The 72089-nt window shown below is 41.8% G+C and overlaps 3 protein-coding genes across 7 annotated transcripts; all 3 read left to right on the forward strand.

Annotated features, from left to right (window-relative positions):
• The first annotated feature begins 218 nt into the window (after positions 1-218).
• On the forward strand, positions 219-3615 carry LOC139418582 (B9 domain-containing protein 2). Its single transcript, XM_071168164.1, has 4 exons — positions 219-279; positions 546-659; positions 767-892; positions 1669-3615. Exons 2-4 carry the CDS (start codon positions 572-574, stop codon positions 1980-1982), a joined length of 528 nt encoding a protein of 175 aa, XP_071024265.1. The 5' UTR covers positions 219-279; positions 546-571; the 3' UTR covers positions 1983-3615.
• A 2441-nt stretch (positions 3616-6056) lies between these two features.
• Positions 6057-15305, forward strand: LOC139418584 (transforming growth factor beta-1 proprotein-like). The gene is made up of 7 exons (XM_071168165.1): positions 6057-7543; positions 10804-11073; positions 11329-11406; positions 11519-11666; positions 12135-12285; positions 12459-12569; positions 12712-15305. The coding sequence occupies exons 1-7, from the start codon at positions 7204-7206 to the stop codon at positions 12757-12759; spliced, it is 1146 nt and encodes a 381-aa protein (XP_071024266.1). The 5' UTR covers positions 6057-7203; the 3' UTR covers positions 12760-15305.
• Positions 15306-31874: 16569 nt separating this feature from the next.
• On the forward strand, positions 31875-45903 carry LOC139418585 (spermine synthase-like). Of its 5 annotated transcripts, none has more exons than XR_011635342.1 (12): positions 31887-32120; positions 33160-33280; positions 40125-40212; positions 40472-40536; positions 40673-40848; positions 43028-43182; positions 43352-43441; positions 43584-43698; positions 43929-44008; positions 44381-44496; positions 44637-45107; positions 45331-45903. XR_011635342.1 is itself a non-coding variant. In XM_071168166.1 (11 exons), exons 1-11 carry the CDS (start codon positions 32075-32077, stop codon positions 44665-44667), a joined length of 1083 nt encoding a protein of 360 aa, XP_071024267.1. In that variant the 5' UTR covers positions 31875-32074; the 3' UTR covers positions 44668-45903. The 5 variants fall into 5 exon arrangements, 1 of the variants encoding a protein (XP_071024267.1); XR_011635341.1 differs by having other exon boundaries at positions 31929-32120; positions 44637-45151; XR_011635343.1 differs by having other exon boundaries at positions 31929-32120; positions 44637-45074; positions 45319-45903.
• Positions 45904-72089: the final 26186 nt, after the last annotated feature.

Raw genomic sequence — 72089 nt, forward strand, 5'->3', positions numbered from 1 at the left:
TTCACAATTTCCCTAGTTTTCTACAAGGTCATCCAGGCAAGGAGTACAACCATAAGAGCATTAGGTAAACACCAATTATTGATTTAAAAAAAAAAGTTTATAAAGACAAATTCCCTCTCTTGACATAAATATTTGATTCCCTTGTGGAAGGAAGGGAACAGAGCGGTCAAAACCTTTTGCCGATTTCTCTCAACGTCAGCTTCCGTAGTTTCTTGTTTGGTTGCCAAGGAAATGAGGATCATGGTGGCTTCAGCATTTTCATCTGATTGAATCCAAGCGGTAGCTGTGTTTTTGACATTATTGTTTTTGTTTTACTGACTATGTTTTGTATAAAGTGATGTATTAAAACGTTAATCAAATGTTCTAGTTTGCTAACTAACTAACAACCATATTTCAGGCCAGCTATGTTGACAAATGTATCATTTGAACCTACGACTACAGCTAGCTAACGTTAGCCAGATAGCTAACTAGCTAGCTAATCCCAGCTAGCCACTGACACTGTAAACAGATGTTCAATTCAGCGTTATTACGTGCTCTACCTGCAGGCAGAGGAGCTGCACATATACCGGTAATGGCAGAGCTGCACATTGTCGGTCAGATCGTTGGGGCAAGCGGCTTCCCTCAGAGCAGTCTCTTCTGCAAGTGGGGAATTCATACAGGTGTCTTTTGTTGTATTCAGATTGTTTTATTGAGCATTTTACTTCACCTCATCCGTTGTGATTGTGGATTCTCTGTTTCCAACCACACGTCTATTTCGTTATGTAAGGGGGTGCATGGCGACTTCTCTCTGGCTTGAAGGAGGGGCAGACCCAAGTGGATTTGCCTCAGACAGGGGACATGGCATACTGGAGTCATCCCATTGATCTGCACTACACCACTAAAGGACTGCAAGGTAGTTAGCTACCTTCCTGACAATTTATAAGTAGCAGTTCATCACAGACGTCAATTAAAAGCTACATAACTTACATACCTACATCTACCAAGCCTAGCTTTCAGGTTAAAAATAACAGGGTAAGACTGGAACATTTTCAAAGACTCCAGCCACCCAAGCAATAGACTCTTCACTCTGCTCCTGCATGCCAAGCAGTACCGGAGCGCCAAGTCTGGGACCAAAAGGCACCTGAACAGCTTCTACCCCCATTTCATAAAACTGCTGAACAGTTGATCAAATGGCTACCCGGACTATTTGCATTGACCTTTTTTTGCACTGACTCTTTTACACTGACTCTATGCGTGGACACTCACTGGACTCTACCCACACACATACACTGACACCCCAACACATGCACACACACATGTTACACACACACACACGTTACACATGCATATAGATGCCTCACACACACACTTTCACACTCCACATACGCTGCTGCTCTGTTTATTTTCTATCCTGATTGCCTTGTCACTTTTACCCCTACCTACATGTATATATTACCTCAACTACCTCGTACCCCTGCACATTGACTCAGAACTGGTACTTGTATGTAGCCTCGCTGTTGTTATTTATTATGATTGTGTTACTATTTTCTATTTTTATTTGCTAATTTTCTTACTTTATAGCTGCATTGTTGGGCTCGTATGTAAGCATTTTACAGTAACGTCTACACCTGTTGTATTTGGCACGTGACAAATAAAATGTTACTATATTTGACTTCTCTTCCCCATTAGGCTGGCCCAAGCTTCACCTGCAGGTTTGGCACCAGGATGCATTTGGGCGCTGTCAGCTGTATGGGTATGGATATTGCCATGTGCCCTCCAGCCCAGGGCACCACCATGTACGCTGTGTGACCTGGAGACCACTGGGATCCTGGCAAGAGCAGATAGCTCAAATCTTTGTGGGTGGAGGTCCCCAGCTGCGCTCCCCAGACATCATATACAGTGGGGCGGACAGATATAGGCTGCACACAGTGGCTATGGGCACTGTAGAGCTGGAGCTAGGCATCATCATGCGACACTTTGATAGATATGGTGTAGAGAGCTGAAATGTTGAGAGATTGGACAGAGCAAAGGGTGAATGGAGAGAGACCTGAATGGAGCATTGTATTGTTAGTGGGTGTGGATTTTGACCATATCTGCAACGGGTACATAAGACTGAGCAGGTCAGATTAGATATTTTGCCTTGTGAGATGTGTTGATGTTGCATACATTCACTATAGATACAAAAGTATGTGGACACCAATTCAAATTAAGGGATTCGGCTATTTCAGCCACACCCATTGCTGTCAGGTGTATACAATCAAGCACACTGCTATGCAATCTCCATAGGAAAATATTGGCAGTAGAATGGCCTTACTGAAGAGTTCAGTCACTTTCAACATCTTAGGATGCCATATTTCCAACAAGTCAGTTTATCAAATTTCGGCCCTGCTAGAGCTGACCCGGTCAACTGTAAGTGATGTTATTGTGAAGTCGAAACGTCTAGGAGCAATAAATACTCAGCCGTGAAGTGGTAGGCACACAAGCTCACAGAACGGGGCCGCCGAGTGCTGAAGCGTGTACCGTGTAATAATCATCTCTCCTCGGTTGCAACACTCAATACCAAGTTCCAAACTGCCTCTGGAAGCAACGTCAGCACAATAACTATTTGTAGGGAGCTTCATGAAATGGGTTTCCATGGCCAAGCAGCCGCACACAAGCCTAAGATCACCATGCGCAATGCCAAGCGTTGGCTGGAGTGGTGTAAAGCTCGCCGCAGTTGGACTCTGGAGCAGTGGAAACATGTTCTCTGGAGTGATGGATCACGCTTCACATTCTGGCAGTCCAACGAACAAATCTGGGTTTGTCGGATGCTAGAAGAACGCTTCCTGCCCTAATGCATAGTGCTAACTCCAAAGTTTGGTAGAGGAGGAATAATGATCTGGGGCTGTTTTTCATGGGCTAGGCCCCTTTTTTTCCAGTGAAGGGAAATCTTAAAGCTACAGCATACAATGACATTCTAGATGATTCTGTGCTTCCAACTTTGTGGTAGGCCTTTTCCTGTTTCAGCATGACAATGCCCCATGCACAAAGCAAGGTCCAAACAGAAATGGTTTGCTGAGATCGGTGTGGAAGAACTTGACTGGCCTGCACAGATCCCTGACCTCAGCCCCATTGAACACTTTTGGAATGAATTGGAGCACCGACTGCGAGCCAGGCCTAATCGCCCTTCATCAGTGCCTGACCTTACTAAAGCTCTTGTGGCTGAATGGAAGCAAGTCCCTGCAGCAATGTTCCAACATGTAGTGGAAAGCCTTCCCAGAAGAGTGGAGGCTGATATAGCAGCAAAGGGGGGACCAACTCTATATTAATGGCCATGATTTTGGAATGAGATGTTCGAGCAGGTGTCCACATAATTTTGGTAATGTATGTGTATGCTGAGAAGACCACAACATGCAAATGTGTGTCTTTCCCCTATTTCTCCACAAAGGGGGGGTGTGAGCCTTTCAACACAATCTGCCTTCCTGATTTTCAATTTTTGATATTATTTTAAACATTTTATATAACAGGTATTTAAAAATGCAAACCAGATTTTATACTGTACTTAATTTCATTTTTCTATTTTCCTATGAACTTTTTTTTATATAGTAGAATTATGTAAATAAATCATTACCTGCATGCCTGTGATCTATAACCTAACCTGCATCATTTTGCTTTACAAATATTCCCTTAAAGTTTGCAAGTTTCATATCTAATGACACAATTCATTCACTCGTCAATAATTTTATTTTTCGTAATAATATGCAGTTGTTAAAGTTTGATAGTAGATTGTAGTAAACACAGGGTGGAGACAAAATACACTGAATATACAAAGCATTAGGAACACCTTCCTAATATTGAGTTGCAAAAAAGCCTAAATTCGTCGGGGCATGGACTCTACAAGGTGTCGAAAGCGTTCCACAGGGATGCTGGCCCATGTTGACTCCAATGCTTCCCACAGCTGTTTTAAGTTTGCTGGATGTCATTTGGGTGGTTGACCATTCTTGATACAAACAGGAAACTGAGCATGAAAAACCCAGCAGCGGTGCAGTTCTTGACACAAACCGGTGCGCCTGGCAGCTACTACCATACCCGTTTCAAAGGCACTTAAATCTTTTGTCTTGCCCATTCACCCTAAATGGCACACATACACAATCCATGTCTCAAGGATTGAAAATACTTCTTTAACCTGTCTCCTCCCCTTCATCTACACTGATTGAAGTGGATTTAACAATAAGGGATCATAGCTTTCACCTGGTCAGTCTGTCATTGAAAGAGTTTTGTATACTCAGTTTTGTACTGCCAGTGTACAGTTGAAGTCGGAAGTTTACATACACCTTAGCCAAATACATTTAAACTCAGTTTTTCACAATTCCTGACATTTAATCCTAGTAAAAATTCCCTGTTTTAGGTCAGTTAGGATTACCACTTTATTTTAAGAATGGGAAATGTCAGAATAATAGTAAAGCAAATCATTTATTTCAGCTTTTATTTCTTTCATCACATTCCCAGTGGGTCAGAAGTTTACATACACTCAATTAGTATTTGGTAGCATTGCCTTTAAATTGTTAAACTTGGGTCTAACGTTTCGGGTAGCCTTCCACAAGATTCACACAATAAGTTGGGTGAATTTTGGCCCATTCCTCCTGACAGAGCTGATGTGACTGAGTCAGGTTTGTAGGCCTCCTTGCTCGCACAGGCTTTTTCAGTTCTGCCCACAAATAGGATTGAGGTCAGGGCTTTGTGATGGCCACTCCAATACCTTGACTTTGTTGTCCTTAAGCCATTTTGCCACAACTTTGGAGGTATGCTTAGGGTCATTGTCCATTTGGAAGACCCATTTGCAACCAAGCTTTAACTTCCTGACTGATGTCTTGAGATGTTGCTTCGATATATCCACATCATTTTGCTTCCTCATGATGCCATCTGTTTTGGGAAGTGCACCAGTCCCTCCTGCAGCAAAGCACCCACACAACATGATGCTGCCACCCCCGTGTTTTACGTTTGGGATGGTGTTCTTCGGCTTGCAAGCCTCCCCCTTTTTCCTCCAAACATAACGGTGATCATAATGGTCAAACAGTTCTATTTTTGTTTCATCAGACCAGAGGACATTTCTCCAAAAGGTACGATCTTTGTCCCCATGTGCAGTTGCAAACCGTAGTCTGGCTTTTTTATGGTTTCTTCCTTGCTGAGCGGTCTTTCAGGTTATGTCAATATAGATCTCGTTTTACTGTGGATGTAGATACTTTTGTACCCATTTCCTCCAGCATCTTCACAAGGTCCTTTGCTGTTGTTCTGTGATTGATTTGCACTTTTCGCACCAAAGTACGTTCATCTCTAGGAGACAGAACACATCTCCTCCCTGAGCGGTATGACGGCTGCATGGTCCCATGTTGTTTATACTTGCGTACTATTGTTTGTACAGATGAACACGGTACCTTCAGGCGTTTGGAAATTGCTCCCAAGGATGAACCAGACTTGTGGAGGTCTACAATATTTTTTCTGAGGTCTTGGCTGATTCCTTTTGATTTTCTCATAATGTCAAGCAAAGAGGCACGGAGTTTGACAGTAGGCCTTGAAATACATCCACAGGTATACCTCCAATTGACTCAAATTATGTCAATTAGCCTGTCAGAAGCTTCAAAAGCAATGACATAATTTTCTGGAATTTTCCAAGCTGTTTAAAGGATGTCAACTTAGTGTATGTAAACTTCTGACCCACTGGAATTGTGATACAGTGAATTATAAGAAAAATTACTACTTTGTGTCATGCACAAAGTAGATGTCCTAACCGACTTGCCAAAACTATAGTTTGTTAACAAGAAATTTGTGGAGTGTTTGAAAAACAATTTTTTTAATGACTCCAACCTAAGTGTATGTAAACTTCCAACTTCAACTGTATATGAACTATAAAGATATTGTAGCCATGCCAGTCTTTTTAGATGATACTATGGATGATGCTACGTTTTTAGCACTTGCAGGTGGATTGAATTTAGCAAATCAACCAGTTATTTTAAGTTCTTCCATGTGTTGTCTTCCAGCAAGCTAACAGAACAAGCAGCCCTGTGCTTTGAAATGGCAGAAGTTTCACAATGCTGCTCACTTCCTGGACTTAGTGTCATACATTTTTAGTGCAAGAGAGGAACTAGACAGAAATTCAAAGGAACTGGAGAAAAATATCCGTGGCTGAGGATGACTAGTAAAACAAACTGCACAATGAATGTGTGAACAGTAGGGTCTAACAGGAAAGATTGTGTCCAGAGTTTTTATTTTAGTCTGAAACGTTTTAACTAACTGGATCTGAATATAGTAAGACTAGAGAAGGAGCTGTAACTACGTGTGGGCGAGTTTGTTGTTGCTGTTAGGATGTGTCTGCTCTTTCATTTGTTGTGGTGTTCTCTGGCAAGGTTGGGATTGGAAAGTGCGTCTACTGGTCTAGTGAGTGACAGCATCAGTCTTGGAGAATTTGAATTGAAGCTAGGCAGTAGTTTTCTGACTCCTAACATTTCTTATGCTTAATGCAATATGCTGTGTGCACGTGTTTATGAATAACTTAAGACCACTTCTCAATATTGTGATTTTTCTACACTAATGAAATGGCCCTTTTGCTTGGAAAGGGAATTGGGTCAATTGACAAAAATTTCTTCAGTAATGTTGTAAGAAGACTGTCACATTTGCAAAAAAATGTGCTTAGGAACGGATTTTAACAAATTTAAAGTTTATAGAGCGTGGGGAAGAAAGTTGAGACAACTTGACAATTTTCATTGAGATTTCCCTTTTATAGTTCATGACTTTCCAAATATCACAGTTTACACAGGGCCACCTGTTTCCAGAGCTTGTTTGTTATATTAACGTGTGTGTGTGTATTTGGGTCCCAGGGACAGGTAGTAATGTGGTGATGTGCTGTAGTTCATTCATTCCTTGAGTTGAGACTGCCTCTAGGGAGCACTGAGAGTATGCGAGGCACCGTACCAGTGAGACAGTGACTCAGTCTAGGCTGAGCTCTTGTGGTGCTTCTCCGTGGTCTGACCTCGGTTCCGCAGCGTGCGCCAGTCACAGAGGAGCTCAACTTGAGATCCTGAAGAGCCTCCTGTGTTTCAGTGAGTATTGTGACAGCAGCAGGAGTAGTGCATTGAAATCAGCTCCCGCAACGGGACTCGGCGAGCTCAAACAGGACGGTAAATCCACATAATTTTCATCTCTGAAAGCCTGCTGTCTTTAGACGTCGTTCCTCTTTTGAAGTGGGCCATGAGGGCAGAATGTTTGACGCTGGTTGTCTTATTGGCGCTGGAATATGTGTGTCGGAGTGAAGCCATGTCCACCTGTAAGTCACTGGACTTGGAGCTGGTGAAGAGGAAACGTATTGAGGCCATCCGTGGACAGATACTGAGCAAGCTGCGGCTGCCCAAGGAGCCAGAGATTGACCAGGAGGGAGACTCTGAGGAGGTCCCAACCTCCCTGATGTCCATCTACAACAGCACAGTGGAGCTGAGTGAGGAGCAGGGGCAGACGTACATACTGCCCACTCGGGATGCAGAAGAGGAGGCATACTTTGCAAAGGAGGTCCACAAGTTCAACATGAAACAAAGTGAGTACACTCAGTGCACTAGCTTTGCAAGGATAACGACGCCAAGCCTTTTTCTAAAATGTTTTATGAGATTAGTGGACACAATGGAAGGGATCTTGGGATCTCAACCAAGGGGTTGCAAGATCGAATCCTCGAGCTGACAAGGTAAAAATCTGTCGATCTGCCCCTGAACAAGGCAGTTAACCCACTGTTCCTAGGCCGTCATTGAAAATAAGAATTTGTTCTTTATCTGATTTGCCTAGTGAAATAAAGGTGAAATAAAAAATGCCTCCATACAGAATCTTTCCAGATCCTTGATACCCTCGTCTGAACTTATGGACTGCCCTCTTCGTATCAAACCACAGGTTTTCAATGTGGTTCAAGTCTGGAGACTGAGATGGCCATTGCAAAAATGTTTGTTTTGTGGTATATTAACCATTTATTTGTGGATTTTTTTTATGTGTGCTTAGGTTATTGTCTTGCTGGAAGATCCAATTGTGGCCAAGTGTCATCATCTTGGCAGAGGCAACCAGGTTTTGGCTAAAATGTACTGGTACTGTAAAGTTCCTGATGCTGTTGACCTTAACAAAGGCCCCAGGACTAGTGGAAGCAAAATGGCCCCATAACACCCCATAACACTTGTAACAAAATATATTTTGGTACTTGTAACAAAATATATTTCTCTGTGCAATTGTATTAGTATAATATCATTTCTAAATGTTTTGAGCATGCTATGTAGCTCGGTATTTGTGTGACTTGTAGTATTTTTTTTGCTAATCTTTATCAAGGGGGCCAATAATTCTGAACCTACCTGTATATCCATGCATGCTGCTGCTTACACAGATAATAAGGCCTGGGTAATTCCAGTCCTCGGGGGGCCTCATTAGTGTTACACTTCTTCTCCATCCATAGCAAACACACCTGATTTTAAACTAATTGCATTCTAAACTGAGGATCATGATTAGTTGATTATCGGAGTCAGGTGTGTTAGCTGGGACTGGGGCAAAAACTGTGACACCAATCAGGCCCCCGGGGACTGGCGTTGCCCCGGCCTGCGAGTAGCTTGTCAAGTTAAAGTGGATGTTTCCCTAGCCTTACTTTAGTCAGGTATAGGCGTGTTAAATGCTTGATGTGTGTAAGGGGCTCTTCAAAGCTTGATTTTTAAGGTATATATATCTTTCATCAAGGCTGGCCGTTGTGTACAGTTCTTTTAAAGGTTTCGTCTTAGGGCATACCATTGGAGAGGCGTGCAAAATATTTGCAGACCTATGCCTATTTGGCAACCCTTTTCCCACGTCGGAGAGTATATCCTTGGACGGCTCTGATAAGGAAATTGTCGTTTGCATCGCTGTGCAGTGCCCAGGAATGAATTAAGTCCAATTGTCAGATGCTACCTACCACCCCCCTCGAAATGAAAACCAAACATGCTCAGTTCTACTTCCCGTCTGCGGCAGCAAGTTACCCAATTGCGGGTCTGATTATCTATTCTAGACAACATGTGAAACACCAGTGTGTTTGCTAAGCTAGACACAACATGGATTCCATGTTTGGTTTTGATTTAGAGGGGGTGGGGACATTTTAACAATTGGATGTCATTTTTTCCTGGGCAAAGCTTAGGAACGATTTCCTTATCAGAACCGTCAACCGACCACTGATGTACTCGCCGATGTGGGAAAAGTGTGGCCAAACAGAGTCAGCAATCTCGGCAAGGTGGCTCAATGTTATACAGCTAGACCAGAGTAATGTTAGACCATATTGTCACTTAGAATGTGGAGGGTGAGACCGATGGATGGGGCAAAGGGAGGTTTCCTCGGACTGATTCCTGTGTGCTTATCTGAACAGCTGGCAGGAAGGAACACTTCAGGATACATTCTGTTAAATGACTCAAGTCGTGCCCTCGCAAATAAAATGGCTTCTATCCCTGTAAACCATGAAGCATCTGTCAACCTTTTCACCACAATGGATTGTGCGACGTAGGATGATGCAGAGAGGGTTAGCAGACATGCAAATGATTAAGCTAATCAAGGCTATTTCAACCATGTCATATGTTGTGAATATGATGCATTTGAAATAGTGCTGTAGTTTCTGACTGAGCAAATTTAGAAACTGCAGTTGGTGGAACTTTTTTAGGATGTAAATGTGTATAATTATGTCCTTTAGATAAGGTTGTTGACTGGAAATGGGTGTTTCTTCCATTGGTTTACTGAACTGACTGCAATGGCCCTGTCTGCTGTGTTTAAAACCACGGCCTGCCTCAACCTTTTACCTCTCCCTACCAGATGTTTCCTTCCCTTTGCTGGATCCTTCCCCTTTTCTGTCTTAAAGACAGTATAAATCTCTGCAGTGTAAACTTGTTGTCCAGGCAGTCACTGAGCCGGTTAGGTTTGCCCTAGAAGCTCTCAGGATCGTGACCTCTGATTAGCTCTCTTTTTCGTTTAGTGTAATGCTATGTGGTGATGCATCATGGTTTGCTCTCGAGAACCCAAGGTGGCATTCTGCTCAGAGTTCTCAGGCCTAAGTATCGCCCAGAGGCTGGGACCATGTGAACTACAATTTCCGCACTCTGCTTTAATGTTTATAAACGTTAATAATCCTCACTTGCAATAAGGTTTTGGAAGCATAAAGCCCTCTCTTTTCACATCACATAAAAAATAACTTCACAAATGCAAATTATACACTTACAATTATACACTGTTTTAACAGTTGCAGCCAACAATATTTTTCAATTGAGAACTTGTTCTCTAACTAGCCTACCTGGTTAAATAAAGGTGAAATAAAATGAAAACACTTTTTTGGCTTCCTTATTCCGTTACACGCAGGTGTTCGGAGCACTCTAGATAGCTAATTAGCACAGGTGGTCGCCTCTGTCTTCTGTCGGTCTTCTGTAAGCAACCGCTGTAACATGGAAATATGGCTGGGGTTCCCCCTCCCCCACCCCGGCAGAAGATACCTTTGTGAATAGATGCTAGAGTTAGCTAGAGGCTACAGCGTGGTGTGATCTGGCCCCCAGAGCAGGCTCACTTCCTCAGCGGCCTTTCCAATGTGTAATTATTGTTACAGACTCACAGGGGTAATTTTGGCTCCAGCGGAGAGTATTTGAGGCAAAGCCAAACCTGAAACTGCTTTCGCCTCTCCCTGAGAGTGTCTTTTTATATAACAGAATCTATCCACAATAGTTTTATTACCGGTACAATGCTTTCTCTATGGCCTCCTCTCTTACACCGACTGGTCCTGTAGTAGAAATAATTAACAATCACTGATGGACTCTCTTTCTTCCGCAGGTGAGAACACCAGTAAGTACCAAATGCTCTTCAACATGTCTGAGATGCGGTCTGTATTGGGGACAGATCGACTGCTCTCTCAAGCTGAGCTCCGTCTCCTCATCAAAAATCGTGGCATGCACGACAGCAGTGAGCAGAGGCTGGAACTCTACAGAGGCACTGGAGATAAGGCACGTTACATGCAGTCCCATTTTGTCTCAAAGGAATGGGCCAATCGCTGGGTTTCCTTTGATGTTACACAGACTCTGAGGGAGTGGCTGAAAGGGGCTGGTAAGTTACAATTTCCTTTAGGGTTGTAGTCATAATTGCATAACACAAACAGTCTGTTGAATCACTGACAATCATATTCTGTTACAAATCTGTGTTTGATTTAAGTGGCACTACAAAGAAGGCCTATGGCAAAGCATGTGTAAGAACTTTCCAATAGACTTTTACACCTAAAACAGCAGACCTATTCCTTCAGGTTTAAAAAAAAAAAAAAAGTTGATACACAATTTATATTTGGATTTTTACAAAATTTTCCAGGAGAGGAGCAAGGATTCCAATTTAAGTTGCCTTGTGAATGTGGGAAAGCAATGGAAGAATTCCTCTTTGAAATATCAGGTATTTGCAGTCTACTAGCTATATTCACTATACTGAAATCAACTCAAGCCACACTTTTTCTGACAAAGCTCCACTGTAAATCTCTTTACTGACAAATGTGTCAATGTTTTAGGGATGAACAAGCCAAGGGGAGATAAAGAAACTCTCTTCATGAACATGCCAAAGCCTCACATTTTACTGATGTCACTTCCTGTGGAACGCCACAGCCAGCTTAGCTCTCGGAAGAAACGACAAAGCACTACTGAAGAGATCTGCTTAGAGTGAGACTATTCTTTATTCCACCTGCCCAAGAAAACATTTTATAACTATAAATTGATGTCTCTTAAATGTGTGTTAATTAAGCAATAAGGCACAAGGGGGTGTAGTATATGGCCTTTATACCACGGCTAAGGGTTGTTCTTATGCACGACGCAACGCGGAGTGCCTGGATACAGGCCTTAGTCGTGGTATATTGGCTATGCACCACAAACCCCCGTGGTGCCTTATTGCTATTATAAACTGGTTACCAACGTAATTAGAGCAGTAAAAATAAATGTATTGTCATACCCATGGTATATGGTCTGGCATACCACGGCTGTCAGCCAATCAGCATTCAGGGCTCGAACCACCCAGTTTATAATCTCTTTTAGCTGATGGATATACTGTAGGCCTACATAGACGCCTTGTTAATGCCCTGTTTTTAAGAGATGAGGTGTATAACTACCAGGTGTGTGTGTACGTACCCCCAGCAAATCGGAGAGTTGCTGTGTGCGAAAGCTTTACATTGACTTCCGTAAGGACCTGGGCTGGAAATGGATCCATGAACCCACTGGCTACTTTGCTAACTACTGCATGGGCCCATGCACCTATATATGGAACACAGAGAACAAGTACTCCCAGGTAATGCTACCAATCATGTACCTGTAAGCCTCCCTATTGTTTACTGTCTCTAAAGGATCTGTACAGTAATGCCACTATATAGCCACGGGGTGAGATTGAGACTATATTCAGAACAAGATGGTCTGTAACTGTTCCATGAGATATCTAGTAACTTTTTGTTTACTTAACCACAGGTACTGGCTCTGTATAAGCACCACAATCCTGGAGCCTCTGCCCAACCTTGCTGTGTTCCACAGGTCTTGGAGCCCCTACCCATTCTCTACTATGTGGGTAGACAACACAAGGTCTGTGAATACTGTATTGTTAACTCATAACATCCTCACTGAATTGAAATGATAGTCAACGAAGCTGCTGGGTTAAAATGTTTCTGAACAATGTCTATCCACTGAAGGTACTCTTCCTTTTTTTTCTTCTTTTCTTGCACAGGTGGAGCAGTTGTCCAATATGATTGTTAAGTCCTGCAAGTGTAGCTAGAATTACATATATATCAATTTTCTTATTAATCGTATTTCCTTGTACTCATGGAGGGAGTCCTAGCGAAAATCTGGATGTAGTCCAGACATCATTTCCGAATGTTAATAATATTATTTGACATATTTCCCAGCCGAGGATTTCCCTATTCACTGATTAGTGGATGTTTTTTAATTTACATGTTTTATTTACATAGTGGTTTATGGAGTTTTTTAATAGTTATTTAGATTTGCCAACGTCCTGGGTGTGTCAATAGACTTGTCTTATTGTCATTGTGTTTCAGTATTTACAGTGTATTCACAAAGTATTCAGACCCCTTCTCTTTTTCCACATGTTGTTACGTTACAGCCTTATTCTGAAATGGATTAAATAAAATAAAAATCCTCATCAATCTACACATGTAAAAAAGGTTGTCCCCCTCCTCTCCTCTCTACCTAACTTCCCCTTCACAGTCCCTTCAGTTTCCCTTAAGTCCCGTTAGTTTGGCTGCTCAGCCTACCTAAGTTATCCCTCCACCCATCATAGCCCTGCCATTCCCAAACAAACAGAGTGCTTGGAAAGGGGCATCTGGACACTGCACCCACCCGCTCAGGTCAGAGCATTATTGCTGTCTGAATGGAGAAGACTCATGTGTCTGAGGACTTTTTATTGTCGACAGTAACATGAAAGTCTGACTGTTGTGTGTGCGCGTCAAAAATAACCACAACAATAAGAATCCAAATAATTTGGATGACCAAAATGTATGTGTGTGTGTGTGTGTGTGTGTGTGTGTGTGTGTGTGTTTTGACTATCAAGAGTACAGTGATGGGCCTCAACATCATGTTCTAACCGGACAGCACTATAGTGGGCAGAACCAAACCAATCAGTTCTAAGTATATAGCGGTTGAGGGCCCGCTTAGACAGGTGGGGGCATTCACAGCCGACCGCTTAGACGGGTGAGGGCATACCAGCCAACCGTTTTTATGTGGTCCTTCTATCCGGATTTAGTGACCAACTGTATTTTTACATGGTCCGTCATTTGTCCAGATTAGTTTTTACAATACCACAATGACAAAGCGAAAACCTGTGATAGTGTCGAGGCACAGATCTGGGGAAGGGTACCAAAACATTTCTGCAGCATTGAAGATCCCCAAGAACACAGTGGCCTACATCATTCTTAAGTGGAAGAAGTTTGGAACCGCCAAGACTCTTCCTAGAGCTGGCCGCCTGGACAAACTGTGTAATTGGGGGAGAAGGGCCTTGGTCAGGGAGGTGACCAATAACCTGATGGTGACTCTGACAGAGCTCCAGTTTCTCTATGGAGATGGGAGAACCTTGCAGAATGTTTGTCAGCGGCAGGGAGTGGGAGACTAGTCAGTATCGAGGGAAAGAAGAACAGAGCAAAGTACAGCGAGATCCTTGACGAAAACCTGCTGCAGAGCATTCAGGAACTCAGACTAGGGTGAAGTTCCACCTTCCAACAGGACAACGACCCAAAGCACACAGCCAAGACAATGCAGGAGTGACTTCGGGACAAGTCTCTGAATGTCCTCGAGTTGCACAGCCAGAGCCCGGACATGAACCAGATCGGACATCTCTTGAGACCTGAAAATAGCTGTGCAGCGACGCTCCCCATCCAACCTAACAGAGCTTGAGAGGATCTGCAGAGAATGGGAGAAACTCCCCAAATACAGGTGTGCCAGGCTTGTAGCGTCATACCCAAGAAGAATCAAGGCTGTAAAAAAAAATCTAAATGTATTTTTGCTTTGTCATTATGGGGTATTGTGTGTAGATTGATGAGGAAAAATGTATTTAATCCATTTTAGAATAAGGTTGTAACGTAACCAAATGTGGAAAAAGTCTAGCGGTCTGATTACTTTCCAAATGCACTGTATGCTCCCTGGGGCACTTCCTCAGGAAGTATAGAGGAAGGAGACGGGATTAGTTTGGGTCTGTTACTCAAAATACTGAATGTACAATAGCATGAACTCCCTCTTATTAGTTGCCGTTCATCTTTTAAAGGAATGCATCTTCATCACACCCCTTCATCAAGTCTCAAGAAGGTAATGGAATATAAAATACAAAATAAACAAATTATGATTAAGCGTACTTGACCAACAGTTGACATAATTTGTAGATACTGTGTGCCTTTAACTATAAATAAGTTAACAGGCTGCTTGACTGACACTCTCTGATGGTATGTCAGGTCGACGTGATAGTGCTGGTTGGCTCTCACTCAAGGTTAAGTGCATGTGAGAGTCTTTGTGCTTGCAGACACCTGCAGCCCACTTTTCACGTTTCCCTCTCCGCAGTGCATTCCATCTGGTGGAAATACAGTACCACTCCCTCAGTGGGAGGCAGTCTGTAGGTGATTAACACAATACAAGTGAATAAGGGGGAGGAAGATCAAGTAGCTTGAATGAAAGGGTTCTCATCTTCAGGGGTGAACACATGGCTAATAACGAGACACCCAGGTGTCCACGACATGTTAAATTCATCTGAAGTTAATCTACAAGTAAACTGTATTTTGAAGCATGGCTGTACAAAATAAAGGCTGCCTTTTGAGACAATATTATTTCAGGCTTTCTCGGCCCGTGTCTGGTCTTTAGTGCCCTCTAGGGGCTTGACTCAATAAACAAAGTTACAGTGTTGAACAAGGTTTCCCAGTAAATCACTCTCAGACATTTTACATATAAATATATATATATATATATTTATAAATATTTTTAATAATTTAGGCAGGGGAGTCCCATTGAGATTGATATCTTTTTTTCAAGGAAGCCCTGCATGACATGACCAAGCAATTACACAATAAAAGTTACAGTCAAGGCAGGAGCATATGAAACACACAACAAAAAAAAAAACTAAAAACACAATCATAAAAAAAACCATCTACATTCCTCAGCGAAGACGTTCTCTACCAACTCTCTGAACTGCCCGAAAGGCATCAAAGCATCCAACTGCAGGGTATTCTGTAGATTGTTACATAAGTGAGATGCGAAGAAACTAAAAGCTATTTTACTTAAATCTGTAGTGACAGAAGCAATTTCAAAGTTCGCCAGCCCTGTGACCTGGTATGTTATCTCGTACATCTAAAGGTTAGTAATGGCAATAGGTAATGCGGGAGTTTTTGCAAAACAGAATGCTTTTTTATTTATTTTTTATTTTTTTATATTTTTTTTACCTATGCGACGTCAAAGAGGGCCAGCCTACTTTCTGATAGAGAGTGCAAAAACTGTCACCTGTGGGGGAAAAATGCAGTGTGCTGTGGTAAATGGCATCTAATAGCTTTAATGAAGTGGCAGCTGCCTTCATGGAGATCAGGGGTTCCCAGCATTGGGGAACAACACAGAGTTACACATAAACAAACGTACAGTCAATAACACAATAAAAAAATCTATGTACAGTGTGTGCAAATGTAGAAGAGTAGGGAGGTAAGGCAATAAATAGGCCATGGAGGTGAAATAATTACAATTTAGCATTAACACTGGAGTGATAGATGTGCAGATGATGATGTGCAAGTAGAGTTACTGTGGTGCAAAAGAGCAAGAGGATAAATAACAATATGGGGATGAGGTAGTTGGGTGTGCTATTTACAGATTGGCTGTGTACAGGCACAGTGATCAGGAAATCTGCATTGACAGCTGATGCTTAAAGGTCGAGTGGGACATATAAGACTCCAGCTTCAGTGATTTTTGCAATCCGTTCCAGTCATTGGCAGCAGAGAACTGGAAGGAAAGGCGGCCAAAGGAAGTGTTGGCTTTGGGGATGACCAGTGAAATATACCTGCTGGAGCGTGTGCTACGGGTGGGTGTTGCTATGGTGACCAGTGAGCTGAGATAAGGCAGGGATTTACCTAGCAAAGACTTAGATGACCTGGAGCCAGTGGGTTTGGCGACAAATATGTAGTGAGGGCCAGCCAACGAGAGCGTGCAGGTCGCAGTGGTGGGTAGTATATTGGGCTTTGGTGACAAAACGGATGGCACTGTGATGGACTACATCCAGTTTGCTGAGTAGAGTGTTGGAGGCTATTTTGTAAATGACATTGTCTAAGTCAAAGATTGGTAGGATAGTCAGTTTTACGAGGGTATATTTGGCAGCATGAGTAAAGGATGCTTTGTTGCAAAATAGGAAGCCGATTCTAAATTTAATTTTGGATCGGAGATGCTTAATGTGAGTCTGGAAGGAGAGTTTACAGTCTAGCCAGACACCTAGGTATTTGTAGTTGTCAATATATTCTAAGTCAGAACCGTCCAGAATAGTGATGATAGTCGGGCAGGCGGGTGCAGGCAATAATCGGTTGAAGAGCATGGATTTAGTTTTACTAGCATTTAAAAGCAGTTGTAGGCCACGGAAGGAGTGTTGTATGGCATTGAAGCTCGTTTGGAGGTTTGTTAACACAGTGTCCAAAGAAGGGCCAGATGTATACAGAATGGTGTCGTCTGCGTAGAGATGGATCAGATAATCACCAGCAGCATGTATACATATTGATATATACAGATAAAAGAGTTGGCCAAAGAATTGAACCCTGTGGCCCTCCGATTTGACACACTGAACTCGATCTAAAGAGTAGTTGGTGAACCAGGCGAGGCAGTCATTTGAGAAGCCAAGGCTATTGAGTCTGCCGATAAGAATGCGGTGATTGACAGAGTCGAAAGCCTTGGTCAGGTCGTTGAAGACGGCTGCACAGTACTGTCTTTTATCAATGGTGGTTATGATATCATTTAGGACCTTGAGCATGGCTGAGGTGCACCCATGACCAGCTCGGAAACCAGATTGCATAGTAGAGAAGGTACAGTGGGTTTCGAAATGGTCGGTGATCTGTTTGTTAACTTGGCTTTCAAAGATTTTAGAAAGGCAGGGCAGGATGGATATACAGTGGGGCAAAAAAGTATTTAGTCAGCCACCAATTGTGCAAGTTCTCCCACTTAAAAAAGATGAGAGAGGCCTGTAATTTTCATCATAGGTACACTTCAACTATGACAGATAAAATGAGGGGGAAAAATCCAGAAAATCACATTGTAGGATTTTTAATGAATTTGCAAATTATGGTGGAAAATAAGTATTTGATTTCTGGCTCTCACAGACCTGTAACTTCTTTAAGAGGGTCCTCTGTCCTCCACTCGTTACCTGTATTAATGGCACCTGTTTGAACTTGTTATCAGTATAAAAGACACCTGTCCACAACCTCAAACAGTCACACTCTAAACTCCACTATGGCCAAGACCAAAGAGCTGTCAAAGGACACCAGAAACAAAATTGTAGACCTGCACCAGGCTGGGAAGACTGAATCTGCAATAGGTAAGCAGCTTAGTTTGAAGAAATCAACTGTGGGAGCAATTATTAGGAAATGGAAGACATACAAGACCACTGATAATCTCCCTCGATCTGGGGCTCCAAGCAAGATCTCACCCCGTGGGGTCAAAATGATCACAAGAACGGTGAGCAAAAATCCCAGAACCACACGGGGGGACCTAGTGAATGACCTGCAGAGAGCTGGGACCAAAGTAACAAAGCCTACCATCAGCAAGGGCATTGAAGATGAAACGTGGCTGGGTCTTTCAGCATGACAATGATCCCAAACACACCGCCCGGGCAACGAAGGAGTGGCTTCGTAAGAAGCATTTCAAGGTCCTGGAGTGGCCTAGCCAGTTTCCAAATCTCAACCCCATAGAAAGTGTTTGGAGGGAGTTGAAAGTCTGTTGCCCAGCAACAGCCCCAAAACATCACTGCTCTAGAGGAGATCTGCATGGAGGAATGGGCCAAAATACCAGCAACAGTGTGTGGAAACCTTGTGAAGACTTACAGAAAACGTTTGACCTCTGTCATTGCCAACAAAGGGTATATAACAAAGTATTGAGATACACGTTTGTTATTGACCAAATACTTATTTTCCACCATCATTTGCAAATAAATAAATTAATAATCCTACAATGTGATTTTCTGGATTTTGTTTTCTCATTTTGTCTGTCATAGTTGAAGTGTACCTATGATAAATTACAGGCCTCTCTCATCTTTTTTAAGTGGGAGAACTTGCACAATTGGTGGCTGACTAAATACCTTTTTGCCCCACTGTAGGTTCATAACAGTTTGGGTCTAGAGTGTCTCCCCCTTTGAAGAGGGGGATGACCACGGCAGCTTTCCAATTTTTGAAGATCTCAGAGAATACGAAAGAGAGGTTGAACAGGCTAGTAATAGGGGTTTCAACAATTTCGGCTGATAATTTTCGAAAGAGAGGGTCCAGATTGTCTAGCCCAGCTGATTTGTAGGGTTCAGATTTTGCTTATTGAAATGATCGATTATCGTAGATTTATCGGTGGTGATAGTGCTTCCGAGCCTCAGTGCAGTGGGCAGCTGGGAGGATGTTCTCTTATTCTCCATGGACTTTACAGTGTCCCAAAACCTTTTGGAATTAGTGCTACAGGATGCAAATTTCTGTTTGAAATAGCTCGCCTTAGCTTTACTAACTGCCTGAGTATATTGGTCCCTGACTTCCCTGAAAAGTTGCATATCGTGGGGGCTATTCGATGCTAATGCAGAATGCTACAGGATGTTTTTGTGCTGGTCAAGGGCAGTCAAGTCTGGGATGAACCAAGGGCTATATCTCTTTTTAGCTCTACATTTTTTGAATGGGGCAAGCTTATTTATGATGGTGAGGAAAAGCACTTTTAAAGAGCAACCAGGCATCCTCTACTGACGGGAGGAGGTCAATAGGATACCCGGGCCAGGTCGATTAGAAAGGCTTCCTCGCTGAAGTGTTTTAGGGAGCGTTTGACAATGATGAGGGGTGGTCGTTTGACTGCGGATCCATTACGCACGCAGGCAATGAGGCAGTGATCGCTGAGATCCTGGTTGAAGACAGCAGAGGTTTATTTAGAGGGCAAGTTGGTTAGGATGATATCTAAGAGGGTACCCATCGTTATGGATTTAGGGTTGTACCTGGTAGGTTCCTTGATAATTTGTGTGAGATTGAGAGCATCTAGCTTAGATTGTAGGATGGCCGGGGTGTTAAGCATGTCCCAGTTTAGGTCACCTAACAGTACGAATTCTGAAGAAAGATGGGCGGCAATCAATTCACATATGGAGTCCAGGGCACAGCTGGCGGCTGAAGGGGGTGGATTTTTAAAAGTAGAAGCTTGAATTGTTTGGGCACAGACCTGGATAGTATGACAGAACTCTACAGGCTATATCTGCAGTAGATTGCAACTCCGCCCCCTTTGGCAGTTCTATCTTGTTGGAAAATGTTATAGTTAGGGATGGAAATGTCAGGAATTTTGGTGGCCTTCTTTTTTTGTAACAGTATTTTTATTGGAATTTCACAATTTTCACCCATATTAAGACATACAACAACAGAGACAAAGCACACAGAAAAAAAACAAGAAAAACAGCACCCACTTACACATATCTACGCGTATATCTACATACATACATACACATACACACACATACATACACCCATACATATACATACATACACTCATGCATATACACACATATACGCGTACGCACACATACACATACATTTTATTTTATTTATTTTTTATTTTACCTTTATTTAACCAGGCAAGTCAGTTAAGAACAAATTCTTATTTTCAATGACGGCCTAGGAACAGTGGGTTAACTGCCTGTTCAGGGGCAGAACGACAGATTTGTACCTTGTCAGCTCGGGGTTTGAACTTGCAACCTTCCGGTTCCTAGTCCAACTCTCTAACCACTAGGCTACCCTGCCGCCCCATACCCATACATACGTACACCATTTTCCTCTTCCCGCTCGGTGCTTCTCTTACCCCATCCCCATCATTGCGTCTCTCAATACATACATTTTAAACAAACTTACAAACAGAAATTAAACAAAAAAAAGCTCAGTTTAAACCAAGAGGTTAGGTTCCACACATGGAACGTACAGTGTAGTTCTGAAATACATAGATCCCCGCCATTCTACGAGAATCCTTGCAGCATAATAGCTGATACCTCAGGTTCTAGGTAATTTAGATAAGGTTCCCATACTTTGTAGAACTGGTCTGTTTTAGAATGCAATGTTCATGTCAGATATTCCAGAGGCACCCATTCAAATAGTATCTTATGCCAATCTTTAATAAAAGGAACCTTATCACTAATCCACTGTAAAAGGATGTTTTTCCTCGCTGCGAAGGTAAGGATGTTGTAAAGCCTCCTTTTACCCACAGAAGTAACATGCCTACTAGGGAGACCTAACAGTAAAGAAACTGGGTCCAATTCTAGATCAACCCCTAGGATCATTTCAATTTCTTGCAGAACACCAGACCAGTATCTTTGTATTTTGGTAGATGACCATAAACAATGTGTTAGGGTGCCTGTATCAGTTTTGCATTTAAGACACTGAGGGGAAGAGGAAGTGGGGCTAAAAGCATGTCTGCGATTTGGGGATATATGCAATCTGTGTATTATTCTTAATTGGATTGCTCTAGTACGATTACATATAGATATTGTTTTTGCATATCTCCAAATGTCCTCCCACATCTCTTCGTCAATAGTAACAGACAATTCTTTCTCCCACACTTGTTTCACCCTCTGTGTGTTGACAACAGAAAAGGACCTTAAAGTATCATAAAACAGACTTACAGACATTTTCCTTTGTGGGAAAAAAAGCATTCTTTCAATGACAGATACATCAGGGTTACCAATTAAGGTGGTGCTCTTCAGAATATAATGTCTTACTTGTAGGAAGCGGAAAAAGTCCTGTTTTGGGAGTCGATATTTCTCGACCATCTGCTCAAATGACAACAAAATTTTATCAGCAAATAAGTCATTTGATACATCCCCCCTCCAGATACATGAAACCTGAGGGAGATGCCCTTATTAAGCCAAAAGTTAAAGCCAGCATCCAGCAATCCTGGACTGAAATCTGGGTTGTTAAGAATTGGGGTAAGAGCAGAGGCTAGTTTGGACCTTCCCAGGAAGCGTTGAACTGACCTCCATACTTTGAGTGTGTTAAGTGTAATGGGATTATTGCAGTGATCTTCTACAGACTTGAAACTTCTGAAAAATAAAAGATCCTGTAAGGGGTATTTTGAAAGAGAAGTCTCAATGTCTAACCAAATAGAGGAGTCATCATTTGTGATCCAGTCAGAAATATAACAAAGGTGGGCACACCATTGATAGAACCTGATATTGGGCAGGTCCAAGCCGCCCATAGAACTTGGCAGCTGCAATATTGCCATCTTAAGTCTTGGCTTGCGTTTACTCCATATAAAGGAACTTAGCCATCCATTTACATCCTTTATTACCTTATTGGAAAGTAATACTGGGATCATTTGGATTGGGTAAAGTAGTCTAGGTAAAATGTTCATTTTCAAGAGGGATATCCTACCCAACCAAGAAATCGGGAGAGAGTTCCAGCGCTCCAGATCCTGTCTTATTGTATCAAACAAGGGAACAAAATTGGCTTTGTACATTTGCTGGAATTTAGGAGTTACAAATATACCCAGATACATGAAACCTGAGGGAGACCAATTAAAAGGGAAGGGGGGAGAAGTATTAGGTACAGAGTGTAGGCTACCAAGTGACATAGCCTCTGACTTAGTTAGGTTAATCTTGTAGCCTGAGAATTCGCTGAATAATTCAATAATATTAATAAGAGATGTAATTGAAGTCTCGGGACTAGAGATGAATATCAGGACATCATCAGCATACAAGCTTATTTTATGGTGAACATCACCAATGAGCAGCCCCTGTATAGCAGGCGTTGCCCTGATTGCCTCGGCTAGTGGTTCCATAACGAGTGCAAAGAGGAGGGGGGATAAAGGACAGCCCTGTCTGGTACCTCTGTGTATAGAGAAGCTATTTGACCGTAGCCCATTAGTAAGGCCTGAGGTTCATCATATAAAACTTTCACCCATTTTATAAAGTTGTCACCCAGACCAAATTTATTTAGAGCAAATAATAGGTAAGACCACTCCACACGATCAAATGCTTTCTCAGCATCTAGGGAGAGCACAAGACCATCCACAGCACTTTGTTGGTAGGCTTGAATTACATTAAGAAGCCGCCTGACATTGTTGCATGACTTACAGCCCTTTAATGAAGCCAGTTTGGTCTCCTTTCACAATTAGTGGCAGTGAGTCCTCTAATCTTGTGGCTAGAATTTTAGAAAGCAATTTTCTATCCACATTGAGAAGGGAAATTGGTCTGTACGAGAAACAAGACTCTGGACATTTTCCCTTTTTGAGAATAAGTGAAATGTTGGCTTCTCTCAGCGTTTGAGGGAGTTGGTCATTTGAAAATGAGTGATTAAACATATCACGCAGTGGCTCAATGATCAGGCCATGGAACTCTTTATAGAACTCACTACAAAACCCGTCTGGTCCTGGGGCCTTACCATTTTGCAGAATCTTAATTGCGAACATTATCTCTTCCTTGGTAATAGGGGCATTAAGGAGGGACCTCTGCTCTTCGGAGATAGTAGGGAGCTCAATCTTACAAAATAAGTTCTCCATTAATTTGGGTGCATCATTTGGCAGTTCTGAGGCATAAAGGTTTGTATAAAATTTCTTAAATGAGTCAGTTATCAATTTATTTTCATATAAATGATTACCATCAGAATCAGTAATAGTAGCAATTGACTGAGAGTCAGCTCTCTTTTTAGCTAAGTATGCCAAGTACTTTCCTGGCTTATCGCCATGTTCATATAGCTTTTGCCTGACAAATCTCATTTTCTTTTCAGCGTCCTGTGTTAGGAGAGAGTCTAACGTTGATCTAATGACTGATATTTCCTTTAATAGGGCAGGAGTGGGCGTTTTAATGCAGTCCTTCTCTTTAGTTCCTAATTCACCCTCTAACATTTTTTGCTTTTCACGCTTTTTCCGTCTCTTAGTAGCTGTGTATGACATAATCAGACCCCTGGCATACGCTTTACAGGTCTCCCAAAGGAGCGAGGGGTTATCTGTTGATTGAGAGTTAATAGAGAAAAATGCTTTAAACTTTGTAATAAAATATGATGTGAATGTATGGTCTTTAAGAATGGTTGTGTTCAACCTCCAATGTCTTGACCGATTGAATGCCCCGTTGAGTTTTATGTCCAGGATCACCTCAGCATGATCAGATATGACTATGCTTCCTATCCTAGCGGATAAAACAGACTGCAGAGACGTCCTGGGCATAAAAAAATAATCTATTCTAGTCTGACATCCATGAGGTGCAGAGAAAAAGTGAACTCTCTGTTGGAGGGATGAAAAGCTCTCCAGACATCCGCATACCCCAGATCATCACAAATAGCTTTAAGTGACTTAGCTTGAAGAGAGAGTGAAGCTATACCGCTGGGAAACCTATCAATAAGGGGGTTCAACAAGCAGTTAAAATCTCCTCCAACCACTGCAGTGTCCGAGTTTAATTCTGAAAAGTCTAGAAAAACCTTAGTGAGGAAATCAGGGGGGTGAGCAGGGGGGAAGTAAATATTCATTATAGAAATGTTCTGCCCTTGTAAAGTACCATTAATTATAACAAAGCGACCAAATGTATCTTTCACACAATTCAAGACCTTAAGTGGTAAGTTATTTTTCACCAGAATTGCTACCCCTCTACTTCTGGATGTAAATGATGAGAAAAACACTTGACCAAATCCCCCTTGTCGTAATTTCAGGTGCTCCTTATCATCCAAATGAGTTTCTTGCAACAGGGCAATATCAATATTTTATTTTTTCAAAAAAGACAGTACCTTCTTCCTCTTAATGGGGTTATGGCTCCCTCTAATGTTTCATGTACATATACGCAGTCCGTTACCTGCCATTGTATCTTGACCATTCAACATCCAGGCTGGATCCCACTGTAAAAGTGGGGTGGTACCTTTTTCCATGTGTTGAACTCTCCTCATCTCACCGAGCATAAACAAACGATATGAACCCTGAACTCGAACTATACTAAACCCAAAAATTAAACATGTAAAGATCCAAAAGGGGGTTTTCCCACTAGCTAACATGCAGGGGATTTCAACTCTCCAATGTAGACTCTTAAGTCCGCATCGCCGCTCCATAGCCTCATCCTTTATATGTATGGAAAAGAAAATCAATAGAAGAAGATTGAGGCTCTTCCACCTAAAACCAAGCCTGGGCACCAATATGGATTCACACATATCTCAGCCTGAGCTATAGCGGCTATTACTTTAGCAAGAAAAATAATAAAGATACGAATATCACTGAGCCGGAGTACGTGAGGACTCCCACCACTGTTTCATGATCAGATTCAACCAAAAATAAACAAAGTTATCCAATGCTGCTGAGGTGCAGCTTAAAAGTTATTTACCTGAGAGAGTCAATAAACGCAGCAGCCTCTTCAGGTGTGTAGAGCTTTTTAGGTGATCCGTTGACCATAATCTTCAATGTGGCCGGGTACAACAGTGCGTAGTCCATCTTCATTCTCCTGAGTCGAGCCTTCGCCTCATCAAACGCTTTGCGTCTTCGTACAACCACAGTGGAATAATCATTGAAGAATGAGACCTTAGGACTTTTACGTTGACTACCATCAGAGCCGATGTTTCTAGCCGCGTCCATGACGCGCTGCTTGTCGGTGAAGTTGTGGAACTTTATAACCACCGGCCTTGGGCGCTGATTGGGACCGGGTAAAGGTGCTTGAGAGCGATGGGCTCTGTCCAGCTTCACACGACCAGCCTTAGTGTCCATTTGTAGGTAGCCAGGGATCCATTCTTCAAAGAATTTTACTGAACGTGTCCCTTCAGAATTTTCCGGAAGTCCCACAACACGAATATTGCATCTGCGTCCTCGATTATCCAAGTTGTCAATGTGCTCCGCCATTTCGCGCACCTGTTTCTCAAGTGCTTTTATTTTAGCGTCCATAGATGTAGTTGAAGTTTCCACTGCATCAATTCTTCCTTCCGCCTCAACAACACGTTTCACAACCCTCTGTAGTTCAGCTGAATGGCCTGCTATTGCTTCCAAGATCGTTCTTATCTTAGCATCGATCACTTTAGTAATGTTATCAGTCATCTTTTGAATCACCAGGTCCATTGTGCCTGGATCCGCAATGGTGTTAGCCTCGCTAACGTTAGCTAGCTCCTCATGCACATCCACAGGGGTGGTGGTTTTGGTCGACTTCTTAGTAGTTCTGTTGGGCATGTTGTCGGATATTTTTGCGAAATAGCCGTCAAGACTCATTATATGGTAACTTATTTAGCCAATTCTACCACTTTTTCAAGCTATGAGATTAATGTAAAAATATAAATTTACGAATGCCATGAGAGCTCGCTGAAACACTGTGTTCTCTCTACGGCGCCATTTTGTCCCCCCTTGGTGGCCTTCTTAAGCCAGGGTTCAGACACGGCTAGGACATCAGGGTTGGCAGAGTGTGCTAAAGCAGTGAATAAAACAAACTTAGGGAGGAGGCTTCTAATGTTAACATGCATGAAACCAGGGCTTTTACAGTTACAGAAGTCAACAAATGAGAGCGCCTGGGGAATGGGAGCGGTGCTGGGGGCTGCAGGGCCTGGGTTAATCTCTACATCACCAGAGGAACAGAGGAGGAGTAGGATAAGGGTACAGCTAAAGGCTATAAGAACTGGTAATCTAGTGCTTTGGAACAGAGAGTAAAAGTAGCAGATTTCTGGGCGCGGAAGAATAGATTCAAGGCATAATGTACAGACAAGGGTATGGTAGGATGTGAGTACAGTGTAGGTAAACCTAGATATTGAGTGATGATGAGAGAGGTTTTGTCTCTAGAGGCACCATTTATGCCAGGTGAGGTCACCGCATGTGTGGGGGGGGTGGAACAAAGGGCTATCTACTGCATATTGAGCAGGGCTGGAGGCTCTACAGTGAAATAATACAATAATCACTAGGGTTGTGAACAGCAATAGACAAGGCATATTGACATTAGGGAGAGGCATGTGTAGCCGAGTGATCATAGGGTCCAGTGAGTAGCAATAGATGAGTCAAGGAGCCAATCCAGTAGTCGCTACTACGCTAGGCGAACTGGAGACATGACGATTCAGACAGCTAGTGGGCCGGGGCTAGCAGATGGACCGCAGGCGACGTTGCAACGGAAGAGCCTGTTGAAACCACCACGAACGGTTATGTCGGCAGACCAGTTGTGATGGATCGGTGGGGCTCCGTGTCGGCAGTAAAGGGTCCAGGCCAAACGGCAAAAGAGGTATTGTTGCCCAAGAATTGACTGATGGACCACTTCGACTAGCCGGGAGATGGGCCAGGCTCGAGGCTAGTTCCAGGTTAACTGGGGCTTGCTTCGGGACAGAGACGTTAGCCAGGAGTAGCCACTCGGATAGCAGCTAGCTAGCTGCGATGATTCGGTGTAAAGGTTCAGAGCTTGCGGTAGGAATCCGGAGATGTGGTAGAGAAAAAAGCAGTCCGATATGTTTTTGCTTGATATCACGCTGTGCAGACTGGTAGGAATTGACCGGGCTAAGTCTGGCTGATGTCCGAGTTAACGTTGAGTAGCTATTTAGCTGGCTAGCTTCTGATGCGGGTTGCAGGAGAGTATATTCAGTCCATAGATGGAAAGTGAGGTTAAAATATATACGAAATATATACAAAGAAAATTATATATACACGGGACAGGATGGGACAAGACAAAACACACGTCCGACTGCTACGCCATCTTGGGTCGTCCGAGTTAGGGGAAGGTTAGGCCGGCAGGGATGTCCTTGTCCCATTGAGCACTAGCGACTCCTGTGGCTGGCCGGGCGCAGTGCACATTGACACAGTTGCCAGGTGTACGGTGTTTCCCCCAACACATTGGTGTGGCTGGCTTCTGGGTTAAGTGGGCATTGTGTGAAGAGGCAGTGCGGCTTGGCTTGGTTGGGTTGTGTTTCGGAGGACGCACGGTTCTCGACCTTCGCCTCTCCCGAGTCCGTACGGGAATTGCAGCGATGAGACAAGACTGCAACTACCAATTGGATAACACGAATACGGGGTAAAAACAAAAAAATAAACACAGCCAATGTGCTTAACAAATAAAATAATGAAAAATGTGACAGAAAAACTGTTTTCTTTACAAATATATGATTAAGATAGACAAGAATATAATTAAGAGACACATTTTTGTGGTAGTGGAATAAGTTTAAAAAGTTTTACTTTAAACATGTTATTTGAGTAGTGAAATCATTTCAAATGCCCATCCCTAGTCAGTAGTGGTCAGTAGTTGTGTGGTTGTGGTCAGTAGTTGTGTGATCATTAGTTGAGTGGTTGTGGTCGGTAGTTGTGGTCAGAGGTGGTCCCTAGTTTTAGTAAGTAGGTGTGTAGTTCTGTAGTTGTGGTCAGCAGTTGTATGGTTGTGGTCAGTAGTTGTGGTCAATAGTTGTGGTCAGTAGCGTTCAGTAGTTATGGTCAGTAGTTGTGTGGTTATGGTCAGGAGTTGTGGTCAGTAGTTGTGAGGTCAGTAGTTAGTTGGTTGTGGTCTGTAGCTGTGGTCAGTAATTGGGGTCAGTAGTTGTGTGACTGGTCATTAGCTGTGTGGTCAGAAATTGTGGTTAGTAATTGTGTTGTGGTCAGTAGTTTTGGTAAGTAGGTGTGTGGTTCAGAAGTTGTGGTCAGTAGTTGTGTGGATATGCTTAGTAGTTGTGGTCAGTAGATGTGTGGTTGTGTTCAGTAGTTGTGTTGTTGTGGTCAGTAGATATGGTCCCTAGTTGTGTTGTTGTGGTCAGTTGTTGGTTGGTTGTGGTCAGTAGTTGTGTGGTTGTGGTTAGTTATTGTAGTCAGTAGTTGTGGTCATTAGTTGTGTGGTTCAGTAGTAATGTGGTCAGTAGTCGTGTAGTTGTGGACAGGAGTTATGTTCAGTAGTTGTGGTCAGTAGTTATGGTCTATAGTCGTATTGTGTTCAGTAGTTGAGTGGTTGTGGTCAGTAGTTGTGTGGTTCGGTAGTTGTGTGGTTGTGGCCAGGAGTTGTGATCAGTAGTGCTCCGTAGTTTTTTAAAAGTAAGTGTATGGTTCAGTAGTTGTGGTCAGTAGTTGGTTGTGATCAGTAGTTGGGGTCAATAGTTGTAGTCATTAGTTATGGTCTCTAGTTTTCTTGTTGAGTTCAGTAGTTATGTTCAGTAGTTGTGCTCAGTAGTTATGGTCTCTAGTTGTGTTGTTGTGTTCAGTAATTGTGGTCAGTAGTTGGTTGGTTGTGGCCAGGAGTTGTGATCAGTAGTGGTCCGTAGTTTTTTTAAAGTAAGTGTATGGTTCAGAAGTTGTGGTCAGTAGTTGTGTGGTTGGGGTCAAGGTTGTGTTCAATATTTGTGGTCAGTAGTTGGTTGGTTGTGATCAGTAGTTGGGGTCAATAGCTGTAGTCATTAGTTATGGTCTCTAGTTTTGTGCTCAGTAGTTATGGTCAGTAGTTATGGTCTCTAGTTGTGTTGTTGTGTTCAGTAGTTGTGGTCAGTAGTTGGTTTGTTGTGATCAGTAGTTGTGGTCAGTAGTTATGGTCTGTAGTTGTGGTCAGTAGTTGTGTGGTTATGTGCAGTAGTTGTGAGTAGATGTGTGATTGTGGTCAGTAGTTATTGTATGTAGTTGTGTTATTTTGGTCAGTATCTGTGTGGTTGTGGCTGTGTTCAGTAGTTGTTGTCAGTAGTGTTGCGGTTAGTAGTTATGGTGTATGGTTCATTAGTCTTGGTCAGTAGTGTTGGAGTTGTGTTCAGTAGTTGTCTGGTTGTGGTCAGGAGTTATGGTCCCTAGTTGTGTTGTGGTCAGTAGTTATTTGTATTTAATCTTCATTTAAATAGGCAAATCAGAACAAATTCATATTTACAATGACGGCCTACCCCGGCCAAACCCTAACGACACTGAGCCAATTATGCGGCGCCTTATGGGATTCCCAATCACGGCCGGTTGTGATACAGCCTGGAATCGAACCAGGCACTGAGATGCAGTGCCTTAGACTGCTGCGCTACTAGGGAGCCCAGTTGTAGTTGTGGTCAGCAGTTGTGTGGTCAGTTGTTGGTTGGTTGTGTTCAGTAGTTGTGGTCAGTAGGTATAGTCTCTAGTGTTCAGGAGTTGTGTGATCAGTAGTTAGTTGGTTGTGGTCAGTAGTTGTGTGATTGTGGTCAGGGGTTGTGTCCAGGACTGCTGGGCTGAAGAAATGCCAGGGCACGCAGAGACGCAAGAGATTAATCTTCACTGAGTTCGCTCCATTAGTTTGCACTATATATATATATATAGATCAACGTTTTTTTCTGTGATCGAATCAACATTATATCAGCCCCTTTTCAATGCAAAAAACTAAACAAATCTAACTTTGCAAGATTGAGTCTGTGATTTTGTTACAGGCAGAGCCAGAGCACAAAAGGGAGTGGGGGTAACCCACAAGTGGTCTTTCAATCACCCAGGGTTGAATGTGTTTTTCAAATCAGTTCAGATCAGAGCTGTGCTGGTGCAAATTTGTTGATATTCTTTGCTAGTTATTAGCCCAGTTATAGATAAGTATAGGTCAGCAATGGGGAATTACTGCTTCCTACAAAGCACAAATCGTTTAGGCTTAGGCTACATTTCAAGCTGTCTTTGAAAAGCCAGTCAGGTAAAAAGCTTATGTCTTAATGGGGCAGTGTTGTATTTTGAGACATGATTGAAGACGCAAATAAGCCAATAGGCAAAGAGGAAGCCTACATTGTCTAATTCTCTCTATGGTAATAATAAATCATTTTGTTTTGTAAAGTGGTTTCTTGCATCATACAACACATTACTTTGCAATTTACAGTCACTTATTTGGCTCATGGTGTTACAAACCAAGTAAAAAAATAATTCATGTCAAGCCCTTCATAATGTAAAAACATTTTTAAAAGTCTCATGCAATGGAGGCCACATATAGGCTACTGTAGGCTATATCATAGAAATCAAAAGCTATTTCCATGTGAAAGTGTTATGGGATTTTCTCCATTGGTTTTGTTGGTAGGCCTACATTATGCTCAAATAGCCACAATAGTCTAATGCCTAAAACTGTAAGGGTACAGTCTCAGTGTTCACTGTAAACGAGCGCCGGAAGATTCAACTCAATATTAGGAAGGTGTTCTTAATGTTTTGTCCACTCAGTTTATTTGTCTCTGACTATTACCAATGTGCTATAGTGAGAATGATTATTGAGGGATCTCCACTAAAACTAAACATGTTCATTACTGCTGAATGCCAGCACTCCCATTCAAACGCCAAATCCAATACTGAAGTTTTCCAAACTTTCAATAGTCGAGTGAACGAGACAGGACTTGGAAGGACGTCCACGCGACACTATAACAGATTACATGTAACAAGGATTATAATGTAATCAGATTACGAAAACTAAGTAACTAATCAACCCAGATTACTTAAATGTGTGGCCCTAATCAGATTAAAATTACATTCTTAAAAATAGCCAATTACATGTTGGATTACTTCATCTAATTTCAAGATGTGGGCTGCAAGTGTTTTCATCAAACACACCGAAATTGCAGATTTGTTGTATTCATTTTTTACGTCTAAGAGCCACACAGATTGAAGTCACCTTTCAGCGGGAATGGAAGCTTTCTCTTCTGTTATTATTTATCTGAAATATCCAAAATCTCCCCCATTTAACCAGGATCTTTGTATCAAAAGGACATTTTTGATTAGTCAAAACAGTTCACTTCCCAAGCACTGAGATGAAATACATAAGAAATCAACTGCTTAGACTACTCAGCTAAATCTCTAGTTTCATTAAACTAAATTAAATAAACATTTTTAATAAACATTTGTATCTCAATATCAAATGATTTCTGGGTAACAGTTAAGTACCTTACAGTGATTGTTTTCCATAAAAATTATCCCCAATAAACAAAAAATAGCTTCTTAGCAAAGAGCCATTTCTGAAGCAAAAATTGTTCTAGGACTGTCTGGGAGTGGTCTGAGTGGGGAAGGGAAAAATAAAAGTAGCTGTTATTGGCAGATCTCTTTCTTAATGGTCTATTTACTAGTTTACCACCTGATGAGGTCACCAGGCAGGCCAAAACTCCATCCCACCAAAACAGGCTGACATTTCAGGTGTTCTTAATTATCATCATTTTCATAGTATTATTCCAACCTCAGTGTGAAAATATATATAGAAAACGTTTTTGACTGCACTGGGCCTTTAATCTCAATAAATAGTTTTAAAAAAAAGTTAGTTTGGGAACAGGTAAACTTTCTCTGCCCAACTCACAGGAAGCCTACTGTAGACCCAGTCTGAACAAAGCACGAGGTAGACTAGCCACAAAGTCATCGGACCATCCCCCTGCGTTGTAGAAAACCCTCTCACTCAAACAGCAGCAGCGGTACTGGCAGTACGATCAAGGCCCTTCCTTCAGTCTCCACAGGCAAACTCCGTTTTCACACCGGCTGCCTACTCCAGGCATGGCTGACGGCTGTACCCAGTCATGGCACTGCGACATTACACCCTCGACTTCAACCTCTCAGCGCCAGGTAAATTGCACACACGGGCATTCGTTAGACTACGAACGGTTTCAGCACGAAATATGCTCTGAGACCAGGTTGCACTACAGGACATGGGCCGTTGTCTTTCCGCATCTAGCTAGCTAACTACTTACTGTACGTTAGCTAGCTAATCGTTGACAATACGCGCAGTCTGTCCAATATACTTGCATTATATAGCTAGCTAGCTATGCACGATTAGTGGGGGTGGGGGGTTATCCGAGGACATAACTCGTTAAAACTGAGTAAGAATATTTCTAGCTAAATGGCATCCGCTATCTTGATAGCTAGCTAGGTAGCATAATTCCAAGTCACTGGTTGCCAGCAGATTGACAGGCAAACGGGTAATATGACCTTTCGTGCAGTTGCTAGCAAGCTAACTAGATTAGCAAAGCCATGTGTCTGCTGCTGCGCCTGTCTGCGTGACTGGACAGTCAAACTGCGACTAGCTAAACAATGGTGACCATGCTTATTGATGAGGCTAGCCATCAATAAAGTACAAGGTCCCAGTGGCCAATAATCGGTATGATATCCATAGCCACTCACTGTAAAAAGGCTTGCACGATCAATTTTCTAGTTAAATTAGGCTACTGCCATCATTTTCTTTGCATTGTGCTGCATAGCACTTTCAATTATTCGTAATTTTCGCCAACTATTATAGGTGGTTGTTACAAGATACAGTTCCGGTGTGCAGTAAGAAACCCATTCTTATTTACCTAGGAAGATAACACCTACTTAAACCTGCACAGGGACTGCAGTCATTGGCACTCTCGAACACACCTGATACATTCTGTTTAGTTGGGGTTGGAAGAGGCTCCCAGGGCTAATCCCTTACCTAGCAGGCCTACTCACATTAGGAGCTGTGAAACACCGAGATGTCTGAGCTATAGCCTACTTCTCCCGTCTGGGACTGCCCTCTGGGAGAATGGGCCATTATCAGTGATTCTGTCTGGAGGAGGAATTTCATGAGGGTGTTGTTGTGGTCATAACTGTGTTCTCACCATATATACCCCTCTCCTATTCTGTTTAGCTGACTGTCCTTCGACTGTGCGTGGGCTGCAGTCTATATTTCAAGAGCAGGAAATGACAGAGACTGTCCATGACACTGAGGGACATGGATACCTTGCTACCTTCATTGGCAAGAATGGCAGGTAGGCACCAGTTCAATCAACACTGTCATTATTTATGTCACAATCAATATATTTGGTAGAATTTTTATTTTTTTAAAGTCAGTGCTATAATAATAATAATAATAATGTTATTATTATTATTATTATTATTATTATTAAGACATAAAAAAGCACAGGAGACAGTCAATGGGGATGTATTCAAACTATTGATAGATAACAAGCTACCATACTATGCTTCAACAGGGGTTATTGAATTGAAGATTATGTGATCATGGTTATAATCTTCAAAGATAAAATGGGATTGAATGAATTTTTTTAGGCACTCCGTAAGGCAGGGTGCCACTAGTTCATGTATGGACATTTCCATGTGACACAGACTCACTGTTTCACTTTAAAATGTTTGCCAAACAAAAACATTGATTGCAAAGTTTAACAAACCATAAACCTATGTATATGCAAAAGTCTACTTTTAACAATTGCCACTGAAAATGTTGCTGAAACACATTTTCTTGAGGTGAAGATGCAAAGTTTGGTAACAGAATGACAGTTAAATCTCCCTCAGTTTGTGACTAGGTTTTTCAAAAACTTGGTTAAATATCTACTCCAAATTAAGATTCAAAGATGTCGGCAGAAAGAATGACGTGACACCTTGAGTTTGAAAAAAATCTGTTTTGGTTATTGAACTACAGTAAGTGAATAGAAGAAGGTCAACACCCAGCAACAGAATGACATCATGAGTCCTTGATCTGTACTATAAAAAAAGGCCTAATTTATAAATGTCATGAATTGTTACAAAGGTAGAACATTTTATTATGCTCCTTTGCATGTTTGGATATTATTCTACACACTTGCTATTATTCTAATGAGCCACATTTGGTTGGTCCAGTCCAGACCAAATCTGTACCCTGTCTCCTCTTGCGGCTGCTTAGATTCACCATAAGTTTGCATGCTGTTCTGTTAGGTCAAATGCAGTCAACAGATTGTTCCAAACTAGAACGATGTTGCTTTCCACTGCTTCCTGATATAAATAATTATATTTCTATAATCACGTTTCCATCCAACCTTTTTTGTGCAAGTAAAGTACATGTTGGATAAAAGAATGTCACGACAGGCCTGATGGAAACCTGACATTTGTCGGTAAACTTTACAAATGTCGACAAAACAAAATACGCTAGACACGGTAGGTTCTTTTTGTGCCTGAAATTAATTATGTAAGAAATGGAGGTGAGGCACCTTTTTAATATGCGCAAACATTGAAATAACAACCATCATATTGAAGTAAATTTGGAGTCACGCAATAACATGTTGTGTGGTCCAACCACTACGACTCGGGAAAGTGTGCAGTTTATTAGGCTACAGATTAAATAAGTTATAATCAACTTGGCAGGGTGGTGAACGTGCATGATGATGCGCTTGATGCTCCTATCCAATAAATATTGAGGGTCTTATTCTGGTGACGTGATGATCGATGCTTGACTGCCGTGTGACAAGATAAAATGTAGCTCAATTGTCCAGTTTGTAATCTCATGTAGGTAGCCTACACGCACTGTATCTGTGAGCTTTTGACTGGAGTACACATGCCAAGACCAGAGTGGGCCCTCAGAACAACCTCAATTTCTCAGGGCATGGACTCTACAAGGTGTTGAAAGTGTTCCACAGGGATGCTGGCTCATGTTGACTCCAATGCTTCCCACAATTGTGTGAAGTTGGCTGGATGTCCTTTGGGTGGTGGACCATTGTTGATACACACGGGAGACTGTTGCGCATGAAAAACCCAGCAGCGTTGCAGTTCTTTTACACAAACCTGTGCGCCAGGCTCTTGCTAACACACCCATTCAAACGCACTTCTGTTTTGCCCATTCACACTCAGAATGGAAAACATGCACAATCCATGTCTCAAGGCTTAAAACATGTGAATAGTTCGCTTTATTTCAGTTTGTGTGACAAAACAAGCAGTCATTGTGTAGGGAATCATTGTAAATCAAATGTTATTTGTCACATACAAGTGTTTAGCAGGTGTTATTGTGGGTGTAGCGAAATGCTTGTGTTTCTAGCTCCGACAGTGCAGTAATATCTAACAATTTCACAACATACCCCAATACACACATCTAAGTAAAGGAATGTTATTAAGAATATATAAATATATGGACGAGCAATGTCAGAGCGGCATAGACTAAGATACAGTATATACATATGAGATGAGTAATGCAAGATATGTAAAATAATGAAGTGACTAGTGTTCTTCGTTTATTAAAGTGGCCAGTGATTTCAAGTTTATGTATATAGGCAGCAGCCGCTGTGCTAGTCATGGCTATTTAACAGTCTGATGGCCTTGAGATGGAAGCTGTCTGATGCACCTGTACTGACCTCGCCTTCTGGATGATAGCGGGGTAAACGGGCAGTGGCTCGGGTGGTTGTTGTCCTTAATGATATTTTTGGCCTTCCTGAGACATTGGGTCCTGGAGGGAAGGTAGTTTGCCCCCGGTGATGTGTTGCCATTTCAGTTGTGTATGCAGAAGGAACTTGAAACTTGTACCATCTAAACTGCTCTGAAACATATTTTACATAACCAAAAATGTTGTATTTTCAGCTGTTTGAAGCTGGTGTACAAAACTGAAGAATGGGAGGCATAGAAATTGATCTGCTGCTTCTTAGGCTTGCTTTCAATGAGTGACAGATCTATAACTATAATTTCTATGTGAATTTGGTTGAGTCCACCCAAAAGTTACATGTTGTTATTTTAAATAAAGTTTGATTTAGTCCTATCCTTTAACTTTAATACTGATTAGGATTAAGCCAGTAGCTCAGATGAAACTATCCAAGCATTACATATGCTTTAAATGTTGATTTTTGGTTGTTTGTCAACCAAACAGAATTCAATAATACTTTTGTTACAGTAAGGCGGAGATAAGTGGCTGAGATCGAGACGTGCATGTGTAGTTTACAGCAGTGGATGCATCAATTCATACTACAAGCATAGTGAGCCTAATGACAATCGCCGAATGTCATTACACTATTAGATTTTTTTGTAACATAATTCTCTTTCCATTCATTAAATTGCGGGTGCACTTTTGAGATGCTGGAATTATTTTGTGAGTGGACAAACGTGCATGGCTAGCCAACAGGATCGGCTTTGGAGTGATTGTTTGACAATCGGACACAAACGCCATAAATGAATGTGTTCCTTATGTAAATCTATGACTATATATAGTTGGTCCCATACCGGTAAGACATTAAATTTACTTTCACCCCTGAATGTAACAGTATTTATTCAACCTTTTAAAATGAGTAATGCATCCATGGCCACATTTTGAGGTTAGCTTACTGTAACTATACATGTCTTCCTATGCAATCATATTCTGCAAGGAATCTTGGTTGTGCTGTTAGCTGAAGCACAGTGATAACTCATTAAGTTGACGTATACAGTTGAAGTCAGGAGTTTACACCTTAGCCAAATACATTTAAACTCAGTTTTTCCACAATTCCTGACATTTAATCCTAGTAAAAATTCCCTGTCTTAGGTCAGTTAGGATCACCACTTTATTTTACGAATGTGAAATGTCAGAATAATAGTAGTGATTTATTTCGGCTTTTATTTCATTCATCACATTCCCAGTGGGTCAGGCGTTTACCAACACTCAATTAGTATTTGGTAGCATTGCCTTTAAATTGTTGAACTTGGGTCAAACGTTTCAGGTAGCCTTCCACAAGCTTCCCATTCCTCCTGGCAGAGCTGGTGTAACCGAGTCAGGTTTGTAGGCCTCCTTGCTCGCACACGCCTTTTCAGTTCTGCCCACAAATGTTCTATAGGATTGAGGTCAGGGCTTTGTGATGGCCACTCCAATACCTTGACTTTGTTGTCCTTTAGCCATTTTGCCACAACTGTGGAAGTATGCGACCAAGCTTCAACTTCCTGACTGATGTCTTGAGATGTTTCTTCAATATATCCACATAATTATCCTTCCTCATGCTGCCATCTGTTTTGAGAAGTGCACCATGCCCTCCTGTAGCATAGAACCCCCACAACATGATGCTGCCACCCCCGAGCTTCACGGTTGGGATGGTGTACTTTGGCTTGCAAGCCTCCCCCTTTTTCCTCCAAACATAAAGATGGTCATTATGGCCAAACCGTTCTATTTTTATTTTTTTCTTCATCAGACCAGAGGACATTTCTCCAAAAAGTACGATCTTTGTGCCCATGTGCAGTTGCAAACTGTAGTCTGGCTTTTTTATGGCGATTCTGGAGCTGTGGCTTCTTCCTTGCTGAGCGGCCATTCAGGTTATGTTGATATATGACTCGTTTTACTCTGGCTATAGATACTTATGTACCCGTTTCATCCAGCATCTTCACAAAGTCCTTTGCTGTTGTTCTGGGATTTATTTGCACTTTTCGCACCAAAGTACGTTCATCTCTAGGAGACAGAACACGTCTCCTTCCTGAGCGGTATGACGGCTGCGTGGTCCCATGGTGTTTATACTTGCGTACTATTGTTTGTACAGATGAACGTGGTATCTTCAGGTGTATGGAAATTGCTCCCAAAGATGAACCAAACTTGTGGAGGTCTACAATTGTTTTTTTGTTTTTTTAGGTCTTGGCTGATTTCTTTTGATTTTCCCAATGTTGTCATGCAAAGAGGCACTGAGTTTGAAGGTAGGCATTGAAATACATCCACAGGTACACCTCCAATTGACTCAAATGATGCCAATTAGCCTATCAGAAGCTTCTAAAGCCATGACATCATTTTCTGGAATTTTCCAAGCTGTTGAAAGGCACAGTTGACTTAGTGTATGTAAACTTCTGACCCACTGGAATTGTGATACAGTGAAATAATCTGTCTGTAAACAATAGTTTGGAAAATTACTTGTCATTCACAAAGTAGATGTCCTAACCGAGTTGCCAAAACTATAGTTTGTCAACAATAAATTTGTGGAGTGGTTGAAAGATGAGTTTTAATGACTCCAAACTGTGTATGTAAAGTTCTGACTGCAACTGTAATACAAAATATCTGACATTTTGTATTCCCATTTTAATATATAATAATCCCATTTTAACTTTGCTGTGCTTTTAAATGGTTGAAAGCACAGTGATAATGCATTTTACAACTTAACAAAAAATCAGACATTGTTTTTCCATTGTAATTTGATTGTGTTTTTAGATGGTTGAAACCATAGTGATAACACATTGAGCATTCAACAAACTTCTGTCTGTCTTTTTAAATGGGTGAATGAAGGTTGAAGTCTCGTTGATAAATTTCTCAACCAAATATTACCCAAATTTCCATATTGAAATTACGTGTTGTGCCTGATTTAGTAACAGTGGCGCATTTCAATCACTTATTCGTAAACAAAATTGTTAGCAGTAAAAACACTACATAATTGGTAGGTCTACTTTTACTTGTTACTTCTGTGAACCTATAATTAAAAGCATGCACACCAATAGAAAATATTTTGTGTAGAGGTGCTAACAGCGAATAAACTGTAAGCTATAAAAAAAATAGTTCCACATTCTCTCTCGTGTGTGTGTGTGTGTGTGTGTGTGTGTGTGTGTGTGTGTGTGTGTGTGTGTGTGTATATATATATATTAAACTCCCAGTCATTTATTTGGTTAACTACCAACGTTTCCGCATCATGCCATTTTCAGACCTTAAAGAAGGCCTAGTGATGCTGAAATAAATTACTGGGAGTTTATATATAGAGTGTGACTGTCTTTATTTATTTTTAACTTCTGTGAACTTCCTCACGAGGTAGAGAAATTCGAAAATATAAAGATGTTGGTAACGGAATGGCAATTTCATAAGCTTTTACAGAAAGCATATCATTTCTGTAAAACTAAATATAAATGTTGATATTTGTTGGCAGGGGACTTCAACATGGTTGGGTTTTAATGTATTTCTAATACCTTAGGACTTTTTCTAGTAATGTTTTTTTTAAACCATTTTCCATTTGTGTGACCAGAAATCAAAGCCTTTGCTTGCTTATTCCTTATTTTTAGGATGGAAAATGGTTGAAAAACGTATCAATGCTTTCATTTCCCCAAAATATTGACTCTTTTCAATTGACACCAAATGTGATCTGCTCCTATAAACTTCACTTGTTGGTGCTCATGGGTCCTTTTTACATGGAAATGACTTATCTGAACTGTATTGGTAGATAACCTCTTAGATCATCACAAAATTGAAATTCCAAACAATGTAGGTAGCTCAACAGTGTAATATTACCTCAGCAAATACTCTAACAGCAGTTATCTGTCACGGTTAGTCGGGATGAAAGGGAAGGCTATACAGGCTGCACGAAAATGTTGTAATTGAGAAATATTTCATGTGTGTGAGGAATTTGTAAAATCCCAGTTATTTTTTACCAATACCCAGACTGTCCAATAAACACCAGGTGTGTTACAGTGGTCAGACATCCTTTAGGAAGACCATTGATTGGCCAGTTAAGTGTATCATTGGTACAACAATGGCTTTCGTTCAGTTGAACGCATGGCCCTTTAGTGGCTTTGTGTATCGGATCAAAGGGCTTTGCTGCTTCCTGTTTTGTGTGGTGAGTGGTAAACACAGCTGGTGAGGCATTGTGGGCCTAAGCCTGCATGAATATGGCTGCCCGCAGCAACACAACACACCATTTTGGATAAAAAATGCTCAACCTTCAGCTGCCCCTGGCTCTCCACTGTGCTTTCAGAAAGGTTAGGTCAATAATAGGTCACAACCTGGATCATGCCACAGCCGTAGCCTATAGGATATCTGCTAATCATGAGCTCTAGGTTTAAGGAGAAGTGAGTGAGAAGTTATAGCCTAGAATCAATGCTATTCTCCCCCTCACTTTAACTCTGTGCCTCTTTCTCTCTGTCTGTCTCTCTTTTCAGGTTGGTTATTCTGCGTGTGCACTCCCAAGGTCTGGTTACCGTTGATCTGCAGTGTTGTGAAGGAGATAACATTGCACAAGTAGATAATGTAGGTGACGAGAGGAAAAACAATTGTCTTTGCACTGGACCTGCTAATAGCCAATCACAATAATGGAAATATAAAAACAAAATATATATTCTATTTAACAGACCTTCAGAATGCCCTTAGTAAGACACCTTTCCATGAGTTCGTTACAGCAACACTTGACCATAGGCCTTTGGACTATTTTGACATTTAGGATATTTTAGCTTAATGTAACATTGGGATATGCAACATAATAAATATGATTTTTCTTTTTTTCACTCAGCTTTTGAATGCACTGGAAAAGAAGCTAAAAAGTATCCTACATGGAAACATTAGGGGGGTCAAGAGGTAAGCCCTGATCTGACTAGTGGCCTTGTTGTGTGATGACTGGAGAACTACACAAGCTGTAGTGTGACGTGATTACCTTGTCACCATGAACATGATTTCGACTATTTCCCCCCCCCCCCCCCCCCTCCTTCCCCAGGCTCCCAGCTCTGACACGAGGTGCAGCTGTTGATCGATACTGGCCCACAGCCGACGGCAGACTGGTGGAGTATGACATTGATCGGGTTGTATACGATGAGGACTCTGCATACCAGAACATAAAGATCTTGCACTCACAGCAGTTTGGCAATATCCTGATCCTCAATGGGGATGTTAGTAAGTAAAATATAACCTTCCTACCAGAGTATGTGAGCGTGTCCAATATGATTGGAGCACGGAGCGAGTTTCCCAAAGGCTGGAGCATCAGCCTTCTCACCCGCTCCATTTTCGCGGAGGGCATGCCTGGCCCAGCAAGCATTTGTAGGCCACTTGTGTGCTGCTATAGACCCTTGCTTTAGCTACTGTCATGGAGTTTGCTAAATATTTTCATACAGAAACAGATTAAACACACAGGTGCAAAATCAAGGTGACTTACAAAGATGAGGACCAAGAGCAAGAGAGGGAGTGCGGTGATGTAGTGTCCACAACTAAAGAACCATTGTGGAATCTGAAAAGCCATATCCCGAAAGCATGAGGGTGTACTTACTACGTGCACCTGAGGAAGGAAGGAGGTAGGTAGCTAGCTAAGTGTGTCATTGTAGCAAAGTGTGTAAAACACATAAAAAAAATTCTGATCTCTTTAAGTTTTGTTATGATATATGATAAGGCTATCGTTGATGTTTGCCCAATAGGCTTAGCATATTACCTCTTTCAAGGAGCTTTCTGTTTATTTTGCCTAAAAACCTTTAAGGCCTACCTAAATAAAAATATAACTCCGCATCCCTGTCCAGCCTGGCTGGAGTGCTTCGAAGGGTGTTTAGCATCCCCAGTGGTTCTGCAAGTATGGAGAGGATATTCTCCACTGCTGTCCTGCTCTCCAGGCACCATCCCTGTCCAGCCCGGCTGGAGTGCTTTGAAGGGTGTTTAGCATCCCCAGTGGTTCTGCAAGTATGGAGAGGATATTCTCCACTGCTGTCCTGCTCTCCAGGCACCATCCCTGTCCAGCCCGGCTGGAGTGCTTCGAAGGGTGTTTAGCATCCCCAGTGGTTCTGCAAGTATGGAGAGGATATTCTCCACTGCTGTCCTGCTCTCCAGGCACCATCCCTGTCCAGCCTGGCTGGAGTGCTTTGAAGGGTGTTTAGCATCCCCAGTGGTTCTGCAAGTATGGAGAGGATATTCTCCACTGCTGTCCTGCTCTCCAGGCACCATCGCATGAGCCTGAAGACACTGACTAAACTTGTGTTTCAAAATTCAAAGACACTGTAGATTGAGCCTAATAAGGCATTTTTGGTTTAATTTTTATTTAATTCTAAGTAAGTCACAGCCCATATGTGCAATTTATAGACTGATGTTTAAATGCTGAGCCCTATAATGTCCCTGCCAGCCTAGTGTGTCGAACTCGCAAATACCAATGTATGTATTTGTAGGCCATAGCCCTGAAATAATAGGCTTATAATATATATTGTTCCTTATTAGGATCCCTGTCCATATAATCCATATAATGTCACTGAAATCATCAAGTTTGGTTTCAATACTTCAAAATCATATTATAGGTCCAGGTAGACACAAAATGAGATGTTTTAAAAAAAATAAAAAAAAAACATTTTGAGTTTGGAACGGTTTTTAGCGGAGCGGTTGGAAAGGATGTGGAGCTCCGGTGCGCAAACACCGTAAGCGATGAGCGGGATTTCCAACCACTCAACTCTGTACTTTGATTCCTACAGGCTGTGATTTAACGGAATAGTTCACTAAAATGACATATTGGTTTCCTTACTCTGTAAGCAGTCTATGGATGAGGTATGACACCAATCCATGCTTTGGTTTAATTTCCCGGGCACTGTTTCCAAATGCTCTCGTTTTAGCGTTTGTGGCACATCCCATTTAAGTCATTAGTGTTTTTCCACACATCATGTTCTAATCATCTATACATGATTTTTGTTGAGCTTCACAATACATTTGACATACTTTCTGATTAATTGGACATGTGTGAGAAATGCATGGCTTAAATGGGATTTGTCCAACAAATACAAAAACATTAGGATTTGAAAACAGCCAGGGAAATCTAATCAAACCAAAACATGTCTTACCTTGACCATAGACTGCATACAAGGTAAGGAAACTAATGTGATATTTGTGTGAACTGTCCCTTTTAAGATATCATTTTTGATAATTATTCCATCACTTACTGCTCACGTATATCATTAATTTATATTTACTTTTATAATTGTTATTTACTGTAATTGAGGTTACTATTGTAATTTTTTTTAATTTAAAATCTGATTCTAATAGGATGAACATTTTGACTGGGTTCCAGTAATGGCATATCTAATGATATTGTAATGTAATTATATGACAGATCTGGCAGAGAGTGACCTGCCCTACACGCAGGCCATCATGGGCAGAGGGAAAGAGAACTATACAGGAAAGGAGGTGCTGATCTTAGGAGGCGGTGATGGAGGAATCCTCGCTGAGGCCGTCAAACTCAAGCCAAAGATGATCACCATGGTGGAGATATCCTTTCAGGCCGCCATCTGTCACTTCCCTCTGTGCCCAGTTAACATATTGCTTCAGGGATTTGCACCGAAAACTATTTAAACCTTTGAGCATTTTTTTTTTAGACGTAACCCGGTAGAACTATCTGGTCTATGTCTGGTTTGTAATGCCTTGACAAAGTGTCTACATCGACCAAATGGTGATTGATGGGTGCAGGACGCACATGAGGAAGGCTTGTGGAAGTGTTCTGGACAACCTGAAGGGAGACTGTTACCAGGTGAGGATGACAGTGCTGTCCATTGCACTTTTCCTTAGTAGAGATGGAACATTTGTCATTTGCCCACTACTCTTGAAAGGGTTGAACTGGTCTGTATGGTCTTTTATGTTACTACAAGGGGTTACCATGACTGTATTTCCAGGTGTTGGTGGAGGACTGTGTTCCGGTTCTGAAAAAGTATGTGGAGGAAGGGAAGACGTTTGATTACGTCATCAATGACCTCACAGCAGTTCCTATCTCCACAGCGCCAGAGGAGGGTGAGTGACAGATGCTCTCGTGATGTTCTCTTGGACATGAATTTCTAACTGTATATTGATGAAAACCGGTATGGCTCATGTAAAGAGGAACTTCATTGTACCTCATCGCAAAGTATTGATCTGATTTAGGATGTGGACAGTGTAATGTTAAACTGTTTCTTGGATAGGAGGAAATAGGCTTATTTGGCACACTCACATAATTGATTGACAGATGGTTTACTCTGTCTCAGACTCTACATGGGAGTTCCTACAGCTTATCTTGGATCTTTCAATCAAAGTACTGCGTCCTACTGGGAAGTACTTCACACAGGTAAAACTGCCTTTCTCATATTAGCTGAATGCTTCACACAGTCACTCTACTAACTAGTCAAGTCAGTTAAGGACAAATTCTTATTTACAATGACTGCCTACCCCGACCAAACCTTAAACCGGACGACACTGGGCCAATTGTGCGCCGCCCCATGGGACTCCCAATCACGGCCGGTTGTGATACAGCCTGGAATCGAACCAGGGTCTGTAATGACGCCTCTAGCATTGCAGTGCCGTAGACCGCTGCGCCACTCAGGAGCCTCTTTAGTCTTTGTTGTTGATGAGAGAAGTTTATCCTAGTGTGATGTTTTTAATGATACATATATTTTGTCACATGTGGTCCATGTTTTAACCCTGAGTTGTGTGTCCTCAGGGAAACTGTGCAAATCTGACTGAGGCACTGGCTCTCTATGAGGAACAGCTGGGAAGGCTCTCATGTCCTGTGGACTTTTCCAAGGAGGTGGTTTGTGTGCCCTCTTATATGGAACTGTATCCTTCTAAAAAAAATTAAAAAAAACTATTGTCATTATCAGACACTCCCGTCATTTACAGTCAGACATAGTCGAACATTCATACAGAGACGTGTGGTTCCTTGTTTGCATGCAATTCTCCTTAACGGACTGACTCAGGTGGGTTTTCTACACCGTTTGGAAGAAGTAAAGAGCTCCCTCTCCCCTTCAAGCCCTGCCTGCCGGAATGTGAAAACTGTCCCCCCACCCATGATCTGCTATCGCACTGAGGGGCGATATGACCCCCCCCCCCACCCCCCCCAAAAAACAAAATCTCTACTCACACTGTTTATTTTTTTATCCTTCTAAGTCCAACTCTCAAACTCTTTTTAGATGTTGGTTTTATAATTTTATGTCTAAACTTGCAAGAGATTGTATATCTGTTAATTGGATATTTTGAGTTGGGCTGTTTTTGCATATGTGCTCCAGGGAGAGCTGTGGGGCTGCTACCACTGGATATACTGAAACCTACTGTAGAGGATGACTCAGCATTTCTATAGCTGGTCCCAGACCTGTCTGTGCTTTAGACTTCTCTGACTATAGCCTGGTCCCAGACCTGTCTGGGCTTTAGACTTCTCTGACTATAGCCTGGTCCCAGACCTGTCTGGGCTTTAGACTTCTCTGACTATAGCCTGGTCCCAGACCTGTCTGGGCTTTAGACTTCTCTGACTATTGTTGTCATGCCATACATGTTACATGTCTTATACATGTTTGAAAGGGCAACAACACTCCTGAGGAGTTGCCTGAATCTCATAGAGATCTGGGACCAGGCTATAGTCAGAGAAGCCTAAAGCCCAGACAGGTCTGGGACCAGGCAAGTATTGAAACACTTTATGCACCTGTCCCTCTGGGTTACTTTTCACATTTGGGTTATAAAAGCAGCACCAACATACAATAGCTTTTGGGTTCTGATTGTGTGATAGAATATGTGCTCCCCATAGTTTCAACTGAATGTCTGTTTGTGTGATTGTTTTTCCTCTTCTGTTGTAACTGTGGCTTGAGTGTGATTTTGATTACAGGTGCTTGTCAAGATGTTGAAAAGGCAGTGTGACCCTGCCCATTGAGGCTGAAGTGTCCGAACGTGTTCTTAAAAGGGAAAAGGGTCCTCCTTTGTGGCGGTTTCTTGCTTGTAATGATTTATTTTTACATACTTCGTTTTAAATTGGTCTAAAATTCTGTTTGGTGCATGTGCTGGAAAAGGAAAGTTTTATTGAATGTAGCTTACCATATATACACAGTGCACATTCATGCCTTTTGATGATTATTGTGGTGCTTTGTTACATTTATTTATTGGATATTATTTCACCAAATGCTGTTTTATCCCACTGGAAAAATGTATGTTGTTCAGCAGTGACTACCTGCTATTAAAACGAGTTGGAGAATAAAATATTTGGTTTCTTTCTTTTGCAGGGAAATGTTTGATTTTCCATAGTGTATCGGATAGTTTTAACATCTTGGATTACTAGCTAATCTGACTGACAATTTCAGTTACAACTAAAAAATCAAGTAACCAATGCAAAACTTCAGAAGGAGAACTGAGGTGTACAAGTATTTAATTGTGTTATGGCAGGTGGTAACTTTTGTAATAAGACTTTCAGTAATTCGCCTACCCTGCTGCTGCATACTCAGTGTGGTTCTAAAATCCACCCACACATTCCTACTTGTGAGTTGTCGCAACTCCTTTGTCTCAACTGTATTTGCCCCATCGTTTGTTTTGCCGTCGAGTTCGTATATTGTCAAGTAAACACTAGTAATACAGTATTTCTTTATTTTCCTTGAGCAGGCTTTCCTTAGTCTTTTGTGGTTCTATGAAGGAAGCATTTGACATTTGTTCAATTTGTATTGGCGTTCTTAGCATATTGTACTGTTTGCGTATTGTCTTGCTTGTGCGTAGAACCAGAATGGCCAATTCTCAGGTAACAATTTTAAGAGGGACGCCACTGGATAGGTCTGAACATGAGAAAATCATACAGGGCCATTGTCTTTCACCATCATTAGCCCCTCTGTGATCTCTGCCTGTGAATTTTCTCAGTCCAGCTTGTATATATGGATCGGATATAGAACACATGAACAGAGTATGCAGGGTCGGGGAGTAAATGACACGTAATCTGATTACAAACAAACCAGATACGTTACCAGCTGAAATATTGTAGTCCGATTAGATACTTTTGGAAAAACTAGATTACTTCTTGTTTGCGTTCTGTTCTCTCAATGACATTCAATCCAGAATTGAAAAAAAAGGTGCACGTTTAAGTTTATTCCACCTGAACGAGTCTGACAACTGACACACCATATGTGTTTAATGTATAATTTGTCTTCTAATGCTTTTTAAGGGGAAAGTCCTCTCAAAGTAATCAGATTGTTAGAGTTTGGGTATGCAAAAGTTACATTACTGATATTCAGACAGGTGACTAGATTATATTTAGAAAGTAACCTACCCAACCCGAAGAGTATGTAGTAGTGTGTGGCCAATTGACTACTGAAGATGGGTATGATCAGGACCTGACTAGTGCCTCGATCACACCGAAAGTGCTCCACAAAATGTGACGCGGCATATGTGTGCAACTAAAGTTAAACGTTCAACTTTGATACCATTTCTGCCAAGCCGTCTATCCAGTTTGACGCACACGTTCGATAAAGCAAATGCTCCGCAATGCTGCAAGGCAAACGTAGCGTTCCACTCGAAACGAATGTACTTCTGGTATGCCAAAACGCAAGGGGTACTGTCGGTGTGATCGAGGCGTAACCACATTTGGGGGTCTGCGGGCTCATTCATAATCGTCGCGTACATTTACCACTAAATATCTCTGTGCGCCATTTCTAAAACATTGCACATGTACAACAATATTGCGATTTATAAACTTGGCGTCCGCCAAACACGTTTTGTGGTTAGGAATCAGACCGGTCGTAAAGCTGCGCTCGTGAACGAGCAATATGACTGCCTGGACAACTCATCATTCACCTTTTATGGTGACAATAACGCCCCTATTTGCTGTATACGTTAGAAGTATTGGAATTAGGCCAAGATAACAATGGCGAAGTCGGTCAAATGTCTTTGGAGGTGTTGGCAGAATGTTTTCGTTTGCAGAGACAATACCTGTATCTGACGTTTCTGAATTGTTGTGGACCTAAACAGATCGTTTAAAAATAATGTTGCACTGTACGCGAATTATGAAACATTGTCTACTCGGAAATTAAAACTTCCATATCCCTACTTACAGTGGTAGCATACACACTTCAATTCAAAATATCAACTGTCTGTTGTAATATTTGTGTGGTGGAAAAAATAACCAGGCAGGAAACGGGAGTACAGTTCAGTGTAATTTAGTAAAAACCTATCGTGCTCTACAGCTGGGCCCAATCGTGCACATGAGCATTTCCAATTAGGTGTAACATAACACTGCTTTAATATATGACGGCTTAGTAACAGCATAGTAACTCAAATAAACATATCACCGATACTACATCTGTAATTTGTTGTATGGCTATTTCGAAAATATGAACTCAGCATGGCCAGAAAAGGTGAGGAATTTATTCTGCAATGGTTATGATACACAAGTATGTGGACACCACTTCAAGTTAGTGGATTCGGCTATTTCAGCTACACGCGTTGCTGACAGGTGTATAAAATCGAGCACAAGGCCATGCAATCTCCAGAGGCAAGTATTGGCAGTAGAATGGCCTTACTGAAGAGCTCAGTAACTTTCAACATGGCACCGTCATAGGATGCCATATTTCCAACACGTCAGTTCATAACATTTCTGCCCTGCTAGAAATTGCCCCGGTCAACTGTAACTGCTGTTATTTTGAAGTGGAAATGGCTAGGAGCAATAAAGTCTCAGCTGTAATGTGGTAGGGACTGCCATGTGCTGAAGCGCGTAGCCCGTAAAAATTGTCTGTCCTCAGTTGCAACACTCACTACCAAGTTCCAAACTTCCTCTGGAAGCAACATCAACACAATAACTGTTTGTTGGGGTAGCTTCATAAAATGGGTTTCATTGGCTGAGCAGCAGCACACAAGCCTATGATCACCATGCACAATACCATTGGCTGGAGTGGTGTAAAGCGCGCAGCCATTGAACTCTGGAGCAGTGGAAACGCATTCTCTGGAGTGATGAATCATGCTTCCACATCTGGCAGTCCGACAGATTAATCTGGGTTTGGCAGATGCCAGGAGAACGCTACCTGCCCCAATGCACAATGCCAACTGTAAAGTTTGGTGGAGGAGAAATAATGGTCTTGAGCTTTTTTCATGGTTTGGGCTAGGCCTCTTAGTTCCAGTGAAGGGAAATCTTAACGCTACAGCATACAATGACATTCTAGACAATTCTGTGCTTCCAACTTTTTGGAAACAGTTTGGGGAAGGCCCTTTTCCTGTTTCAACATGACAATGCCTCTGTGCACAAAGTGAGGTTCCATACAGAAATGGTTTGTTGGTGTGGAAGAACTTGACTGGCCTGCACAGAGCCCTGACCTCAACTCCGTCAAACACCTTTGGGATGAATTGGAATGCCGGAGTGCGAGCCAGGCCTAATCGCCCAACATCACTGGCTGAATGGAAGCAAGTCCCTGCAATAATGTTCCATCTAGTGGAAAGCCTTCCCAGAAAAGTGGAGGCTGTTATAGCAGCAAAAGGGGGAACAACTCAAAATTGATGCCCATGATTTTGGAATGAAATGTTTGACTAGCAGGTGTTCCATGTCATTTTGGTCATGTTGTGTATATATAATGTAATGTTTATGAATTAAATATTGTCAATTCAAGAAATTTGACAGTATTCAGACGTAGCCTACAAACGTAAAAGGTGTGTGCTTAAACGTTGAATCGCATAAAGCAAAATACTTGAAATAGCTGATCTGTTAACTACTGTGAACTAGGTCAAATTACAATGAGAGATGGGATGAATGATAGCCTATCCTAATTTAGGCTATTTGGAAATTAAATAATAGGAAATGGATGCCTATTTTAAAAAATTATGCAAAGATTAAATACAGCAATCTTCGCTCTTCACTAATGGCAAATGATTGCATCTTATTATATTTAGCTAACTATTTTCTTCTTATGAATAACAGTGTCGTCATATATTCCCCATTTGCACAAGGCTACTAGGATACGCTTGCCTTGCAATGCTGGAAACCGGAAACTGTGCAGTTTGCGGGGCGGAAAGCACATTCTCAAGTCAAGTTCACGTAAATTCCACTTTTTGCACACGCACATTTTGTGGTCTATTTTGTACGTACGCACAGTTTAAAAAACATTTTGGAGACCCCTCTCATGGTAGTGGAGCGATTTTTTTTTTAAATCAAACTTTCAGCAGTTACACGCATTTTGCCATGGGTCTGAGAGAAAATGTTGTCGTTTTCAAACAAATTCCTTGCTATTAGTGTCTTTACATTCTGCTATGACGTGTTCATATGCTATCTGAGCAGGACAGCTAGCCTTTTGGCGCTCCCTGCTGGTGAAAATTATATTAATAAATCACTTTTCATGAAACAAACTATCAGTCAACTGCTAAACATGAGAGAGGAATGTGACAGAGCTGTACTGCAGTGTGTTGCAACACTTTGTAACCTACATGTTTATATTGTCATGTTACTGGATATAGCTCTTCCTAGCTACTGATGCGTGGATGAGGAATTGCCAGGACAAGAATGAGTCAATTTTGATGGAAATGTACTGAAGGAACTTCTCAGATAATACAGGTATGATGATGATGGGAACTCACAATAATGGCATTCAGTAGATGTTATTATACAAATGGAATTAACACAGGCTATGTCTAGGTGCTCTTGCTCGGACACAGAATGATGTCCACGTCCATGTGATGAGCATGCTAGCAAACTTTCAACTACTGTGGGAAAAACTAGACAACTGGCTAACTTAAACATGGCACGCCCAGAATGACACAAATATTAATTTCCACAAAGTTTGCTGCTTCAGTGTCTTTAGATATTTTTGTCAGATGTTACTATGGAAAACTGAAGTATATTTACAAGCATTTCATAAGTGTCAAAGGCTTTTATTGACAATTACATGAAGTTGATGCAAAGAGTCAATATTTGCAGTGTTGACCCTTCCTTTTCAAGATCTTTGCAATCCGCCCTGGCATGCTGTCAATTAACTTCTGGGCCACATCCTGACTGATGGCAGCCCATTCTGGAGTTTGTCAGAATTTGTGGGTTTTTGTTTGTCCACCCTCCTCTTGAGGATTGACCACAAGTTCTCAATGGGATTGAGGTCTGAGGAGTTTCCTGGCCATGGACCCAAAATATCTACTTAGTTATCACTTATGCCTTATGGCAAGGTGCTCCATCATGCTGGAAAAGGCATTGTTTGCACCAAACTGTTCCTGGATGGTTGGGAGAAGTTGCTCTCGGAGGATGTGTTGGTACCATGCTTTATTCATGGCTGTGTTCTTAGGCACAATTGTGAGTGAGCCCACTCCCTTGGCTGAGAAGCAACCCCACACATGAATGATTTCAGGATGCTTTACTGTTGGCATGACACAGGACTGATGGTAGCGCTCACCTTGTCTTCTCCGAATAAGCTCTTTTCCAGATTCCCCAAGCAATTGGAAAGGAGATTCATGAGAGAAAATGACTTTACCCCAGTCCTCAGCAGTCCAATCCCTGTATCTTTTGCAGAATATCAGTCTGTCCCTGACGTTTTTCCTGGAGAGAAGTGTCTTCTTTGCTGCCCTTCTTGACACCAGGCCATCCTCCAAAAGTCTTCGCCTCACTGTGCGTGCAGATGCAGTCACACCTGCCTGCTGCCATTCCTGAGCAAGCTGTGTACTGGTGGTGCCCCGATCCCGCAGCTGAATCAACTTTAGGAGACGGTCCTGGCGCTTGCTGGACTTTCTTGGGTGCCCTGAAGCCTTCTTCACAACAATTGAACCGCTCTCCTTGAAGTTCTTAATGGCCTGATAAATGGTTGATTTAGGTGCAATCTTACTGGCAGCAATATCCTTGCCTGTGAAGCCCTTGATGAGCAATGATGATGGCACGTGTTTCCTTGCAGGTAACCACGTTTGACAGAGGAAGAACAATGATTCCAAGCACCACCCTTCTTTTGAAGCTTCTAGTCTGTTATCCGAACTCTATCAGCATGACAGAGTGATTTCCAGCCTTGTCCTCGTCAACACTCACACCTGTGTTAATGAGAAAATCACTGACGTGATGTCAGCTGGGCCTTTTGTGGCAGGGTTGAAATGCCATGGAAATGTTTTTTGGGGATTCAGTTCATTTGTATGGCAAAGAGGGACTTTGAAATGAATTGCAATTCATCTGATCACTCTTCATAACATTCTGGAGTTTATGCAAATTGCCATCATACAAACTGATGCAGCAGACTTGTGAAAATTAATATTTGTGTAATTCTCAACTTTTGGCCACGACTGTACATTACTCCCCTCCAGGAGTACCAAGTTCCTTCGGTACAGGTTACTTGCTGTAGACTGGCTTAAACAATAAAATGAACAAAGTCCACAGTCTCTCTGACTTATAACTTGACTGGAAACTACACAGTCCATGTTTTTTCTTTTCCTTATTTAACTACTGTTGTATCTCACAGGTTTGTGAACTTTTTGTCCACGCAGTGTCGTCTTCACTGTCTTGTTTTCTGTCGGGTCTTTGTCTTCGTCCATGTCGGATGTTTCCACTTTTTGTGTTTTGTACTGTCAACGACAGAGTGCAGCAGGTTACCGCTTCTTTTCTTTTCTTTACTGTTTGGCTCCTGTTCAGGAGTCTAAAGCTGTGTCGCTGCCATCTGGTGGTGGCTAAGGTAGTTGCTGAGGTTCCAGGTGTGTGGGTGTCTCAGTGGACTCTACACTGCTGTAGGACCTGATTCATTTGTCGCCTGACCCACGCCGGGATAACCTCACTATCGTAGGGCTTGAGGCGGTCGTGGTGCATTATCCCTCTGTGCAGTTTTCCTTGTATCTCATACAGCACAGGGCCACGGCATACAGAGACAACGTAGGGGCCCTTCCAGGGTGCTTGGATTATATTTTATTTTGACGTTGCTCAGAGATGCTCCCTTGAAGTTATGTGTGCTTCCTCTAGATCCAGGTTGTAGAGGAACTCTGGGACTTCCATCCTGTCAGACCTGTCCTCTGCTGCATCAGACCAGATATCCCAAGGTTGATGGGCCGCTGTTCCAAGCATCAGACTATTTGTAGTGAACCCAGTGATTGCATGCTGGGAGCTGCTGTAAGGGGACATCAGGATTGGCAACTGTTCATCCCAGTTTCACAGATTCTCGTCCATGTAGCACCGGATCATCTGGAGTAGCGTACGGTTGAACCGCTCCACCTGACCGTTGGAAGCGGGATGATAGGGAGTTTTCCTTCTCTTTGAGATCTGCAATTGCCTGAACACACTCTTGAACAGGAAACATTCAAAGTTTCAACCTTGGTCTGTGTGCAGTTCGAGTGGGGCACTGACGCAAGCAAAGTCCTATACCAGTCTCTTGGCAGTAGTTTCAGCTCCTTGGTCAGGAAAAGGAAAAGTTTCAACCCACAGAGTAAACTGGTCGCTGATGAGGAGGATGTACTTGTTTCCAGAACTACACTACCAGTCCAAAGTTTTAGAACACCTACACATTCAATGGTTTTTCTTCATTTGTACCATTTTCTACATTGTAGAATAATAGTGAAGACATCAAAACTATGAAATAACACATATGGAATCATGTAATAACCAAAAAAGTGTTAAACAAATCAAAATATGTTTTATATTTGAGATTCTTCAAATAGTCACCCTTTGCCTTGATGACTGCTTTGCACACTCTTGGCATTCTCTCAACCAGCTTCATGAGGTAGTCACCTGGAATGCATTTCAATTAACAGGTGTGCCTCCTTAAAAGTTAATTTATGGAATTCCTTTCCTTCTTAATGCGTTTGAGCCAATCAGTTGTGTTGTGACAAGGTAGGAGTGGTATACAGAACATAACCCTATTTGGCAAAAGACCAAGTCCATGTTATGGCAAGAACAGCTCAAATTAGCAAAGAGGTCCATTGTTACTTTAAGACATGAAAGTCAGTCAATCTGGAAAATGTCAAGCGCTATGATGATACTGGCTCTCATGAGGACCGCCACAGGAATGGAAGACCCAAAGTTACCTCTGCTACAGAGGATAAGTTCACTAGAGTTACCAGCCTCAGAAATTGCAGCCCAAATAAATATATATATATATTTTTTTAAAGCAAGCATTCAGACAAATCAATGGGTTCTGCACACTGTAGGGCATCCGGGTGCCTATATTAGGCACATGGCTTTAATAATTTTTTGGGGTCAAATTATATTCTACCTTTTATTTCTCATGAGTGTTCATGTTGATCAATATTTAGTCTATGCTGGCCTATTGTAAATGATCAAATAAATATTAAATGATCAATACATACAATTCTGAACATATTGTCATTTATAGTGTTAATGCAGAGGCACCAATACGTTGTCGAGTACACAGTTTTTATGTACATTCCCTTATGTCTAAGCTTCTAAAGTGACTTTGGCTACTAATTCTTGTGAGGAAGTGTATTAGTGACCTGTGTTCTGTAATTAGTTACAAAACAATAGAAATGCAATTGTGTATTGCTGCTGTTTGTCTGGTATCCATAATCATCTCTGTTGACCATGAGAGCATTTTGCAGAGAAAATGGGTTGAGGCATACTATTTAGGCTCAGAATGACACGTGGCCCATTGTTTACCTTGTTACCTGGCAGCGACCACAAGGGCGTTTCAAAGAGCTGTACGTCAAGGCGAGCTCATGAATATAAGCACCCCGCCCACTCAAACTGTTCTTTCAGGTTCCTGATAGTTATAAATGAGAGAAAAGGTCAAATTTCTTAAATTCGGGGGCATTTTAATAGCATAAAATATTGTGGGTGATGTTTTGGTCATTCAAAGGCTATTTTCACTTTGGAAATAGGATGACTGAGCTGGACCTTTTTAAAGCCTGTCTTTCCCAGCACCTCTGTGGTCGGTCTTTGTTTGGTCTTCATAAAGAGGTGTGGAGACTGTACTCTATTTCAGAGGCACTATTTCAGAAATTCCAGTCTGAATTCCAGGACCTGTGATAACGTATAAAGTATAAAGGTGCATTCAAGTGCACACATGGACACGCAACATGGCTCTTGTTACATCAGAGGAGGATATGTTCAGAGTTGGGTCTGTATCCCATTTATCACACATAATAACACACATTACAGTTGATGAGTGATACATTACTGTAGCTGATGAACAGTTCCATGTGATTTCAACATCTTTCTGACTGCACCCCTTTTGATTTGAACCAAACCTTCCAGAAATGTTTGGCCATGGTAGAAGTGGTCAGAAGAAACAAATCTGTCATCACTAGAAAAATAATGAATAAAAGGTTTAGTTTGATATCGTTTGAAAGCTTACAAACAGGGTTGTCAAACTAGTTCATAATTTATTGAAATAAAAGTCCATACAAATTGTCATTTGTTTTGACACCTTTTACATCAATTATATAAATGCGTAAACCCTGATATTTGTTCATGTTATGTCTTTTCATATGTTGTAGCTTAGACCCTATTGTACATCATCAGAGGTGTTTGTGTGTTGACACCATCAGTTGAGATACAACATGCTCTTGAATACAGGGTGGGTGTCATGTTTTGGCTGATACATTTTTTTAAATGTCAGTCAAATTTAAATGTCAACTTTCAAATGGTACCACAAAGATGGTTGGCGGTCCACACATCAGAGAATGTTGACTTGAGATTAAACTTTCAGTCTTCCATAGGAAACATTGAAATCATAGAAATACAGATACTAGAATATACATTCCCATTCAAGTTGGTATTTGACGGTGAGTGGACTGGTGACCATCTTTCTGGTAGTAATTGCAACTGGATTCTGGACTTCCTGATGGGCCGCACCCAGATGGTAAGAGTAGGCCACAACACATCTGTCATGCTGATCCTCAACATGGGGATCCCTCAGGGGTGCATGCTTAGTCAGGGCTAAGAAGCTGTTTGTGGATTACAGGAAAAGGAGGGCCAAACACACCCCCATTCACAACAATGGGACTGTAGCTGAGCGGGTTAAGGCACTACAGAGGGCAGTGCGTAAGGCCCGGTACATCACTTGAGCCAAGCTTTCTTCCGTCCAGGACCTCTATACTAGGTGGTGTCAGAGGAAGGCCCAAAGGCTCCTTAACAACTTCTACCCCCAAGTCATAAGACTGCTGAACAATTAATCAAATTTTCATTGACCCCCCCCCCCCCCACACTGCTGTAACACGCTGTTTATTATCTATGCATAGTCACTTTACCCCTACCTACATGTACATATTACCTCAATTACCTTGACTAACCTGTACCCTCAATCATTGACTCGGTTCCGGTACCCCCTATATATAGCCTCGTTATTGTTATTTTATGTGAAAATGAGTTCAATCAGAGTTTAAGCGTTTTTATTTATATTTGATGTTAAAGGTAATTTTTTGTGCTTTTTAATAAACACAATATTTTTTCAAGAAATTCTAAAATAGTTTGAAAACCCTGTTTGTAAACTTTCAAATTATATAGAACTCAACCATTCATATTTTTCAATGACATGGATGTCTCATGGTAGGGTGGGGTATGCAAAAAAGGTCAACCCTGAGTACTTCTCATCACCTGAATGTTTTGGCATTCCGGTCCAAAAAGTCACTTTCTGACCACTTCTGCCAAGAGCAAACATGTTTGGGAGGCTTCGTTCATTTGCAAAGGGGTGTAGTCAGAAAGTGATTGAATTCATATGGAACGACCAAGTTGTGAAGTATCCCTGCTATTCACAAGCGGGGGAAATTTCGAGGATTTTCAGGAAAACCAACAATTTCTCTGCATAATTAATGTCAGAATGCTATTCCCTGCATGCTGCTGCTTCTTTCACAGCTGTGGCTCTGAAGTACTTAACGTAATGTCATAAGTATTGTAATCTCTCATGCTGGCTGAGCCCTTGATTGAGGTGAAAGCAGTGCAGCCTCTCCCTACCTCACAGGTGAGTAAACGTTGTGCAATGGACCCTGGAAACTTTATCACAGCCAATGAGGACCGTCGATGTGGATGGGGGCGTGTTCTATCTGCTGTCTCCTGAGGTCCACGATCAGCTCCTTCGTTTTGTTGACGTTGAGGGAGAGGTTATTTTCCTGGCACCGCGACAGGAATGATGCATGTCCAACTCTGAACGTATCCCCCTCTGACGTAGCAACAGCTCACACGTCAGAGGAGGCTGGTGGGAGGAGCTATAGGGGGACGGGCTCAGTGTAATGACTGGAATAAATGGAACGATATCAAACATATAATACTATAGGCTTTTAGTTTTATTTTGTTCTACTGTATTATTGACTGTATGTTTTGTTTATTCCATGTGTAACTCTGTGTTGTTGTATGTGTCGAATTGCTACGCTTTATCTTGGCCAGGTCGCAGTTGCAAATGAGAACTTGTTCTCAACTAGCCTACCTGGTTAAATAAAGGTGAAATAAAATAAAATACAAAAATATGGAAATCACGTTTGACTCCGGTCCATTTTTCCATTCCATTGCAATGAACCTGTCCTCCTATAGCTCCCCCTACCAGCCTCCTCTGACACACATATGTTCAACATCATCCTCAACTTTATTTAAAGTGCATTTCAAGTTTGATTTGATTTAGTCCTATTCTTAAAATTATATTTGTGGTTGAGATGGAGACGTGAATCCAACATATCAATGATTAATTTGTAGACAAACTGGAATCAAAGCCAGACTAAGTCAGTGGCACAGACGGAACTATCCAAGCAGTAGATGCGTCTTTTAAATGTTGATATTTGGTTGTGTTGTCAACCAAACACAATTCAATATTCCTTTTGTAATATACAGTAAATTGCCTAAAGTTAAGTCTATCTTACAAACGTATGTAACGTTAAACTTTAAAACGAGTACCAGATCCATGAGCACATTTTGATTTTACTCTAACTATATAATCATTATTATTTAATCACATAAAGAATGCATGTTTAAGATGACATGCCTAGGTTGTCGCAGGTCTGTGGAGATTTTCGCAATTGCTGTAGTAATCTGTACAGAATCTCAAACGGCATTGATCACTTGCACAATGTACTTTTTTAATGCAATCTCCACTACAATCCAGGTCATTTGATTCTGCTATTAGATGAAGCACAGTGATAACACGTCATTAATCGGTTGTATACATCAAACAAAACAGCCAACCTTGTATTCCTTTTTGAACTTTACTGTGCTTTTAAATGGTTGAAAATTCAACAAACCTTTGGCTGCCTTTTTGAGTGGGCGATTATAGGTCATGATCTCATTGATCAATGTCTCAACCAAATATTACCCAATTATCCATGCTGACATGACATAGTGTGCCCAGGGAGTTGGCTCTAACTCTACATTACTTAGATCCTGTACTTACTTCCAACTCCATTAATATAGAAATAAAATTGAATACCATATAACATTAAAGTTTAACAGGCTAGTTAGTAATATGAGAACTGAAGAGACGTTAAGGGACAGATTCACTAAGCAGTTACATCCTGCAAACTTTAACACCTGTTATATTCCAGAAAGAATTATACATATAAGTTAAAACAATATCATAAAAAGTTGGCAAAAAGTAAGCAGATTGACAATATGTAGGCTAACTTTTCTTTCTTAAAAGTTTTGTTTGTGTCTTAGCCAGGCACATATTTCAGAACAGGCTTTGGCGTTTTAGGGGCGTGTCCCACCTGCCACCTAACGATGGTGAGAAAGTCCCAGAAACTTCACATTGGCTCAACAGCCTGTACATTTTTTCTCAATAACAGCTGGGAAACATTTGTGATTTCATTTGTGCTGTATATGCTTATTTAAGGACCATTGTTGATATTCTATTGGTCTGTAAAGGGGAAGGACAATCATAAACTTGCTTTATTTAATTATTCTCTCAGGGGGGTCAGTGCTGAAAATAGCTTAAATCTGGATTGTTGAATTGCCGATGAGAAACAAATGTTTTATGGAGATGAGGACAATCCCGACAAGGTTCCAGCTATGCGGTGTGGTGGAGTACGCTGTGTCCGTATGCAGTGCTTTACCAGGTAAAATCTATTCCTCACAGAATCTTTCTCTCTGTTCAGAACATAGACCTACAGTTGGCTACCTATAAGTCCAGGGGTCATTGACTTGATATTGACTGTTCAATTAGCACTGAGGGTGAATAGCATTTCTTGTTGTCCTTTATGGCAGTTTTTTTTATGGCAGTTTTTTACAAGGATAATTAAACGTGGATATCAAAATTATATTAGGTTGAGGTAGCCAGGATGAGATTACAGTGTTGTTTGTTTTTTCTATCACTTTGGTGCAATTTCCACAACTATATGGTACATTTTCACAACTGTAAGCACAACAATCAAAACAGATCATCAAAATGGTTTAAAAACTCGAAGCACATTTTCAATTGACTGAGTGCAACAAACCAAATCACTAAGTAACTTGTTTACTGCACTAAATCACTCTTTCAATTTGGATACATATTCAATATGCTTTTCAAAATGCAATATGCACTTTACTTTTGATATGATTTCCTTGTCATTTGTTTACAATACAATTAAATATCACTTATTCAAACTGCTCAAAACTGATTACTACTGAACCAAAATGATGTAGTGCCTAGTTAACTGCTCAAAACTGATTACTACTGAACCAAAATGATGTAGTGCCTAGTTAACTGCTCAAAACTTTACATTTCTATATGTATACCTCATAAATGTATCCTTTTGACAAATTTATGTTGGAAGGTTAAACCAAATCATGTATGGATGTGGCTGTAAATACTACATCATTCTCCTTCAGCCAGTGTGATTCAATTGGAGAATGTGGTAAAATTCACTCTATATGCCACCATTTGGAATTATAGTATAGTCTACAATGCACTGCTGAAATACCTGGGTTGTATTTAAAAACATATTCCCCCTAATTATTTGTATTTCATTGATACACTGTAAGCTGAAGAATTTCAAGCACAGACACAGGCGATACTGTATCAGTTGACAAGTCACGTAGAAAAGGTGATCTTGTACAATGTTTCATGGGGCAGAAAGGGCATACAACATCGTGCGATCCTTTTACAGTAGCCATTCGCTTTAAAATACCCATATTTCTGATTATTTGTCTTATGTACTGTATAAAGATAATGAAAGGCTAGGAGTTTTTTCCTTGCCACTGTGCTTCTACACCTGCATTGCTTGCTTTTTAGGTGTTTTAGGCTGGGTTTCTGTACAGCACTTTGTGACATCAGCTGATGTGAGAAGGGCTATATCAATATATTTGATTTGATTTGAAACTGTACTGTAAAAAGATAATGAAACTGTAAGACTGACATATTTCTCAAATAAAATAAATGTTGCATGCCAAGTTATAGTCAAATACTTTATGGAAGATGATGTTCAGCACTTCAAAAAGAACCGTGTTGAAATGTGTATCTTGTATTTTTATGCTATTGCATTAAATGGTAGTTAAAATGACTAAATGGTGAGCTTATTATTTAGCAACAAAACCGACGCGTGCACAACTATGGGGCAATACAGACTGAGTTGGCTTAGACTTGACATGTAAAATGTTTTTTTATCTTCCTAATGTTTATTGAAAACATAAATACATTTGCACAATGAGCACGTGTCTCTCAAACACATAGTTACAGTTGTTGGTTAGCTAGCTAGTGTTTTGCCATATTAGCATAGACATGACATCAGTCAAAACACTTAACAACAAGAAATGGTATCAATAACAAGACACAATTATCTGAAACAAGTCACCTACGATTACCCACAAGGCAGCTTGTCATTGTTGCTAGTCATCTGACCATTCAGAATCATAACCAACGCATCATTTGTAACGTTGTCAGCCAACACGTCTATAGGTGACAAAACAACATTTCTGAAAATATACAATGCCAGGGAAAGAGAACGACAATTACCAGGAACTAATCTAATCGTACAAATAACAGCTTGTGGCATTGTAGATTTTAATGTGTGTGTGTGCTTGCATGCATGTGAGGGATTGTGTGATCAGATTAATTGTATTAATGTTTCGGGACACTTTTGATAGTGTAAATTCAGGCGTAGTGTAAATTCAGGCGTGTCAGAACAGGCATACAGTAATGCGTTTGCTTTAGAATTATTTACGACTTACTTGTGTTAAGTAACACATTAGATGAAGGCTTCCCCTATTGTGTTAAATATTCATTTGTAACTGACACGGAAATGGCTACAAAGATATCACAGGTATTAAAAACAACATTTGTTTAATGCTGAGAGATCACGTCACAGTTTAGTGTGAACCCCTTTCACCTCCACCCAACACAGGGTGTAATGTTCTCCAGCACACAACACAGAAGACCAGGACAGGTAAGTATACTCAAGTAACCTCCCCTCAGGTAGGTTACCCTCCCTGACTACCTCAGGTAAATAGCGGGCAAAAGTGACACTGTATTATTCGGATAAGGCACTGCAACAAGATAGTTATTCTAAGAGAAGGCACTGCAAACAATATGGTTAAAGGCACTACAATCTCGCTCTGGTGCTGCACACAACATGAGACCCACCCTTGGCCCGGCTCTACTCTACTCTGCCAACCCCTCTAATGGATTCTACTGCTATGGGACAAAATAGGGAGGGGGAAAGACAGACAGAACAACATATCCAGTAGAAAGGGAGGTTATAGGTTCTCGATTTCTAGGGCCCGACGAGAACCATATCCCCTCAAAATAAAATAAACGTCTCCCCATCTGAGACTGCTTGGTGACGTCAACAATGGACCCGGCTCCACTGCAAAATGAGGGGAAGACAGACGGCAGGGAAACCTGCCAACAATAGTGGCTTTCAGTGGCGTGGCAAAAGGGCCCATAATAAGAAAGAGTGGTGTAAGGGGAACAGGAAGAATCATGTCCCTTACTTGGCGGAGCTAAAGCTCCTTGATGTGCGTTATACCAATGCCTCTCTCGGTCCTCTGCTCTTGGATTACCACTCAGCTCCACAGCCCCAGTTCATTGTCAGTGCAGCTGCCCTCTTCCTCACTCAAATATGCAAATAAGACTTTTCGTTCCATAGACACTGGTCCAGTGCAATCACAGCAAACAACCAAACAGACAAGACATGGAAACTTGCGTAGGAGACCGATCCCCACAAAGAGAAATTCTCTGCTCAACTCCCAGCCCCAAACGCCACAAAACACAGGGCTTTTAAAGGAAATTACAGCCAATCTCCAGCTACCTGTCTGATTAGCCAATTTGCAGGAGGTGAGTCTGATCCCCCCCAGCCCCACCACAGGTCTGTGGAGTTGCATCTGGCCGCGGTCTGAAGATCGGGTAGGGGCAAGGCCGCACATGGTTCCGATTATTTGTCCGCATTGGTCCCCCTTCCTCTGATCGGATACGAATGACTGGCAGGCAGTCCAGGCCTGCCACACATTACAAAGAATGGGGCATGTGAGGGGTTTAATCAAACATTGTTATCTCTCCTTGGTTAGGGGTCTCCGCGTACAGGCTTGGTGGAATTGGTCGGTGTCATACTCGGCTATGGATGGCAGTACCTGTGGGAATGTGATGTAGGACCGAATCAGACTTACCGAAATCTTCCTCATGGGCAGAGAACACACTTGACCAATGGGCTAGGAGTGCATTGACTCCAGTTCCTCTACCAGTGGGATGTTTACAGGGGGTTGGCCATCAGGCTGTAGCTGGACTGTCTCCACATCCACCTCAATATTACCTGGTGTTTGGGTGTGTAGCACCAGGTCTCGCTCTCCACAGATCTGAGAAGGTTCCAAGAGGGTCACTGTGGCCAGTGGGTGTCGCCTTGGTATCTCAAGGGGGTAAGGTTTTAAGTTCAGCAGTCGCAAGGGTAGCCTTCCTCCTTGCACTCAATACTGTGCATGCAATTCGCCTCTCAACTCCATCACCAGGTTCCTCCACCAAGGCATGACAGTCTTTGGAGGAGCTCCCTCCAACAAGTCTGGGCCACAGAAACTTCTCACTGATAGCTGGAATTCCATTGGGGTCCCCATTGGACAGGCGTTCAGTAAATGGTCCCCCCTCAGGCTCAACGGTCTGCATGACTCGTATGCATGACTCGTCTGCAGACAGCAAAAGCATTCTGACACTCTTTCCTGGCAACTGCCCCCAAGGTGGTGTTGAACCCAGTGACGCCCTGGGAGCAACTCCTTCCAGTATTGGGCTATAACATTCATCCCAAGGATCCCTTAGTCTACCTCCAAGACAGTCATCCTTGACAATCATAACCCCGTTGGCTGGAACTTGCACTCTCTCCCACAACAAAATAATTGACCGCATAGCTGACATAAGGGATGTGTAGGCCATTGACTGCCTTCAACATGAGCCAGCGGAGGTCTGACAAATCCTGCATGGAGAGATGGCCAAGCCACTTCTGAAAAAAACTGAGACTGAACATTGTTACTTGGGACCCTGTATCCAACATATATGGTATTTTTTATTCTGCTTACCTCCACTAGCTCAGCACGCATGTTCTCCTTCCATTGCTCCTAGTCTGCATTGGTCACAGCAGCTGGGGCGCCACCTGTATTGGGAACAGTACGGCAAACCTGGCAGTCCTTTTCCGCCATCTCTCAGGCCAGCGACTCAGACCCACGACTAACCTGAGTGAATGCCATCCCTTACTGTCGCCGCGCATACCTTTGGAGCTCCTGTTTCAGAGGGCCCTCCGTTAGACCTTTAACGAATTGGTTCCGAAGAGTTGTTTCATCCTTGGCAGAGCCGTCCGGTTCTGATTGGAGCCATAGGCTAAACAGCTCCCGTGTGTGCAGGAGGTAGTCTCCCATAGACTCATCTCCCCTCTGGTTACAGTCAAAGAAGCGGCACATGAGAGTGATTGTAGGGGTGAGGCTGGTCAAAAGACAAACCGGTCCTATAATGCAGCCCACGAAGAAGGTGAGATCCTCTGGGCTTGACGAAACATGGTTTGTCTTTGCACTGCCATCTAGAGCCCCCATGATGAAATCAACGTGCTGCTATCCTGCCAGTCCTTGCGAACTCAATATGGCTTCGATTTGTGCCCCCCACTCCCAAAATCTAACTCCATTACCCTCAGAAGAACTTTTGGGAACCCAGGGTGAACACATGAACCAAGGCATTGCTACAGGAGAAAATGGAGGTAGTGGGCCTGCCCCTGAAGGACTAGAGCCTTCTGCCCCCTGTGCTCCATCTCCTAGCTGATCCATAGCCCCCTGTGCAAGAGAAGTGCGCTCGGAGAAATTCTGATGACAACAGCACTTAAAGAGGTGTCACAGTTTAGTGTGAACCCCTTTTTACTCCACCCAACACAATATTTAATGTTCTCCAACACAAAACCCCGACACAGAAGACCAGGACAGATAGTAAGTATGCTCAAGGTAAGTTTTATTTTAAATTCATGGGTTAACATGGATTAGATCGCATTTTCTGACCTCCCACAGCAGACTGTACGATTTCCCCAGACTGTGTCGACACAATAGCCTCCCCTCAGGTAGGTTACCCTCCCTCAGCAGAAGTTACACTACAACACACTGCACACTGAAATGTTCTGATATGGCACTGCAACAATATGGTAAAAGGCACCACAAATCTCACCCCACTGCACACAGAATTATTCTACGGCACTGCAACAAGATAAGATTGGTGGGGCCCCCATGAGACGGTTGAGCTAACGTAGGCTAATTTGATTAGCATGAGGTAAGTAACAAAAACATTTCCCAGGACATAGACATATCTGATATTGGCAGAAAGCTTAAATTCTTGTCAATCTAACTACACTGTCCAATTTACAGTAGCTATTACAGTGAAATAATACCATGCCATTGTTTGAGGAGAGTGCACAGTTATGAACTTGAACATGTATAAATAAATCAATTAGGCACATTTGGGCAGTCAACACAATTTTGAACAGAAATGCAATGGTTCATTGGATCAGTCTAAAACGTTGCACATACACTGCTGCCATCTAGTGGCCAAAATCTAAATTGCGCCTGGGCTGGAATAATACAGTTTGGCCTTTCTCTTGCATTTCAAAGATGGTACAAAAAAATATGTTTTTTTCTTTGTATTATCTTTTACCAGATCTAATGTGTTATATTCTCCTACAATAATTGAACATTTTCACAAACGTCAAAGTGTTTCCTTTCAAATGGTATCAAGAATGTGCATATCCTTGCTCCAGGTCCTGAGCTACAGGCAGTTAGATTTGGGTATGTAATTGTAGGCAAAAATTTAAAAAAAGGGCAGATCCTTAAGAGGTTGGGAAGGCACTGCAAGCAATATGGTGAAAGGCACAAAGGTGCAATGCCTCTCTCGGTCTTCGGCTCTCAGATCACCACTCAGCTCCACAGCCCCAGTTCGTTGTCAGCACATCATATCAATCAGTTTGGTTTCACCACACCACCACTATCTCAGTAGTGCAGTCAAAGTAGTGTGATCAAATTCAATGTATTTTCTTTCATATGTGGTAAAGGATCGTCTCATCAGAGTTAATACAGAGTTTCTTTAACAATGAAGCCTCTGCATTACACACTTGATTTATGAGTAGTTAACATTGATCCTGTGATCTGTCGTTATACAGAAAGATGACCAGATCCACAGATCTCCTACACATGGGAACTAGGACACATCCAAGGCTCCTCCGGGTATCCTTCCTAGTCCTTCTTCTTCATGCAGCCATAGGTGAGGTCTTATTATAGGGTAAATCCGTTAGAATTCAATCACTTTTTGACAGCATCCCTTTTGATTTAAACAAAAGTTTCCAAATATGTCTCTGCCCATTGAAAAAGTGGACAGAAAGTGACTTTTTGGACCTGAAGTTGACCCATTTTGCATACCCCATCATACCATGAGACATCCATCACTGGAAAAGATAAACGGTTAAGTTTGATATAATTTAAAAGCTTACAAACAGTGTTAAACTATTTTAGAATTTATTTGATCAAAAACTACGCAAACTCTGATTAAAAAAAATACGTGCTTATGTTGTAGCTTAAACCCTATTTCACATAATCTGAGGTTTTTCCGTTGTGCCCGCCATTGGTTGAGCCACAATATGCTCTTGAATACGGGGTTGTCATTTCAAAAATCAACATAGAATTCATATCCCTTCAGACCACCGCAATTTAGCTGGTACACCATTGACATTTTAATTGAATTGACATTTTAACTTCTAATTACGAACACCAAGATGACCACCGGTCCACCCACTGTCAAATTTGAACTTCAATGGTCATGTCTATTCTATTAGCTATATTTATATGATTTCAATGGGTTGCCTATGGAGGATTGACAGTATAATTTAAGACAACAGATATTCACATTCAAGTCAACATTCTCTGATGTGTGGACCTCCAACCATCATTGTGGTACCATTTGTAAGTTTACATTTCAATTGTATTCCCATTTTAGTACATTTATCAGCCAAAACATGACACCCACCCTGTATTCAAGAGCATGCTGTGGCTCAACTGATGGTGGGCACAACACAAAAACCTCAGATCATGTTAAGTTCGGTCTAAGCTACAACCTATGCAATTTTTTTTTTAAATCTACGTTTACAAGTTTTTAGATAATTTATGTTAAAGGTTTAAAAAAACACATAAAAAAACAATGTTTTTTTTCAGAAATTGTAAAATCGTTTGTAAAGCTTTTAAATTGTATCAATCTCAACCGTTTATCTTTTCCAGTGATGAAGACATGGATGTCTTATGGTATGGTGGGGTATACAAAATGGGTCAACTTTCAGCACCTTTATCTCCTGAATGACTTGGCATCCAGGTCCAAGAAGTCCCTCTCCTAGCAGCGTAGTTTCTTATGTTGTCATTAGGTTTCATGCTGAGAGATGTTGAATGATCTGTTTCTGTTATCAGGACATTCGTTTGCACAAAGTTTTCCATCTTCACCCTCTCCACCATCATTAACACATCCTTCACTCTCTGCAGCCTCTGACCCACCTCCTTCCCTATCTACCCCGCCATCTTTGTCCTCACCACCATCAAATGAACAGCTTAAAACAACAACCACACCACCTACACCAAATACTACCATATCAACTAAAACTACCGCGCCTTCTACACCAAATACAACCACAACAATTACTTCAACCACAACCACTACACCAACTACATCCACACCAACCACAACCGTGTCAGCTACAACAACCACATCTACTACAACATCTACCACCCAAAGTACTGTAGCATCAACCATGTCACATACTAACACAGCAACTACACCCTATCCAACCACATCAGCTACAACCACGACACCTGCAGCTTCGTCAACCATACCATCCACAGCTACATTAACCACCACTTACATTCCTTCATCTAACACTCTAAACACATCAACAGTCGTGGTGCCCATGTCGAATGCAGCAGCACCAAATGCATCCACCACCCCACCCCCCACATCACATACAACCCCTCACCCATCACCACTGCACACTGCCTCATCCAACATGACTAGTGGACCAATGGCGTCCACTGTGCCATCTCCATCCACTACCTCTACGCTGCACTCAACCTCACCCATCATGTTGTCCACCGCTAACAGTAAGTTAGATCATTCTTACTACAGTAGCCTATGTTAAAATCGGATCTTTCAGCTCCACGCGTTGTATTGTACAGACTCGGCAAGCTAATCGGCTCCTTGGTCTCCATTTCAGTGACCTCGAAAAATGACACATTTCCGGGACACTCCACGCCTTTACCAACAATAGTCACCTCTAACGTCACTACAGGTAAGTCAACAGTCTGAGTAATGGTGGAGGGGTGTAATCACAATGAGTAATCATATGATTTATGTCAGATGATGTCTTAGTATAACAGAGGTGTTTGTGTGGAGCTATACAGTGCTTTCAGAAAGTATTCACACTTTTTGAATTCTTCCACGTTGTTGTGTTACAGCCTGAATTCAAAATGGATTCAATTTGTTTTTTTTCCCTAACCCATCTACACACAATACCTGTAATGACAGTGAAAACATGTTTTTAGACATATTTGAAAATATATTCAAAATGAAATACAGAAATATCACATTTACATAAATATTCAAACCCCTGAGTCAATACTACCTTTGGCAGTGATTACAGCTGTGAGCCTTTCTGCATAAGTCTATAAGAGCTTTAGACACCTGGATTGCGCAACACTTGCCCATTATTCTTTTCAGAATTATTCAAGCTCTGTCAAATTGGTTGTTGACTGTGCTTAATTTGAGCCGGATCCTGCCATAACAGGATCCCGCACCTCTCAGATTTGACTTTTGTTTGTTCCGGCACCTATTTTCCCGGACCCAGTACCTCTTGGAGCGGCAGGTAGCCTAGTGGTTACAGCGTTGGGCCAGTAACCGAAAGGTTGCTGGATCGAATCCCTGAGCTGACAAGGTGAACATCTATTCTGCCCCCGAACAAGGCAGGTAACCCACTGTTCCCTGGTAAGCAAATTGTAGTGGGTCTAAGGTGACAGGTAGGGTGGAGGTGATATGGCCCTTGACTAGTCTCTCAAAGCACTTCATGATGACAGAAGTCATTTAGTTCAGTTACCTTGGCTTTCTTGGGAACAGGAACAATGGTGGCCCTCTTGAAGCATGTGGGAACAGCAGACTGGGATAAGGCTTGATTGAATATGTCCGTAAACACGCCAGCCAGCTGGTCTGCGCATGCTCTGAGGACGCGGCTGGGGATGCCGTCTGGGCTTTGCGAGGGTTAACACGTTTAAATGTTTTACTCACGTCGGCTGCAGTGAAGGAGAGTCCGCAGGTTTTAGTAGCAGGCCGTGTCAGTGGCACCTGTATTGTCCTCAAAGTGAGCGAAGAAGTTGTTTAGTCTGTCTGGGAGCAATATACTGAAGTATGTGGGCATACTGCAGTGACGTCTAAAATGCTTTGAATGAATCAGCACCTTGGAGAGTGCTGTTCGTTTCACCACCATAGATTGTAGGCTACTTGTATTGGAAAACCTCCCTGGTCTTTGTGGTTGAATTTGTGTTTGAAATTCACTGCTCGACTGAGGGACCTTACAGATAATTGTATGTGTAGGGTACAGAGATAAGGTATTCATTAAAAAATAATTGTTAACATTATTATTACGCACAGAGAGAGTCCATGCAACTTATTATGTGACTGGTTAAGCAAATTTTTACTACTGAACTTATTTGGGCTTGCCATAACAAAGGGGTTGAATACTTATTGACTCAAGACATTTCAGCTTTACATTTTTAATTAAGTTGTAAAAATGTTTTAAAAAACAAAAACATGACTTCACTTTAACATTATGGGGTATTGTGTGTAGGCCAATGACAAAAATGTCAATTTAATCCATTTAAAATTCAGGCCATAACAATTTTTTGGGGGAAAAAGTCAATGGCTGTGAATACTTTCTGAAGGCAATGTAAATGTTGCATCATGGTTATGCACTGATCCTCACCTATCTCCTCTCCCACCTCTATTTCAGAGCCAGCAAAGGTGCATTGCAATTTCTCACAGCTCTGTGCCAATCAGTGTAAGTTCAATGAATCATGCTTATAATATGAATATATGATATTGCTGCAATAGTCTCTCATGTCCACTGTTATTTTACTCTTTTTAAATGTTTTAATTTATCTCTTGATTTTATTATTGTCTATCTAAATGTTTTATTTGTCTAGAAAAGTGTTTTATTCTTTGCATTTTTTTGTAAGAAATGTGCTATATAAATAAAGTTTGATTGATTGATTATACACTGAACAAAAATATAAACTGTCATATACGATGACGCTGGAGGAACGAAGCAGGTACGGGGAGTCAAACATTTCATAAGGAATGGACATGGAACGAGACAGGAACAGCGTCAGCAAACGAGAAACACAGACAAAAACAATCAATGCAGCAGCGGGGAACAGAGCTGGGGAACTGACAAATACAGGGGGGGGGGGGGGGGGAGCAGACATGACATAAACACAACATGTAAAGTGTTGGTCCCATATTTCATGAGCTGTAATAAAAGATCCCGAAAATGTGCCATACGTACAAAAAGCTTATTTCTCTACAATTGTTTGCACAAATTTGTTTACATCCCAGTTAGTGAACATTTCTCCTTTGCCAACATAATCCATCCACCTGACAGGTGTGGCATATCATGAAGCTGATTGAACAACATGATCATTACACAGGTGCACCTTGTGCTGGAGAAATGTGCTCTTCGCGGATAAGTCCCGGTTTCAACTGTAATGGATAGATGGCAGACAGCGTGTATGGCATCGTGTGGGTGAGCGGTTTGCTGATGTCAATGTTGTCAACAGAGTGTCCTATGGTGGCGGTGGGGTTATGGTATGGGCAGGCATAAGCTACAGACAATGAACACAGTTGCATTTTATCGATGGCAATTTTAACTCACAGAGATACCGTGACAATATCGTGAGGCCCATTGTCGTGCCATTCATCCACCACCATCACCTCATGTTTCAGCATGATAATGCACAGCCCCATGTCGCAAGGATCTGTACACACTTCCTGGAAGCTGAAAAGGTCCCAGTTCTTCCATGGCCTGCATACTCACCAGACATGTCACCCATTGAGCATGTTTGGGATGCTCTGGATCAATGTGTACGACAGCGTGTTCCAGTTCCAGCAACTTCGCACAGCCATTGAAGAGGAGTGGGACAACATTCCACAGGCCACATTCAACAGCCTGATCAACTCTATGCGAAGGAGATGTGTCACGCTGCACGAGGCAAATGGTGGTCACACCAGATACAGATTTTCTGATCCTCACCCCTACTTTTTTAAGGTATCTGTGACTAACAGATGCATATCTGTAAATCCATAGATTAGGGCCTAATTCATTATTTTCAATTGACTGATTTCCTTATATGAACTGTTACTCATTGATATACAGCTGTTTACTACTGGATGGTCCTTGCTGTGGACGTGACTGGAGACCTGAAGAGTGAAACGGACATCAGTGACTGGGTAGGCTTGTGAATGATTCTTGACTGACTGATGTGTGATGAATTGAGGTTGAAACTGTACATTTGCTTAGTAATACATCAAAAGTGACAGCACTGTTTTCCTTTTTCAGTTGTGGGATCTATTTCATACTCACTTGGACACCTGCGAGCCCTACCAACCGAAACAATCAAATGGCACAAACTCGACAGACACACTGCGAACCACCTCAGTCAGTCCAGCATATCCCACCCCCTACAACGTGACCACACGGTCATACAACTTCACCGTAGCAACACCATCCCAGAACTTCACCACGACAGCACAAACGCTGAACTACAGCTCGACCCCCTCGCACGACTTCAGCATGACGGCTTTGACAACAAACATGACAACCATGCTTTACAATCACAGTATTACTACTCCTTCACACAACCATGGCATGACTACCACACTCTACAACCATAGCATGACTACACCATCACACAACTACAGCACGACAACTCATTCTCCCAGCTGTACCATGTCTGCCACCACTAGGTAAAGTACTCAGTCACATGTCATTATTGTTCATTAATATCAATATTAAGTAGATATATATACAGTAGATATATAAAGTATATATATATATATATACAGTAGATATATACAGTAGACTGTATATAGTATATATATACAGTATATACAGTAGATGTGCAGAATATGAACTAACATCTCTGTTCTAAGCTAACTCTGTTCATTAATTGTCTGTTCTGCAGTAAAGAGCACGAAGGTGGAAATATGACTGCCGCCAGCCTGTTTCAAGTAAGACTCCATCTCTCGCCAGACCAACCTGCCTTAATGTGCATGTGAACCTAAGGGGGTACTTTTTCTTTTTCTTTGAAAGCGTGTGAGTTGAATCAAAACTCGTATCTTTACAGGACATTGAAGTGACGTGCGTCAATAAAACGAGGATCAGGTTAGTTGAAATACTAATTTCAATACCTCGGGTCAGCATCCTCTGTCTCGCTCCACCTCTTAATACTGCCCCCCTATTCCTCCAGGAGGACTAACTGTACTGTGCTGCTGAAGCTGAGGAAGCCCACATTTCCCTGCTGTGTTCAGCGGGCCATTTGGTTGGCTGCGGAGAACAGCCCCATACAAGCCGATATTGTGGGAAACAGAGTGGGTGAGTGACATTGACCTGAATGTAAATCTGAAATCTCTTACAGAAATGTAAATATCCTTATCAGAGCCTCTCGTCTGTTGCTTGTTGATTGTAGGTAAGGGTTTGTCTCATTGCGCAGGCCAACTGCCTCCAGTCGGTTCTGCGAAGTGCAATGGCTCCCTCAATGGGACCCTCCCTCTCCCAAACACTTGTCAATTTCCAGGGTCTGTTAATATTTCATGGTAAGCTGGACAAGTACATGCAATGCTGTTGTTTCTGTGTTTGCAGAATTTCTATAGAATAAATAGGGTATCCATCTTCTCATACGAACATGTTTTTATCTTACAGTGGACATTGCGGGACTGTTTATGTTCCTCTTGGGAATCAAACCCAAATGGACGACGGCAAGCCCCCTAAACCCCCCATCGGTATAAACGGTTTTATTTACCCATGTGATAATACTC

Source organism: Oncorhynchus clarkii, chromosome 10 (assembly GCF_045791955.1).
Source record: "Oncorhynchus clarkii lewisi isolate Uvic-CL-2024 chromosome 10, UVic_Ocla_1.0, whole genome shotgun sequence".
Lineage (NCBI taxonomy): Eukaryota > Metazoa > Chordata > Actinopteri > Salmoniformes > Salmonidae > Oncorhynchus > Oncorhynchus clarkii.

Coding starts and splice junctions, on each gene's coding strand:
- LOC139418584 (XM_071168165.1), top strand. CDS start 7,204: ATGAGGGCAGAATGTTTGACGCTGGTTGTCTTATTGGCGCTGGAATAT. Junction 7,544..10,803: donor CAAGTTCAACATGAAACAAA/GTGAGTACACTC, acceptor TTTCTTCCGCAG/GTGAGAACACCAGTAAGTAC. Junction 12,570..12,711: donor ATGTGGGTAGACAACACAAG/GTCTGTGAATAC, acceptor TTTCTTGCACAG/GTGGAGCAGTTGTCCAATAT.
- LOC139418585 (XM_071168166.1), top strand. CDS start 32,075: ATGGCACTGCGACATTACACCCTCGACTTCAACCTCTCAGCGCCAG. Junction 40,213..40,471: donor ACATTGCACAAGTAGATAAT/GTAGGTGACGAG, acceptor TTTTTCACTCAG/CTTTTGAATGCACTGGAAAA. Junction 44,009..44,380: donor CTGGGAAGTACTTCACACAG/GTAAAACTGCCT, acceptor GTGTGTCCTCAG/GGAAACTGTGCAAATCTGAC.
- LOC139418582 (XM_071168164.1), top strand. CDS start 572: ATGGCAGAGCTGCACATTGTCGGTCAGATCGTTGGGGCAAGCGGCTTC. Junction 660..766: donor CAAGTGGGGAATTCATACAG/GTGTCTTTTGTT, acceptor TCGTTATGTAAG/GGGGTGCATGGCGACTTCTC. Junction 893..1,668: donor CACCACTAAAGGACTGCAAG/GTAGTTAGCTAC, acceptor CTTCCCCATTAG/GCTGGCCCAAGCTTCACCTG.